The sequence below is a fragment of the Salvelinus namaycush genome, unplaced genomic scaffold (genome assembly GCF_016432855.1).
Source record: "Salvelinus namaycush isolate Seneca unplaced genomic scaffold, SaNama_1.0 Scaffold147, whole genome shotgun sequence".
Classification (NCBI taxonomy): domain Eukaryota; kingdom Metazoa; phylum Chordata; class Actinopteri; order Salmoniformes; family Salmonidae; genus Salvelinus; species Salvelinus namaycush.
The window spans coordinates 279,926-352,014 of record NW_024058197.1 but is presented as its reverse complement, the minus strand read 5'-3'; the positions used below and the strand labels follow the sequence as shown (position 1 = coordinate 352,014).

General features: G+C 43.4%; 1 protein-coding gene and 2 long non-coding RNA genes across 3 annotated transcripts; all 3 read left to right on the top strand.

The window, feature by feature from the left end:
- Positions 1 to 7,662: 7,662 nt before the first annotated feature.
- Positions 7,663 to 9,197, top strand: LOC120036756. The gene is made up of 3 exons (XR_005474625.1): positions 7,663 to 7,782; positions 8,447 to 8,568; positions 8,864 to 9,197. It is a non-coding gene; the product is annotated as an uncharacterized LOC120036756 (long non-coding RNA).
- A 30,963-nt stretch (positions 9,198 to 40,160) lies between these two features.
- LOC120036761 lies at positions 40,161 to 41,695 on the top strand. The gene is made up of 3 exons (XR_005474626.1): positions 40,161 to 40,280; positions 40,945 to 41,066; positions 41,362 to 41,695. It is a non-coding gene; the product is annotated as an uncharacterized LOC120036761 (long non-coding RNA).
- A 2,066-nt stretch (positions 41,696 to 43,761) lies between these two features.
- Positions 43,762 to 47,221, top strand: LOC120036760 (vicilin-like seed storage protein At2g18540). The gene is made up of 2 exons (XM_038983129.1): positions 43,762 to 44,560; positions 46,656 to 47,221. Exons 1-2 carry the CDS (start codon positions 43,771 to 43,773, stop codon positions 47,165 to 47,167), a joined length of 1,302 nt encoding a protein of 433 aa, XP_038839057.1. The 5' UTR covers positions 43,762 to 43,770; the 3' UTR covers positions 47,168 to 47,221.
- Positions 47,222 to 72,089: the final 24,868 nt, after the last annotated feature.

Genomic DNA, 72,089 nt, shown 5'->3' with positions numbered 1-72,089 from the left:
AATCACCCCCATGATGAGAGGAGGTTTACTGGACACACAGGGAGAAACTACAGTCTGAATCACCCCCATGATGAGAGGAGGTTTACTGGACACACAGGGAGAAACTACAGTCTGAATCACCCCCATGATGAGAGGAGGTTTACTGGACACACAGGGAGAAACTACAGTCTGAATCACACCCATGATGAGAGGAGGTTTACTGGACACACAGGGAGAAACTACAGTCTGAATCACACCCATGATGAAAGGAGGTTTACTGGACACACAGGGAGAAACTACAGTCTGAATCAGCCATGATGAGAGGAGGTTTACTGGACACACAGGGAGAAACTACAGTCTGAATCACACCCATGATGAGAGGAGGTTTACTGGACACACAGGGAGAAACTACAGTCTGAATCACACCCATGATGAGAGGAGGTATACTGGACACACAGGGAGAAACTACAGTCTGAATCAGCCATGATGAGAGGAGGTTTACTGGACACACAGGGAGAAACTACAGTCTGAATCACCCCCATGATGAGAGGAGGTTTACTGGACACACAGGGAGAAACTACAGTCTGAATCACACCCATGATGAGAGGAGGTTTACTGGACACACAGGGAGAAACTACAGTCTGAATCACCCCCATGATGAGAGGAGGTTTACTGGACACACAGGGAGAAACTACAGTCTGAATCACCCCCATGATGAGAGGAGGTATACTGGACACACAGGGAGAAACTACAGTCTGAATCACACCCATGATGAGAGGAGGTTTACTGGACACACAGGGAGACACTACAGTCTGAATCACACCCATGATGAGAGGAGGTTTACTGGACACACAGGGAGAAACTACAGTCTGAATCACCCCCATGATGAGAGGAGGTATACTGGACACACAGGGAGAAACTACAGTCTGAATCACACCCATGATGAGAGGAGGTTTACTGGACACACAGGGAGACACTACAGTCTGAATCACACCCATGATGAGAGGAGGTTTACTGGACACACAGGGAGACACTACAGTCTGAATCACACCCATGATGAGAGGAGGTTTACTGGACACACAGGGAGACACTACAGTCTGAATCACACCCATGATGAGAGGAGGTTTACTGGACACACAGGGAGACACTACAGTCTGAATCACACCCATGATGAGAGGAGGTTTACTGGACACACAGGGAGACACTACAGTCTGAATCACACCCATGATGAGAGGAGGTTTACTGGACACACAGGGAGAAACTACAGTCTGAATCAGCCATGATGAGAGGAGGTTTACTGGACACACAGGGAGAAACTACAGTCTGAATCACACCCATGATGAGAGGAGGTTTACTGGACACACAGGGAGAAACTACAGTCTGAATCACACCCATGATGAGAGGAGGTTTACTGGACACACAGGGAGAAACTACAGTCTGAATCACACCCATGATGAGAGGAGGTTTACTGGACACACAGGGAGAAACTACAGTCTGAATCACACCCATGATGAGAGGAGGTTTACTGGACACACAGGGAGAAACTACAGTCTGAATCACACCCATGATGAGAGGAGGTTTACTGGACACACAGGGAGACACTACAGTCTGAATCACACCCACGATGAGAGGAGGTTTACTGGACACACAGGGAGAAACTACAGTCTGAATCACACCCATGATGAGAGGAGGTTTACTGGACACACAGGGAGAAACTACAGTCTGAATCACACCCATGATGAGAGGAGGTTTACTGGACACACAGGGAGAAACTACAGTCTGAATCACACCCACGATGAGAGGAGGTTTACTGGACACACAGGGAGAAACTACAGTCTGAATCACACCCATGATGAGAGGAGGTTTACTGGACACACAGGGAGAAACTACAGTCTGAATCACACCCACGATGAGAGGAGGTTTACTGGACACACAGGGAGAAACTACAGTCTGAATCAGCCATGATGAGAGGAGGTTTACTGGACACACAGGGAGAAACTACAGTCTGAATCACACCCACGATGAGAGGAGGTTTACTGGACACACAGGGAGAAACTACAGTCTGAATCACACCCATGATGAGAGGAGGTTTACTGGACACACAGGGAGAAACTACAGTCTGAATCACCCCCATGATGAGAGGAGGTATACTGGACACACAGGGAGAAACTACAGTCTGAATCACACCCATGATGAGAGGAGGTTTACTGGACACACAGGGAGACACTACAGTCTGAATCACACCCATGATGAGAGGAGGTTTACTGGACACACAGGGAGAAACTACAGTCTGAATCACACCCATGATGAGAGGAGGTTTACTGGACACACAGGGAGACACTACAGTCTGAATCACACCCATGATGAGAGGAGGTTTACTGGACACACAGGGAGACACTACAGTCTGAATCACACCCATGATGAGAGGAGGTTTACTGGACACACAGGGAGACACTACAGTCTGAATCACACCCATGATGAGAGGAGGTTTACTGGACACACAGGGAGAAACTACAGTCTGAATCAGCCATGATGAGAGGAGGTTTACTGGACACACAGGGAGAAACTACAGTCTGAATCACACCCATGATGAGAGGAGGTTTACTGGACACACAGGGAGAAACTACAGTCTGAATCACACCCATGATGAGAGGAGGTTTACTGGACACACAGGGAGAAACTACAGTCTGAATCACACCCATGATGAGAGGAGGTTTACTGGACACACAGGGAGAAACTACAGTCTGAATCACACCCATGATGAGAGGAGGTTTACTGGACACACAGGGAGAAACTACAGTCTGAATCACACCCATGATGAGAGGAGGTTTACTGGACACACAGGGAGAAACTACAGTCTGAATCACACCCACGATGAGAGGAGGTTTACTGGACACACAGGGAGAAACTACAGTCTGAATCACACCCATGATGAGAGGAGGTTTACTGGACACACAGGGAGAAACTACAGTCTGAATCACACCCACGATGAGAGGAGGTTTACTGGACACACAGGGAGAAACTACAGTCTGAATCAGCCATGATGAGAGGAGGTTTACTGGACACACAGGGAGAAACTACAGTCTGAATCACACCCACGATGAGAGGAGGTTTACTGGACACACAGGGAGAAACTACAGTCTGAATCACACCCATGATGAGAGGAGGTTTACTGGACACACAGGGAGAAACTACAGTCTGAATCACACCCATGATGAGAGGAGGTATACTGGACACACAGGGAGAAACTACAGTCTGAATCACACCCATGATGAGAGGAGGTTTACTGGACACACAGGGAGAAACTACAGTCTGAATCACACCCATGATGAGAGGAGGTTTACTGGACACACAGGGAGAAACTACAGTCTGAATCACACCCATGACGAGAGGAGGTTTACTGGACACACAGGGAGAAACTACAGTCTGAATCACACCCACGATGAGAGGAGGTTTACTGGACACACAGGGAGAAACTACAGTCTGAATCACACCCACGATGAGAGGAGGTTTACTGGACACACAGGGAGAAACTACAGTCTGAATCACACCCATGATGAGAGGAGGTATACTGGACACACAGGGAGAAACTACAGTCTGAATCACACCCATGATGAGAGGAGGTTTACTGGACACACAGGGAGAAACTACAGTCTGAATCACACCCACGATGAGAGGAGGTTTACTGGACACACAGGGAGAAACTACAGTCTGAATCACACCCATGATGAGAGGAGGTTTACTGGACACACAGGGAGAAACTACAGTCTGAATCACCCCCATGATGAGAGGAGGTATACTGGACACACAGGGAGAAACTACAGTCTGAATCACACCCATGATGAGAGGAGGTTTACTGGACACACAGGGAGACACTACAGTCTGAATCACACCCATGATGAGAGGAGGTTTACTGGACACACAGGGAGAAACTACAGTCTGAATCACACCCATGATGAGAGGAGGTTTACTGGACACACAGGGAGACACTACAGTCTGAATCACACCCATGATGAGAGGAGGTTTACTGGACACACAGGGAGACACTACAGTCTGAATCACACCCATGATGAGAGGAGGTTTACTGGACACACAGGGAGACACTACAGTCTGAATCACACCCATGATGAGAGGAGGTTTACTGGACACACAGGGAGAAACTACAGTCTGAATCAGCCATGATGAGAGGAGGTTTACTGGACACACAGGGAGAAACTACAGTCTGAATCACACCCATGATGAGAGGAGGTTTACTGGACACACAGGGAGAAACTACAGTCTGAATCACACCCATGATGAGAGGAGGTTTACTGGACACACAGGGAGAAACTACAGTCTGAATCACACCCATGATGAGAGGAGGTTTACTGGACACACAGGGAGAAACTACAGTCTGAATCACACCCATGATGAGAGGAGGTTTACTGGACACACAGGGAGAAACTACAGTCTGAATCACACCCATGATGAGAGGAGGTTTACTGGACACACAGGGAGAAACTACAGTCTGAATCAGCCATGATGAGAGGAGGTTTACTGGACACACAGGGAGAAACTACAGTCTGAATCAGCCATGATGAGAGGAGGTTTACTGGACACACAGGGAGAAACTACAGTCTGAATCACACCCATGATGAGAGGAGGTATACTGGACACACAGGGAGAAACTACAGTCTGAATCACCCCCATGATGAGAGGAGGTTTACTGGACACACAGGGAGAAACTACAGTCTGAATCACACCCATGATGAGAGGAGGTTTACTGGACACACAGGGAGAAACTACAGTCTGAATCACACCCATGATGAGAGGAGGTATACTGGACACACAGGGAGAAACTACAGTCTGAATCACCCCCATGATGAGAGGAGGTTTACTGGACACACAGGGAGAAACTACAGTCTGAATCACACCCATGATGAGAGGAGGTTTACTGGACACACAGGGAGAAACTACAGTCTGAATCACACCCATGATGAGAGGAGGTTTACTGGACACACAGGGAGACACTACAGTCTGAATCACCCCCATGATGAGAGGAGGTTTACTGGACACACAGGGAGAAACTACAGTCTGAATCACACCCATGATGAGAGGAGGTTTACTGGACACACAGGGAGAAACTACAGTCTGAATCACACCCACGATGAGAGGAGGTTTACTGGACACACAGGGAGAAACTACAGTCTGAATCACACCCATGATGAGAGGAGGTTTACTGGACACACAGGGAGAAACTACAGTCTGAATCACACCCATGATGAGAGGAGGTTTACTGGACACACAGGGAGAAACTACAGTCTGAATCACACCCATGATGAGAGGAGGTTTACTGGACACACAGGGAGACACTACAGTCTGAATCACACCCACGATGAGAGGAGGTTTACTGGACACACAGGGAGAAACTACAGTCTGAATCACCCCCATGATGAGAGGAGGTTTACTGGACACACAGGGAGAAACTACAGTCTGAATCACACCCATGATGAGAGGAGGTTTACTGGACACACAGGGAGAAACTACAGTCTGAATCACCCCCATGATGAGAGGAGGTTTACTGGACACACAGGGAGACACTACAGTCTGAATCACACCCATGATGAGAGGAGGTTTACTGGACACACAGGGAGAAACTACAGTCTGAATCACACCCATGATGAGAGGAGGTTTACTGGACACACAGGGAGACACTACAGTCTGAATCACACCCACGATGAGAGGAGGTTTACTGGACACACAGGGAGAAACTACAGTCTGAATCACACCCATGATGAGAGGAGGTTTACTGGACACACAGGGAGAAACTACAGTCTGAATCACCCCCATGATGAGAGGAGGTTTACTGGACACACAGGGAGACACTACAGTCTGAATCACACCCATGATGAGAGGAGGTTTACTGGACACACAGGGAGAAACTACAGTCTGAATCACACCCATGATGAGACTACCTTTAAAGGTTTGGTATTTGTTAGTGTTTAGGTTAGAGTCAGTTTCAAGTTTTGGCCAGACGGGCTGTCAATGGGATGTTGGTCTGAAAAGTCCATTTAGTCTTTCCCTTCTCAAACCTGTCCTCCCCCTAACCAGTTCATATCATGTATTCCTCCACCAGCACACCTCATTCACTAATCAGAGGTTTGATAATTAGTTGACCAGTGGTACAAAGGGGACTGGATCTAGGTGAACTATGTGGAGTGTCTTCCAGGGACAGTACAGTACAGACTGACAAGATTACAACAGTGTAGTTTACTCAACTCATTCAAACTATCATGACTATTGTTTAGAGAGAAGATCTGCACAAGGGCATAAAGTGTAAGATATAGCAAGAGAGGACAATATGGTGCAAGGCAGCCAAAGTGGAATCAAAAGTCATAGGCCTAATCATCAATCAAATATGAACTATAAAACCAAAATATAATCTACATATAAAGACAACATGTCATCTACATGTGTTATAGAAAAGCTCCCTTCTCACATCCCAGGTCACATATAAAGACACCATGTCATCTACATGTGTTATAGAAAAGCTCCCTTCTCACATCCCAGGTCATGTTTGGACTAGAACGTGACAACTCAACGGGCTATGCGCATCTCCCCAATAGCCGACAGACAACTTTCCTGAGTGCAATGTCATTAATGTGACAGATATGTGTACAGTATAATAAGCATAGCGAAGAAGAAAAATATCCTACTTCTGACGCACAGCAGAGACATCGCTGCTGAGATTTCCCCTGGAGCAAGAGTCCCTCAAGAATTTACAAACACTCATTGCGTTTCAATGAATGTACTCCCCAAACGCTTGTTGCATCGTAAACTATCCTCGCAGTCCCTTGGGAGTTCAGCGGATGGATGATGCGCCGCTGCCATTTACTTGGATGAGAAGTTGGACGAACGCTCCTCCAGCTGACGGTACGCAATGGTGGAGAACTACAGCGTGGTGATGTGTCGTTCACGAACGAACGGATCTTTTTGAACGGATCTTTTTGTTGAACGTCTGGAGCCGCATTGCATCGGTGAAAGAGCCATTCATCTGTCTCTCTGATTTGCATACTGCTACTAGTGCTTGTTGAGCTCAGAACAACGTTTTTCTACAGATAAGTTACAACATCATTATCTAAAGGGGGTGAATCCTCACTGCAGAAACAATAAATAGTGTGGAGAGCGGGTCAATCTGGTCCACGAGGATTTATTTCATGCTTAAAAACGAATTCTTCATTTTTTACCCGCATTTCACGATCTGACTTAATGGTAGCCTACCTTTTGGCTTTTACATTGAATATTTGCAATTTTTTCATTGTTCTAGATTTATTTTAAGCATTTTAAAGGTAGATCCGTTTATGAGCCAAATGAACCCGCTCTTTTACTTGAACGGAGCCAAATGTGCCGGCTCACCGAATAGACTCAGAAAGCCCATCACTACTACAGCGGAGAGGTCAAATCCAAACAGAGCACCACAATCAACAGGCAGGCGGTTATTGGGATTTGACTGTCACAGGGACCAACTAATAAGAGGTTATAATTCATTGGAATTGTTGTGATTGTATGTTTGTCTGTACAGTTATGGCTGTCCTGTTATTATTTTGTGTCTTGATCAATAATGAGTAGCTAAACCATATCGACTTTTGGACACTGATGCGCAGGAGAACCCCTAGCTGTCAATCAAGCAGGCGCCGGTGAACGGATTATGACGCTCGAGCGTTCCAAATGACGCAACAATACAGTTCCAGAACAGAGAAAGTTAATGCCGAAGATGTTGTTCGGTTCCACACTAAAACTGCTGTTTGACAAGTGTGATTTGAGGTGAGTCAAATATTTACAAAAGTTTACAATACATTAACCATCCGCTAGCCTACTTAACCTATAATTCTGTCATGGTAAGATAACACATGTGAAAGTGAACGTAAATGTATTTGAAATATTTTTTATGCCATTATCTAGCTAGCCTTATAAAATACAATTATTAATTATGGAATTGTTTTTTTCTGTTGCTATCAATCAATCCATCTGTATTTACTCTTCTGTCTGTTTGTCTTGTTGACTTATCTGTCTGTCTGTCTGTGTACTGTCTAGCCAGCATATGCCAGAAAGGTTCTTTCACATAGGCTCATATTCACAAAGTCTCATAGAAGGAGTGCTGATCAATAATCCGTTTTGTCTTTTAAATCAAACTGAATACGTTTTGATGGACAGGAGGGGACCTGATCCGAGATCAGCACTCCTACCCTGAAACACTTTGTGAACACAATCCAGGTGTACTGTGATTATGAAGTTGTGATGAGGTATTATTATATTAGTCGGGCTGATGCATGATGGGTTGTAGGCTAGAGCTTGAGTACTGTAGTCTGAAGGCTGTTTCTGAATTCACTGACCTGGTGAGTAAATGTTGTGTACAATGGCGCCATCTAGTGACAGAAACATAGAAACACACATTGTTGCTGAACGAAGGCATCTCTTTATTTTCCAGAAATAAAACTTGTAGACCTTTCCTGCAGTCTCTGAGGAGATGGACACCTCTTCTTCTTCTGGACGATCTCCGTCTCCTACTGGGACTGTCTTCTTACCCCCTCCTATCATGTGGAACAGTCTGTAAGTCATTCATCACATAACCTAGCTCTGGTCCAGGGCATTATGTGCGGCTTGCTGAAGGAAGGCTCAGTGTCTGCAAGCTGTACTTAACGCCCTGGGCCAGAGCTACACATTACCCACCTCTGGCCATCATGGACAGTCAACTCATCACATTCACGTACTGTAAGTCACAGTTGAGTGAGTTGTGTGATTAAAGGCAGTTTAATTGAGCAGAAGTTTCATTATTATTGTAATATTGTAGTAAATTGTCTGAGTTCACTTCCTAAATAATGTGTTGACATTCCTTTGCACCCAGCTACAAGCAGGCAGAGATGGAGGTTCAGTTCCTGAGGGAAGAGAAGAAGACCTGTACAGAGAAGGAAGCCCACATGCTTGAGTTGAGGGGGAAGGATCGAACGATCTGAAATCAGAAGAAGGAGATGGACAGACTTCAAGTGTGCCTCTGGGAGGAGGAAAAGAAGAAGAGGAATGGTGGAACGGAGAAGGACGAGATGATTGAACAATTACAGTCTGAGACAGACCATCTCAGAGCCCTTTTGAAAGATGAAAGGAGGAGAAGAAGAGTAGAAAGGGGTATTATGAAAGAGTGGAAGGCTGAGATCCTGAGACTGAGGGAGGCAGAGAGCCACAGGGAGGCAGAGAGACAGAGAGAAGCAGAGAGAAGCAGAGAGAAGCAGCGAGACAGAGAGAAGCAGAGAGGCAGAGAGAGCCACAGAATGGGAGAACCAGAGAAAAATGCAGGAAGTCAACAGACTCAAACAACTGCTGGAGCTGCTGATGGTGGACCTACAACTGGCCCACGTAAGACATGTCATTGTTATTATTAAAAGGCAGTGTATATTCACCCGGCTGAAAATGAATGGCGGCAGTATGCTAACCCAATGTTAACTTTTATGCCTTTCCTAAACGTTAACCCTTACCTTAACCTCACTGAAACTATACCTAACCTTTACCATAACCCAACCCTAGGTCCTAAACCTAACCTTCATTTATCTCAACCCCTACGCCTTTCTTCTGCCGGTTGAATATCCACTTCCTTATTAACGTCATTACTGTTGTTGTTGTTGACAACTGTATCTGTGCAGGTTGTAAATAATTGCATTAGTGAAACATCATTTGTAGGAGTAATTTCTACAAGCAGAAACATCAGAGGCAACATTAAATTGCAACGGGAATTTCTCAAACCCCTAACTGAATGGGCAAGCTAGTTGTGTGTTTGTATTTGTACACATTTTGGACATAATTGATTCCATAAAATGTCTCATAATTTTTTCAAACCATGTCAATACATTAATTGACAATGAATTGTCCAGATGAATTGATCAAAATGACCCTGCTATTGATGTTGTTCAGTGTTTGATTCAATTACCTAGGTCTAAGTTGTATTTCTATGTATCATTCTCTGCAAATGCTTTGAAAGTATGTCTTGGTCATAGATTATCACTAATTTAACCTTTTAAATTTAAGCAAGAGATAGAGAGATTGAGGCTATGGCAGAAAGTCATGGAGGATCAGCGACCAAGACTGGCCTGGAACAACAAACCTATTGAGACAGAAAGAGAGAGGGAAAGAGAGAGGGAAAAAGAGAAAGAAAGGGAGATGGAAAGGGAGAGAAAAGCAGAATTGGAAAGACAAGAAATGAAGAAGAAAGTGAAACAGGCAGAAGAAACGATAAAAGTGTTAGAACGAGAGATTGAGAGATTGAAAGAGACTGAAAAGGAAATCATATTTGAAAGAGAAAGAGACATGCGTATTGCAGAGAATGAGAAAGTCAAACTGGTTAACGAACAGGTGAAAGAGTTAGAGAGAGAGGTTGAGAGACTGAAAAAAGATGACAACAAAAGAGATGCAATACAAAATCAAATTTGAAAGAGCGAAAGAAGCGTATAGAAGACAGAATGAGAGAGTGAAACAGGTTAACCAAAATGTACTAGTGTTAGACAGAGAGGTTGCGAGAATGAAAGAAGAGATTAGATTGAAAGACGAGACTGAACCAGAGAGAACATTTGATAGAGACAGAGAGAGAGAAAATGATTGGAGACGAAGTGAAGAGGAGATGAAAAATAGAGTGGAGAGAGAGATGGAGATGGAGACAGCCCTCATCAATGACAAAAAGACATCTGAATTGGAGGAAGTCTTCAAGAAAATCAAGGAACAGCTGATAGAATTAGAAAATATGGAAACAGACAAATATAAATGGAAACAGAACCAAATGGACATGAAGGAGAAGATGGAGGGTGAGAACAACAAACAGAAAGAGATAGAAAGAAAGAGAATGGAGAAAATACCAAAACAGAGACAACAAGAAGATGAGAAGAAGAAGGAGATGGAGAGAGAAGAAGAAGAGGAGAGACACAAACAGAAGCACATAGAGATGGAAGAGGAAGAAAGAGGGAGTGAAAAAGAGAAACAGAGAGAGATCAAAAGGAAGAGAATGGAGAAGAGACAGAAAAATATGGAAAGAGAAGAAGAGAGACAGAGAGAGATTGAAAGAGAGAATGAAGAAGAACGATGTAAACAGAAGCAAATTGACATGGAGAAGGAGGAAAGAGAGAGGGAGAACAATACACAGAGAGAGATAGAAGAGATACACAGAGGACAACAACAAGAGGAGAGACAAAAACAAACGGAGAAGGAGAAAGAAAGGGAGAAAGACAATGAGAATCAGAGAGAGATGGAATTAAAAGATCGGCAACAGAAAGAGATGGAGAAAGAAAAGATGATCATGAGAGAGAGGGAGGAAGCAGGAAGAAGAAAGGAGGGGCAGAAAAATATTTTGGGGGAAATTGAGGGACAGAATGAACTGGAGATAGAACAGGAGAGAGAGATGGAAGACAAGCATGAAGTGATTAAGGAAGCAGAGGAAGAGTACAGGGAAAGAGAAGAGAGAGCAAAGGAAGTAAGCATGAAGAAACATGTAGTAGTTAATGTTAAAGCAAAAGCACGGGAAGTCTTCAATAGACGTAAAGAGAGAAGGTTAGAAGTGTTGAAGGGGGAACGAGAACACATAGAAATAGGACAACAAATCAGGAGGGAGAAGGAGGAAAGACGGCTGGAGATGGAAAGAAAACAGGAGAGGGCAAGACAACAAGAGGAGCAGGATAAAAAACAAGAGATTGAAATTGCTAGACAGAAAGAAATGTTCAGACTAAGAGAGGAGGAGAGGCAGAGAGAGGAAGAGAGAGAGGAGGAGAGAAAGAGAGCCGTTAAAGGCCATTTAGCTTTAATCAGAGAGAGAGAGATAATAGAGGCAAACAGAAGAGAGGAGATGGTGGAAGAGGAAAGAAGGGAATTCCTTGAAAATTACAAGAGGGGTGACTTAGAGGAGGAGGAGGAAAAGGAAGAAGACAAGAAGGACATTCTCCCACCTGATAAAAGTATCCGAAGGAGAGCTGTGGGCTGGATAAATAAGAAGTGGGAGAAGAGGAACCTCAAGAAGATCGAGAGAACCTATCAGAGAGAAGCTGAGGAGGGCTATAAGATCGTCCACATAGGTAAGACCTGTTTTCCCTCTGCTTATGACATCATCCTCTTTAGTCTCCTCTACACACATCAGTTCCACACCAGTCATCATGTTGCATCATTGTTTCAATATAAAACTACTGTGTAAAGAATATGTTAGCCGACATGGCTAATTGAGTGACTGACTGGCATAACAAGAAACATACTGCTGATGGAACAACCACGTGTTTAAATGGTACATTGTGTCATCTACTAGTCTAACTCTCAAGACTAAGTAGAGACCCAGATAGAGTTGTGTCATCTACTAGTCTAACTCTCAAGACTAAGTAGAGACCCAGATAGAGTTGTGTCATCTACTAGTCTAACTCTCAAGACTAAGTAGAGACCCAGATAGAGTTGTGTCATCTACTAGTCTAACTCTCAAGACTAAGTAGAGACCCAGAAAGAGTTCCTAAAAAACACACACTAAAACGTGTTTTGGGGGGATCCGGGGGCTACTAGTGGCCATGCGCCCCTAAGCGGTCACATATGCCCTACTAGTGGCCATGCGGCCCTAAGCGATCACATATGCCCTACTAGTGGCCATGCGGCCCTAAGCGATCACATATGCCCTACTAGTGGCCATGCGGCCCTAAGCGATCACATATGCCCTAGTAGTGGCCATGCGGCCCTAAGCGATCACATATGCCCTACTAGTGGCCATGCGGCCCTAAGCGATCACATATGCCCTACTAGTGGCCATGCGGCCCTAAGCGATCACATATGCCCTACTAGTGGCCATGCGGCCCTAAGCGATCACATATGCCCTACTAGTGGCCATGCGGCCCTAAGCGATCACATATGCCCTACTAGTGGCCATGCGGCCCTAAGCGATCACATATGCCCTACTAGTGGCCATGCGGCCCTAAGCGATCACATATGCCCTACTAGTGGCCATGCGGCCCTAAGCGATCACATATGCCCTACTAGTGGCCATGCGGCCCTAAGCGATCACATATGCCCTACTAGTGGCCATGCGGCCCTAAGCGATCACATATGCCCTACTAGTGGCCATGCGGCCCTAAGCGATCACATATGCCCTACTAGTGGCCATGCGGCCCTAAGCGATCACATATGCCCTACTAGTGGCCATGAGGCCCTAAGCGATCACATATGCCCTATTAGTGGCCATGCGGCCCTAAGCGATCACATATGCCCTACTAGTGGCCATGCGGCCCTAAGCGATCACATATGCCCTACTAGTGGCCATGAGGCCCTAAGCGATCACATATACCCTGACCTGGTGGTTCTAATGACCTGGTGGTTCTAATGACCTGGTGGTTCTAATGACCTGGTGGTAATAATGACCTGGTGGTTATAATGACCTGGTGGTTATAATGACCTGGTGGTAATAATGACCTGGTGGTTATAATGACCTGGTGGTAATAATGACCTGGTGGTTGGCATAACACAAGCAGAACCCGAGAACAGGATGGCCTCCACCACACAGCCTGATGACACTGCACCAGCCTACCAGTCTGCTCCAGCCCAGGTCAGAATACCAGCCTCCCAGTGTGCTCCAGCCCAGGTCAGAATACCAGCCTCCCAGTCTGCTCCAGCACAGTGTGCTCCAGCCCAGGTCAGAATACCAGCCTCCCAGTCTGCTCCAGCCCAGGTCAGAATACCAGCCACCCAGTCTGCTCCAGCACAGGTCAGAATACCAGCCTCCCAGTCTGCTCCAGCCGAGGTCAGAATACCAGCCTCCCAGTCTGCTCCAGCACAGGTCAGAATACCAGCCTCCCAGTCTGCTCCAGCACAGGTCAGAATACCAGTCTCCCAGTCTGCTCCAGCACAGGTCAGAATACCAGCCTCCCAGTCTGCTCCAGCACAGGTCAGAATACCAGTCTCCCAGTCTGCTCCAGCCCAGGTCAGAATACCAGTCTCCCAGTCTGCTCCAGCCCAGGTCAGAATACCAGCCTCCCAGTCTGCTCCACCCAGATAGTCACCCACAACTGCAATCCTTATTGATTCAAATGGGAAGTTCTTAGAGAGGGAGAGGGAGTGAAAAGGTAGAGAGGCGGAGAGAGGGAGTGAAAAGGGAGAGAGGCGGAGAGAGGGAGTGAAAAGGGAGAGAGGCGGAGAGAGGGGAGTGAAAAGGGAGAGAGGCGGAGAGATGGGAGTGAAAAGGGAGAGAGGCGGAGTGAAAAGGGAGAGAGAGGGAGTGAAAAGGGAGAGAGAGGGAGTGAAAAGGGAGAGAGAGGGAGTGAAAAGGGAGAGAGGCGGAGTGAAAAGGGAGAGAGGCGGAGAGAGGGAGTGAAAAGGGAGAGAGGCGGAGAGAGGGAGTGAAAAGGGAGAGAGGCGGAGAGAGGGAGTGAAAAGGGAGAGAGGCGGAGAGAGGGAGTGAAAAGGGAGAGAGGCGGAGAGAGGGAGTGAAAAGGGAGAGAGGCGGAGAGAGGGAGTGAAAAGGGAGAGAGGGAGTGAAAAGGGAGAGAGGCGGAGTGAAAAGGGAGAGAGAGGGAGTGAAAAGGGGAGAGAGGCGGAGAGGGGGAGTGAAAAGGGAGAGAGTCGGAGAGAGGGAGTGAAAAGGGAGAGAGGCGGAGAGAGGGAGTGAAAAGGGAGAGAGGCGGAGAGAGGGAGTGAAAAGGGAGAGAGGCGGAGAGAGGGAGTGAAAAGGGAGAGAGGCGGAGAGAGGGAGTGAAAAGGGAGAGAGGCGGAGAGAGGGAGTGAAAAGGGAGAGAGGGAGTGAAAAGGGAGAGAGGCGGAGAGAGGGAGTGAAAAGGGAGAGAGGCGGAGAGAGGGAGTGAAAAGGGAGAGAGGCGGAGAGAGGGAGTGAAAAGGGAGAGAGGCGGAGAGAGGGAGTGAAAAGGGAGAGAGGCGGAGAGAGGGAGTGAAAAGGGAGAGAGGCGGAGAGAGGGAGTGAAAAGGGAGAGAGGCGGAGAGAGGGAGTGAAAAGGGAGAGAGGCGGAGAGAGGGAGTGAAAAGGGAGAGAGGCGGAGAGAGGGAGTGAAAAGGGAGAGAGGGAGTGAAAAGGGAGAGAGGCGGAGTGAAAAGGGAGAGAGAGGGAGTGAAAAGGGGAGAGAGGCGGAGAGGGGGAGTGAAAAGGGAGAGAGTCGGAGAGAGGGAGTGAAAAGGGAGAGAGGCGGAGAGAGGGAGTGAAAAGGGAGAGAGGCGGAGAGAGGGAGTGAAAAGGGAGAGAGGCGGAGAGAGGGAGTGAAAAGGGAGAGAGGCGGAGAGAGGGAGTGAAAAGGGAGAGAGGCAGAGAGATGGAGTGAAAAGGGAGAGAGGGAGTGAAAAGGGAGAGAGGCGGAGAGAGGGAGTGAAAAGGGAGAGAGGGAGTGAAAAGGGAGAGAGGCGGAGAGAGGGAGTGAAAAGGGAGAGAGGCGGAGAGAGGGAGTGAAAAGGGAGAGAGGCGGAGAGAGGGAGTGAAAAGGGAGAGAGGGAGTGAAAAGGGAGAGAGGCGGAGTGAAAAGGGAGAGAGAGGGAGTGAAAAGGGGAGAGAGGCGGAGAGGGGGAGTGAAAAGGGAGAGAGTCGGAGAGAGGGAGTGAAAAGGGAGAGAGGCGGAGAGAGGGAGTGAAAAGGGAGAGAGGCGGAGAGAGGGAGTGAAAAGGGAGAGAGGCGGAGAGAGGGAGTGAAAAGGGAGAGAGGCGGTGAGAGGGAGTGAAAAGGGAGAGAGGCGGTGAGAGGGAGTGAAAAGGGAGAGAGGCGGAGAGAGGGAGTGAAAAGGGAGAGAGGGAGTGAAAAGGGAGAGAGGCGGAGAGAGGGAGTGAAAAGGGAGAGAGGGAGTGAAAAGGGAGAGAGGCGGAGAGAGGGAGTGAAAAGGGAGAGAGGCGGAGAGAGGGAGTGAAAAGGGAGAGAGGCGGAGAGAGGGAGTGAAAAGGGAGAGAGGCGGAGAGAGGGAGTGAAAAGGGAGAGAGGCGGAGAGAGGGAGTGAAAAGGGAGAGAGGCGGAGAGAGGGAGTGAAAAGGGAGAGAGGCGGAGAGAGGGAGTGAAAAGGGAGAGAGGCGGAGAGAGGGAGTGAAAAGGGAGAGAGGGAGTGAAAAGGGAGAGAGGCGGAGAGAGGGAGTGAAAAGGGAGAGAGGGAGTGAAAAGGGAGAGAGGGGGAGAGAGGGGAGTGAAAAGGGAGAGAGGGGAGTGAAAAGGGAGAGAGGCGGAGAGAGGTTGACAGTTTATGACAAATAGTTAAACAATTTAGCATGTAATGGCTTATGCAAGGAACTAATGCCTAGATGTTTTGAGGGGTAAGACTATTCAACAGAGAACCATCTACTATATTTTGATCAACATGACGTGAGCAATTGATAATGTGGAAAAAAGCTGACACTTGTACATTATCAATTGCAATTTGTTCAAAGGAATAAGAAATTGCTTTAATGATGTGCACAAGTGACTAGATGATTTGGAATTTGTACAAGTAGTATCAAGAATTGCACTTTTGATCTAAGAAATGCACCAAAGTCACTGAGAAAACTGTAATCACTTTCCCAGTGGAATACAACCTAACAGACAAGAAGCCATTCTTTACAAAACAGTATGAATACAAACAATGGCAGGGCTGATTTGTGATGGGGAGGGTATGGGCCATTAACAAAGCCATCACCTACAGAGAGATGAACCTGGAGAAGAGTCCCCTAAGCAAGCTGGTCATTGTGCTCTGTTCACAAACATAAACACACCCCACAGAGCCCCTGGACAACAGCACAATTAGACCCAACCAAATCACGAGAAAACAAAAAGATCATTACTTGACACATTGGAAAGAATTAACAAAAAAACAGAGAAAACTAGAATGCTATTTGGCCCTAAACAGAGAGTACACAGTGGCAGAATACCTGAATACCTGAGGGAATGAAAAGAGAGAGGGGCGGAGAGAGGGAGTGAAAAGGGAGAGAGGCGGAGAGAGGGAGTGAAAAGGGAGAGAGGGGGAGAGAGGGAGTGAAAAGGGAGAGAGGCGGAGAGAGGGAGTGAAAAGGGAGAGAGGCGGAGAGAGGGGAGTGAAAAGGGAGAGAGAGGAGTGAAAAGGGAGAGAGGCGGAGAGAGGGGAGTGAAAAGGGAGAGAGGCGGAGAGAGGGAGTGAAAAGGGAGAGAGGCGGAGAGAGGGAGTGAAAAGGGAGAGAGGCGGAGAGAGGGAGTGAAAAGGGAGAGAGGCGGAGAGAGGGAGTGAAAAGGGAGAGAGGCGGAGAGAGGGAGTGAAAAGGGAGAGAGGCGGAGAGAGGGAGTGAAAAGGGAGAGAGGCGGAGAGAGGGGAGTGAAAAGGGAGAGAGGGGAGTGAAAAGGGAGAGAGGCGGAGAGAGGGGAGTGAAAAGGGAGAGAGGCGGAGAGAGGGGAGTGAAAGGGAGAGAGGCGGAGAGAGGGGAGTGAAAAGGGAGAGAGGGGAGTGAAAAGGGAGAGAGGCGGAGAGAGGGGAGTGAAAAGGGAGAGAGGCGGAGAGAGGGAGTGAAAAGAGAGAGAGGCGGAGAGAGGGAGTGAAAAGGGAGAGAGGCGGAGAGAGGGAGTGAAAAGGGAGAGAGGCGGAGAGAGGGAGTGAAAAGGGAGAGAGGGAGTGAAAAGGGAGAGAGGCGGAGAGAGGGAGTGAAAAGGGAGAGAGGCGGAGAGAGGGAGTGAAAAGGGAGAGAGGCGGAGAGAGGGAGTGAAAAGGGAGAGAGGCGGAGAGAGGGAGTGAAAAGGGAGAGAGGCGGAGAGAGGGAGTGAAAAGGGAGAGAGGCGGAGAGAGGGGAGTGAAAAGGGAGAGAGGGGAGTGAAAAGGGAGAGAGGCGGAGAGAGGGGAGTGAAAAGGGAGAGAGGCGGAGAGAGGGGAGTGAAAGGGAGAGAGGCGGAGAGAGGGGAGTGAAAAGGGAGAGAGGGGAGTGAAAAGGGAGAGAGGCGGAGAGAGGGGAGTGAAAAGGGAGAGAGGCGGAGAGAGGGAGTGAAAAGGGAGAGAGGCGGAGCGAGGGAGTGAAAAGGGAGAGAGGCGGAGCGAGGGAGTGAAAAGGGAGAGAGGCGGAAAGAGGGAGTGAAAAGGGAGAGAGGCGGAGAGAGGGGAGTGAAAAGGGAGAGAGGCGGAGAGAGGGAGTGAAAAGGGAGAGAGGCGGAGAGAGGGAGTGAAAAGGGAGAGAGGCGGAGAGAGGGGAGTGAAAAGGGAGAGAGGGGAGTGAAAAGGGAGAGAGGCGGAGAGAGGGGAGTGAAAAGGGAGAGAGGCGGAGAGAGGGGAGTGAAAGGGAGAGAGGCGGAGAGAGGGGAGTGAAAAGGGAGAGAGGGGAGTGAAAAGGGAGAGAGGCGGAAAGAGGGGAGTGAAAAGGGAGAGAGGCGGAGAGAGGGAGTGAAAAGAGAGAGAGGCGGAGAGAGGGAGTGAAAAGGGAGAGAGGCGGAGAGAGGGAGTGAAAAGGGAGAGAGGCGGAGAGAGGGAGTGAAAAGGGAGAGAGAGAGTGAAAAGGGAGAGAGAGGGAGTGAAAAGGGAGAGAGAGGGAGTGAAAAGAGAGAGAGGCGGAGAGGGAGGGAGTGAAAAGGGAGAGAGGCGGAGAGGGGGAGTGAAAAGGGAGAGAGGCGGAGAGAGGGAGTGAAAAGGGAGAGAGGCGGAGAGAGGGAGTGAAAAGGGAGAGAGGCGGAGAGAGGGAGTGAAAAGGGAGAGAGGCGGAGAGAGGGAGTGAAAAGGGAGAGAGGGGAGTGAAAAGGGAGAGAGGCGGAGAAAGGTCAGAATACCTGACCACTGTGACTGACCCAAACATAAGGAAAGCTTTGACTATGTACAGACTCAGTGAGCATAAATGTCAAATGTGTGATTTCATGAACTGGTACATACAAGAAAACCAGGTTTTAAAGTTCTGTTCAATAGCCATCCCATCATTACAAAACATTTGAAAGGCTAAGTCTATCATCTCCTGAGAAGTGGTAACTATTCACATGAACTTTTCAAAGAGGTTTGGTGCCCCCTGGTGGCTGAGCCCGAGATCAATGAGAGATCTTGTCAGAAACAATGACAGAGTCCCACTTCTCAGCTATCTTTATTTACATCAAACTAAACTAACTACTATCTTGAAATGTTGAAAACGTGTTTTTAAATAGCTCAGGCTGATACCCTACCTGAGCGAAAAACTGGCACTTTAAAGGAGTCTAATTTTGTCAAAAATGCAAAAATGATAAAAATTTCAACTCACAGGTACATTAATAGACCAAACACAAACATCTGTCATCTCGAAATGTCCTAAAAAGGTTCTAAACGGGCCCCCTGGGTCTACACCTGGAGAGCAGATGGGCACATCTGCACCAGAGCTGAAATTTCAACTGGAGAGCAGATACTTCAACTCGACAGAGGTCAGAGTGAGGCTCTTCTCCCTGACCTGGTGGTTCTAATGACCTGGTGGTTCTAATGACCTGGTGGTTATAATGACCTGGTGGTTCTAATGACCTGGTGGTTCTAATGACCTGGTGGTTCTAATGACCTGGTGGTTCTAATGACCTGGTGGTTCTAATGACCTGGTGGTTATAATGACCTGGTGGTAATAATGACCTGGTGGTTATAATGACCTGGTGGTAATAATGACCTGGTGGTTGGCATAACACAAGCAGAACCCGAGAACAGGATGGCCTCCACCACACAGCCTGATGACACTGCACCAGCCTACCAGTCTGCTCCAGCCCAGGTCAGAATACCAGCCTCTCAGTCTGCTCCGGCACAGGTCAGAATACCAGTCTCCCAGTCTGATCCAGCACAGTGTGCTCCAGCCCAGGTCAGAATACCAGCCTCCCAGTCTGCTCCAGCCCAGGTCAGAATACCAGTCTCCCAGTCTGCTCCAGCCAAGGTCAGAACACCAGTCTCCCAGTCTGCTCCAGCCAAGGTCAGAATACCAGCCTCCTAGTCTGCTCCAGCCCAGGTCAGAATACCAGCCTCCCAGTCTGCTCCAGCCCAGGTCAGAATACCAGCCTCCCAGTCTGCTCCACCCAGATAGTCACCCACAACTGCAATCCTTATTGATTCAAATGGGAAGTTCTTAGAGAGGGAGAGGGAGTGAAAAGGTAGAGAGGCGGAGAGAAGGAGTAAAAAGAAGGAGAGAGGCGGAGAGAGGGGAGTAAAAAGGGAGAGAGGCGGAGAGAGGGGAGTGAAAAGGGAGAGAGGCGGAGAGAGGGGAGTGAAAAGGGAGAGAGGCGGAGAGAGGGGAGTGAAAAGGGAAAGAGGCGGAGAGAGGGAGTGAAAAGGGAGAGAGGCGGAGAAAGGGGAGTGAAAAGGGAGAGAGGGGAGTGAAAAGGGAGAGAGGCGGAGAGAGGGGAGTGAAAAGGGAGAGAGGCGGAGAGAGGGAGTGAAAAGGGAGAGAGGCGGAGAGAGGAAGTGAAAAGGGAGAGAGGCGGAGAGAGGGAGTGAAAAGGGAGAGAGGCGGAAAGAGGGAGTGAAAAGGGAGAGAGGCGGAGAGAGGGGAGTGAAAAGGGAGAGAGGCGGAGAGAGGGGAGTGAAAAGGGAGAGAGGCGGAGAGAGGGAGTGAAAAGGGAGAGAGGCGGAGAGAGGGGAGTGAAAAGGGAGAGACGGGAGTGAAAAGGGAGAGAGGCGGAGAAAGGGGAGTGAAAATGGAGAGAGGCGGAGAGAGGGAGTGAAAAGGGAGAGAGGCGGAGAGAGGGAGCGAAAAGGGAGAAAGGCGGAGAGAGGGAGTGAAAAGGGAGAGAGGCGGAGAGAGGGAGTGAAAAGGGAGAGAGGCGGAGAGAGGGAGTGAAAAGGGAGAGAGGCGGAGAGAGGGGAGTGAAAAGGGAGAGAGGCGGAGAGAGGGGAGTGAAAAGGGAAAGAGGCGGAGAGAGGGAGTGAAAAGGGAGAGAGGCGGAGAAAGGGCAGAATACCTGACCACTGTGACTGACCCAAACTTAAGGAAAGCTTTGACTATGTACAGACTCAGTGAGCATAATTGTCAAATGTGTGATTTCCTGAACTGGCACATACAAGAAAACCAGGTTTTAAAGTTCTGTTCAATAGCCATCCCATCATTACAAAACATTTGAAAGGCTAAGTCTATCATCTCCTGAGAAGTGGTAACTATTCACATGAACTTTTCAAAGAGGTTTGGTGCCCCCTGGTGGCTGAACCCGAGATCAATGAGAGATCTTGTCAGAAACAATGACACAGTCCCACTTCTCAGCTATCTTTATTTACATCAAACTAAACTAACTGCTATCTTGAAATGTTGAAAAAGTGTTTTTAAATAGCTCAGGCTGGAGAGGGGAGGGGTGCATCTCTCTAGGCCAACCAGGAGGTTAGAATACAGGACAATACCATATTAGGAACTGTTTCAGTCTGTGGTCTGTGGTCAGTCTGGAGAGGGGAGGGGTGCATCTCTCTAGGCCAACCAGGAGGTTAGAATACAGGACAATACCATATTAGGAACTGTTTCAGTCTGTGGTCTGTGGTCAGTCTGGAGAGGGGAGGGGTGCATCTCTCTAGGCCAACCAGGAGGTTAGAATACAGGACAATACCATATTAGGAACTGTTTCAGTGTAGAATCGACAGACACAAGACGGATCTAATCTACCCAGCAACCAGATGTGGACAAAGGAAAGTGCCAAGGGCCGGCAAAGGCGGGGCAAAGTTTAAACCGCGCCCAGCCTCTACTGTGATAGGCCAACAGACTCGTTGGAACTACATCATCACGGTATAAGAACAGCTGTTTACGTACTTCCTGCCAGTTCCCTGTTAACCCTGCGTGGTGATACAGCGAACCCGTATATACGAAAATTGCATTTGCCATTCATTGTTTGCGGTAATTAAACAAAATTAAAGAAAGTTAGCAGACCTTGCTTTTTAATTATCCTGACACCGGATGTGTTACACGCAGCGTTCACAAGTTATTAGCTATATGCAGTTATCTTAGCCAGCCAGCTAACATTAGCTATATGCAGTTATCTTAGCCGGCCAGCTAACATTAGCTATATGCAGTTATCTTAGCCAGCCAGCTAACGTTAGCTATATGCAGTTATCTTAGCTGGCCAGCTAACATTAGCTAAATGCAGTTATCTTAGCCAGCTAGCTAACGTTAACTATATGCAGTTATCTTAGCCAGCCAACATTAGCTATATGCAGTTATCTTAGCCAGCCAGCTAACGTTAGCTATATGCTGTTATCTTAACCAGCCAGCTAACATGAGCTATATGCAGTTATCTTAGCCGGACAGCTAACATTAGCTATATGCAAGTATCTTAGCCGGCCAGCTAAAGTTAGCTATATGGAGTTATCTTAGCCAGCCAGCTAACATTAGCTATATGCAGTTATCTTAGCCGGCCAGCTAACATGAGCTATATGCAGTTATCTTAGCCAGCCAGCTAACGTTAGCTATATGCAGTTATCTTAGCCGGCCAGCTAACGTTAGCTATATGCAGTAATCTTAGCCGGCCAGCTAACGTTAGCTATTTAGCCAACTAGCTATTAGCCTAACCAGCGTAGCCAACCAGCTAACATTAGCTATTTAGCCAGCTAGCTATTAGCCTAACCAGCGTAGCCAACCAGCTAACGTTAGCTATTTAGCCAACTTTTTTTTTTTTTTTTTTTTTTTTTTTTTTTGGGGGGGGTGGACGTAAAGGTAATGGCGGACTGAACGAAGTTATGTAGAGCACCTCAAGATAAAACATAATATTCGAAATATCTGCTAAATTAGACTAAAATATTAGCACTAAATAATCTGGTGGGTGATAACCTTCAATCTGGATAATAACACAAAACAAATCCTAAGACTAGAGACATTTATCGACAAATATTACGAAAACAAGCAACACCCAAACATGACGGAGAATAAGACAGGGGAACCGAATCAAAAACGAAAACGTGACTCCTCAACCGACACGGATGATCTAATATTCTCAACACCAGCAATGGTAAAGGTCGAAACCGATCTGTTAAAATCAATAAATGACAAACTGGGTATACTTGAATTAGTTAGTAAAGATATAAAAGACTTGAAGGCAAGCCTAGAGATGAGTGATGAAAAAGCTGCGACATTGGAGAAGGAAACACACGCGCTAAAAGTGACGGTCAATAAGATTGAAACCGAAATGAATGAATTTAAAAAGGAGAACAACGTTCTGAAAGAATGCTTACTGGACATACAAACTAGATCCATGAGAGAGAATTTGGTACTTACAGGTATCCAAGAGAAAGAAGGAGAGGTTCCTGAATCTGTAGTTAGAGAGTTCCTTTTTGCAGCGCTTCAGATTCCACGCGAAGTTATCGATAAGATTCAACTTGAACGTGTACACCGCCTCGGACAGAGAGGGCAGAGGTACGAACGCCCAATCGTTGCCAAATTTGCTTCATTTAAAGATAAAATAATGGTTAAAAGCCTGGGTAAAAGACTTGCTGGGACCAAAATTGGCATGAATGATCAGTTTCCGAAAGAAATTGCAGAACGGCGCAAAGTTCTGTATCCAATTTTCAAAGAAAATAGATTAAAAGCGAAACGAGTAGCTCTTGTCGTGGATAAACTATATATTGATAACCAGTTGTTCAGAGACACAAAGATTACTCCATGGTTATTTTAAAAATTACAAAGTTCTCATAGATGAGGAAAATAAACACAATTCAAGCCCGGTTACTGATTGTAACAATACAATACAAAATATAGCTTTTCTATAAATCTTCACATATAACTAATTGAACACAAGCACTATTTCTACATAGTGAAGATAAAAACTAAGTAAACAGAAGGCACAGTATGTGTGGATGGTGTGGTGTGTGTTTATTTTTATTTGTTATGTTTGGAAAGTTGAGTGAGTGAGTAATGAAATAGTTGCATATCCCAGAGCCAGTGTATTGCTGTGGGCCGGGTATGAGAGGGCTTTCAATGTTGTTCAAATGATGGATATACTTTTATAATGAATTATACGTCTTATTTATTTATTGTCCTATCATGGGGAACTACATTTTTAAAATAAATTATATCTAATTATTTATTATCCTATTTTAATGGTACGGTCCATGGCCCTATACCCTAGACACCCACATGAGTGGCCCAGATACTAAGGAGAAGTCCCTAACTGTTTTATGTGCATGCTGTAAACGGTCTGTATGCAGCCAAAATGAGGACAGGGACCATGAGCAGCACTGCCCCCTCAAGATTCTGAGCCTGCTTGGCAGGGTTGGTCCTGCAAAGCCAAAGCCCCCTAAAGGGAGAGCATAATAAACAAGGAAATTCTCAAAGCTGCTAATGAGAACCTTGACGACCTTGTACCTAGCCGGTGGGGATTCCGGTGGGGTGCCCCCACCCAGGCAGTGGCAGTGCTGGCAACACTAGCTGCAGTAACCCATGGGGAGGGGGTCACACTCGGACATTCAGAGAGGGGGTATATTATTGTGGCCCTGGTGGCACGAAACCAATCGGACTGCATGGAGATGCTTGGGAACATGGTCAAAATGGATGACCGTATTGTGGGTGTTTCAGGAAGAAGGTGTACATTTGACCTCCATCATCTAGGATGTGACAATGGTAAATAAATCTCTACATTTATGCTCATTTTTTGCGCGGTCTTGCAGGCCTTCTCATGCAGCTGCAACTGCAAGTACATTTGTAAATCATGACCCATCTTGAGTTGGGCTCTGGGATGGTGCAATTGTTGAGAGGGTGAGCTTATGGTTGTGTGGGGGTAAGGGCTGAATGTGTGTGGGTGTATGTGTGTATCCCACAACTGTTGCGAAGGAAGAAGTAAAAGATGTTAGGGACTATAGAGGATGATTCACAGCAATATGTAATAAAAATCGAGGTGAGGGCGATGGAAATGCATTTGGCAATGGATCTGCTTCGGTTCGGTGGATGGTGCTGTGTGCACTTTTCGAAGGATGGATCCCAGTCGGTTCGGGGCTGTGCGATGCGGGGGGTCGGGGGTGGTCTGCCGGGCATTGGGATGACAACCCAACTCGAGATGGGGGCTTTTGGCGGGTGGAATAGTGGGGACCAATTGGAGGTTTGCTTAGTGGAGATGCAAATGTCATGGTACAACTATATAGACACGCAATCATTATGTTACTTTTTAATAGGACGTTTACAAACATATTTTGATAAAAATAATTGAAAGGTGTGTCTCATTATGGTAAGTGGTGAAATAAGTATAGCCAGTTACAATTGTAATGGCTTAGCAGATAATAAGAAAAGACGATCAGTATTTACCTGGCTAAAAGAGAAGGATTATAATATCTATTGTTTACAGGAAACCCATTCGACAGTTTTAGATGAAGTTTTGTGGAAAAAGAACTGGGGGGGCAAAATATATTTCTCCCATGGGCAAAGAAATTCAAAAGGGGTGATGGTTTTAATTAATAATAACTTTGATCCAAATGTGCAACTTGTCCAAACAGATCCTCAAGGTAGATGGATTATTTTAAATATGTTATTGGACAATAAACATATATGGCTTATTAACCTATACGGTCCGAATAATGATGATCCAAGCTTCTTTGACAATATATATAAGAATGTATCAACTCTACAAGCAACACTAGACTCTATTATTATAGTGGGAGATTTTAATACGGTCTTAAATACCTCTATGGACCGGAAAGGAAATCACACTACAAACTATCACCCTCAGGCACTTAAGGAAATCAGGAATGTCATGGATGTATTGGAATTAGTGGATATATGGAGACTTAAATACCCTGACCTAGTGAGATATACATGGCGGAGGCTTAATCAAGCTAGTCGCCTTGACTACTTTCTTATATCATTCTCTCTGGCACCAAAAGTTAAAAAGTGTTTGATAGGGGACAGAATGCGGTCGGACCATCACATAATTGGCATATATATTACTCTTACAGAATTTCCACGTGGGCGAGGATATTGGAAATTTAATCAAAGCCTACTAGATGATAAATTGTTTAGAACTAGGACAGAAGAATTTATAACTGACTTTTTTAGACATAACATAGGTACAGCAGATCCCCATATTGTATGGGACACTTTTAAGTGTGCCTTTAGAGGCCATGCAATTCAGTACTCATCTATAAAACAAAAGCAATTTCGATCAAAAGAGTCCATATTAACAAAGGAAATTGAAGGACTAACAGTACAGTTAGATAACAATAAAAACGGTACCATAGAGGCACAGAATAAGTTAGAGAAAAAACAAAAAGAAATGGAGGAACTTATTCAAGAAAGATTCAGTGTAATATATTACAAAAATAAAGCGAACTGGATGGAATATGGGGAAAAATGCACCAAATTCTTTTTCAATCGTCAATATAGAAATGCTACCAAAAAAAACGTATTAAAACTTGTTACAAATGATGGAGTCATGCATGATTCACCAAATTATATTTTGAAAGAGGAAGTAAAGTACTTTAAGAATATATTTTCGTTTCAGGCTCCTCCATCTCCACTAACTGAAACTAATTGTATGGATTTTTTCCCTAATAATAATGTAAAATTAACATCTGTACAGAAAGACTCATGTGAAGGCCTAATTACAGAGGAGGAACTACTTGATGCAATTGGGGCCTTTAAGGATGGGAAAACTCCAGGACTGGATGGCATACCAGTGGAAGTATACAAACATTTTTTTGATATACTCAAAGGACCATTATTAGCTTGTTTTAACCACTCCTATATAAATGATATATTATCAGACACGCAACAAGAAGGTGTGATATCATTATTACTGAAACAGGACCCAAGTGGTATATATAAAGATCCAGTCCATTTAAAAAATTGGAGACCTCTTACACTTCAGTGTTGTGATGCAAAAATCCTAGCAAAATGCTTGGCGCATAGAATAAAAAAAGTTTTGTCAGATATTATTCATCCTAATCAGACAGGTTTTTTACATGGACGATACATTGGAGATAATATAAGGCAAGTACTGGAAACAATGGAACACTATGAAATATCGGGGACACCAGGCCTGGTTTTCATAGCTGATTTTGAAAAGGCTTTTGATAAAGTACGACTGGAGTTTATATATAAATGCCTAGAATATTTCAATTTTGGGGAATCTCTTATAAAATGGGTAAAAATTATGTATAGTAACCCTAGGTGTAAAATAGTAAATAATGGCTACATCTCAGAAAGTTTTAAACTATCTAGAGGAGTAAAACAAGGTTGTCCACTATCGGCATATCTATTTATTATTGCCATCGAAATGTTAGCTGTTAAAATTAGATCAAACATTAATATTAAGGGATTAGAAATCCAGGGCCTAAAAACTAAGGTGTCATTGTACGCTGATGATTCATGTTTTCTTTTAAAACCACAACTAGAATCTCTCCACGGCCTCTTAGAGGATCTAGATACATTTGCTATCCTCTCTGGATTAAAACCAAATTATGATAAATGTACTATATTACGTATTGGATCACAAAAAAATACACATTTTACATTGCCATGTAGTTTACCAATTAAATGGTCTGACGGTGATGTGGACATACTCGGTATACAAATCCCAAAAGAAAGAAATGATCTCACTCCAATAAATTTTTATAGAAAGTTAGCAAAAATAGATAAGATCTTGCTACCATGGAAAGGAAAATACCTGTCTATTTGTGGGAAAATCACCCTGATTAACTCTTTAATCATATCACAGTTTACCTATTTGCTTATGGTTTTGCCTACACCTAGTGACCTGCTTTTTAAATTATATGAACAAAAAATATTCAATTTTATTTGGAACGGCAAGCCAGATAAAATTAAAAGGGCCTATTTATATAACGAATATGAATTCGGAGGGCAGAAATTATTAAATATTAAAGCATTAGACCTCTCACTAAAGGCATCAGTCATACAAAAGTTATACTTAAATCCAAACTGGTTCTCTAGTAGATTGGTACGAATGTCTCATCCTATGTTCAAGAAGGACCTTTTTCCCTTTATTCAGATTACACCTGCTCACTTTCGGTTGCTTGAAAAGGAAATAATTTCCAAAATATCTTTATTTTTTAAACAAGCCTTAGAAAGTTGGTTGCAATTTCAGCTTAATCCACCTGAAAGGACGGAACAAATAGTACAACAAATCTTGTGGTTAAATTCAAATATAGTAATTGATAAAAAAACTGTATTTATCGAAGAAATGTTTAAAAAAGGTATAATTTTTGTGAATGATATCATAAATAGGACTGGTGGAGTAATGTCACACATGCAGCTAACACAGACATATGGAAATGTCTGCTCTACCCAAAATTACAACCAATTAATTGCGGCATTACCACAAAAATGGAAGAGGCAGGTGGAAGGGGATAAAAGTAAGGAACTTGTATGTCGGCCTTATATTAAAGAACATAAATGGTTAAAGAAAAGTGTGATAAATAAAAACATATACCAATTTCATTTAAGGACCAAAAAACTTACAGCTGTGCCATATAAATTGCAAAATAGTTGGGAAGAGATTTTCGATGTACCCATTCCATGGCACATGGTTTATGAATTGATACGCAAAACAACGCCGGATTCAAAACTTCGAATTTTTCAATTTAAATTATTGTACAAAATTCTTGCAACTAATAGAATGTTATATATATGGGGGATACAATCTTCCCAGCTCTGTAGATTCTGCTGTGAGGAGGCAGAGTCATTAGACCATTTATTTTGGTATTGTCCGCATGTAGCTCGTTTTTGGTCACAGGTCCAGGAATGGTTGAAGAATTGCAACATTTGCGTAGAACTAACGCTACAGATAGCAATACTGGGGGATTTGAAAAGCCATAGTCAATCAATCAATAATATAATAATTATTTTAGCAAAAATGTTTATTTTTAATTTACAATCCGTGGAAGCTATGAGAATAGGACGATTCAAATCTTTTGTGAAGCATCACAGCACAGTTGAAAAATATATGGCAAATAAAAATCCGAAATGGATGATTTTGGAAGATAGATGGGAAAGGTTGAGTGGAGCTGAAGGGTGGGACTAATAACAAGATAAACAATGTAGGGCATACGGGATCTGTGTATAGGTGCGGAGCTATTGTGAAATAGCACAGTTACAAGTGGAAATCAAACTGGATGGACAACAGAAATAGAGGAAGGACTAAGAACAAACAAGAGAGAACTATTATAAAGTAGACTGTGTCTGTAAAATGTGTATAAGATGTATAAATTGAAGGTAAAAACAGAAATGTTTATCAGTTTACTCCAATTGGGGGATCGGTGGTAGGGTTTGCGGGGAATAATAATAAAGGTATACTCCTTAAAAAAAGTATGTATGTCTATGTAGGTATGTGTATGTATATATGTGTATATGTATGCATACGTGAATGGATATATATATTTACCCAAAAAAATATGGGGGATTGGAAATGATGCAGACAATTACATTGGAAGCAACATTCTTTCCGCAATATTAAGCTATTTAGCCAACTAGCTTTTAGCCTAACCAGCGTAGCCAACCAGCTAACATGAGCTATTTAGCCAACTAGCTATTAGCCTAACCAGCGTAGCCAACCAGCTAACGTTAGCTATTTAGCCAACTAGCTATTACATTTAACATTTAACATTAACATATATAGCCCATCTATAATTTTGTCCAAACAACTACCTCTTTCCCTACTGTATTTATTTATTTAGCTCCTTTGCACCCCATTATTTCTATCTCTACTTTGCACATTCTACCACTGCAAATCTACCATTCCAGTGTTTTACTTGCTATATTGTATTTACTTCGCCACCATGGCCTTTTTTTTGCCTTCACCTCCCTTATCTCACCTCACTTGCTCACATTGTATATAGACTTATTTTTCTACTGTATTATTGACTGTATGTTTGTTTTACTCCATGTGTAACTCTGTGTTGTTGTATGTGTCGAACTGCTTTGTTTTATCTTGGCCAGGTCGCAGTTGTAAATGAGAACTTGTTCTCAACTGGCCGACTTGGTTAAATAAAGGGGAAATAAATAACACATAATAATACAAAAATGTAGCAGCAGTATAGACCTAGTCTGTTCATTATATACATCTACATGATGTATTGTTACACCATGTAGGAGCAGTATAGACCTAGTCTGTTCATTATATACATCTACATGATGTAATGTTACACCATGTAGGAGCAGTATAGACCTAGTCTGTTCATTATATACATCTATATGATGTGTTGTTACACCACGTAGGAGCAGTATGGACCTAGTCTGTTCACTATATACATCTAGATGATGTATTGTTACACCATGTAGGAGCAGTATGGACCTAGTCTGTTCACTATATACATCTATATGATGTGTTGTTACACCATGTAGGAGCAGTATGGACCTAGTCTGTTCACTATATACATCTATATGATGTGTTGTTACACCATGTAGGAGCAGTATGGACCTAGTCTGTTCACTATATACATCTACATGATGTATTGTTACACCATGTAGGAGCAGTATAGACCTAGTCTGTTCATAATATACATCTACATGATGTATTGTTACACCATGTAGGAGCAGTATAGACCTAGTCTGTTCATTATATACATCTACATGATGTATTGTTACACCATGTAGGAGCAGTATAGACCTACAGTGGCTAGTAATGAAATTACGAGTTTTAATCACTTAATAATTCACAAACAAAATATATATCAGAAAAATCACAAGAACTAATTGTTAGCTCCAACATTACTTGTTACTTCTGTGAACTTTCATTATCCTCCCTCCTCACAAATCCAAATGTGAAAATATCTGAAAGTTATGTAGGTTTTTGGTAACGGAATTACAAGGCACAAGTCAATATTCCTTAAACGATTTCTCCAAACCAAAATGTAAGTGTTGATATTAGTAGTCAGGGGTCTTTACGTCAACATTATTATTTTTAATGTAATTCTGATATTTGACCTTTTATGACTTTTTCTGGTGATCTGGCCTTTCCAGCTTCAGTCTGAATCACACCCATGATGAGAGGAGGTTTACTGGACACACAGGGAGAAACTACAGTCTGAATCAGCCATGATGAGAGGAGGTTTACTGGACACACAGGGAGAAACTACAGTCTGAATCACCCCCATGATGAGAGGAGGTTTACTGGACACACAGGGAGAAACTACAGTCTGAATCACACCCATGATGAGAGGAGGTTTACTGGACACACAGGGAGAAACTACAGTCTGAATCACACCCATGATGAGAGGAGGTTTACTGGACACACAGGGAGAAACTACAGTCTGAATCACACCCACGATGAGAGGAGGTTTACTGGACACACAGGGAGAAACTACAGTCTGAATCACCCCCATGATGAGAGGAGGTTTACTGGACACACAGGGAGAAACTACAGTCTGAATCATACCCATGATGAGAGGAGGTTTACTGGACACACAGGGAGAAACTACAGTCTGAATCACACCCATGATGAGAGGAGGTTTACTGGACACACAGGGAGAAACTACAGTCTGAATCACACCCATGATGAGAGGAGGTTTACTGGACACACAGGGAGAAACTACAGTCTGAATCATACCCATGATGAGAGGAGGTTTACTGGACACACAGGGAGAAACTACAGTCTGAATCACCCCCATGATGAGAGGAGGTTTACTGGACACACAGGGAGAAACTACAGTCTGAATCACACTCATGATGAGAGGAGGTTTACTGGACACACAGGGAGAAACTACAGTCTGAATCACCCCCATGATGAGAGGAGGTTTACTGGACACACAGGGAGAAACTACAGTCTGAATCACACCCATGATGAGAGGAGGTTTACTGGACACACAGGGAGAAACTACAGTCTGAATCACACCCATGATGAGAGGAGGTTTACTGGACACACAGGGAGAAACTACAGTCTGAATCACACCCATGATGAGAGGAGGTTTACTGGACACACAGGGAGAAACTACAGTCTGAATCACACCCATGATGAGAGGAGGTTTACTGGACACACAGGGAGAAACTACAGTCTGAATCACACCCATGATGAGAGGAGGTTTACTGGACACACAGGGAGAAACTACAGTCTGAATCACATCCATAATGAGAGGAGGTTTACTGGACACACAGGGAGAAACTACAGTCTGAATCACACCCATGATGAGAGGAGGTTTACTGGACACACAGGGAGACACTACAGTCTGAATCACACCCATGATGAGAGGAGGTTTACTGGACACACAGGGAGACACTACAGTCTGAATCACACCCACGATGAGAGGAGGTTTACTGGACACACAGGGAGAAACTACAGTCTGAATCACACCCATGATGAGAGGAGGTTTACTGGACACACAGGGAGACACTACAGTCTGAATCACACCCACGATGAGAGGAGGTTTACTGGACACACAGGGAGAAACTACAGTCTGAATCACACCCATGATGAGAGGAGGTTTACTGGACACACAGGGAGAAACTACAGTCTGAATCACACCCATGATGAGAGGAGGTTTACTGGACACACAGGGAGAAACTACAGTCTGAATCACCCCCATGATGAGAGGAGGTTTACTGGACACACAGGGAGAAACTACAGTCTGAATCACCCCCATGATGAGAGGAGGTTTACTGGACACACAGGGAGAAACTACAGTCTGAATCACCCCCATGATGAGAGGAGGTTTACTGGACACACAGGGAGAAACTACAGTCTGAATCACCCCCATGATGAGAGGAGGTTTACTGGACACACAGGGAGAAACTACAGTCTGAATCACCCCCATGATGAGAGGAGGTTTACTGGACACACAGGGAGAAACTACAGTCTGAATCACCCCCATGATGAGAGGAGGTTTACTGGACACACAGGGAGAAACTACAGTCTGAATCACACCCATGATGAGAGGAGGTTTACTGGACACACAGGGAGAAACTACAGTCTGAATCACACCCATGATGAAAGGAGGTTTACTGGACACACAGGGAGAAACTACAGTCTGAATCAGCCATGATGAGAGGAGGTTTACTGGACACACAGGGAGAAACTACAGTCTGAATCACACCCATGATGAGAGGAGGTTTACTGGACACACAGGGAGAAACTACAGTCTGAATCACACCCATGATGAGAGGAGGTATACTGGACACACAGGGAGAAACTACAGTCTGAATCAGCCATGATGAGAGGAGGTTTACTGGACACACAGGGAGAAACTACAGTCTGAATCATACCCATGATGAGAGGAGGTTTACTGGACACACAGGGAGAAACTACAGTCTGAATCACCCCCATGATGAGAGGAGGTTTACTGGACACACAGGGAGAAACTACAGTCTGAATCACACTCATGATGAGAGGAGGTTTACTGGACACACAGGGAGAAACTACAGTCTGAATCACCCCCATGATGAGAGGAGGTTTACTGGACACACAGGGAGAAACTACAGTCTGAATCACACCCATGATGAGAGGAGGTTTACTGGACACACAGGGAGAAACTACAGTCTGAATCACACCCATGATGAGAGGAGGTTTACTGGACACACAGGGAGAAACTACAGTCTGAATCACACCCATGATGAGAGGAGGTTTACTGGACACACAGGGAGAAACTACAGTCTGAATCACACCCATGATGAGAGGAGGTTTACTGGACACACAGGGAGAAACTACAGTCTGAATCACACCCATGATGAGAGGAGGTTTACTGGACACACAGGGAGAAACTACAGTCTGAATCACATCCATAATGAGAGGAGGTTTACTGGACACACAGGGAGAAACTACAGTCTGAATCACACCCATGATGAGAGGAGGTTTACTGGACACACAGGGAGACACTACAGTCTGAATCACACCCATGATGAGAGGAGGTTTACTGGACACACAGGGAGACACTACAGTCTGAATCACACCCACGATGAGAGGAGGTTTACTGGACACACAGGGAGAAACTACAGTCTGAATCACACCCATGATGAGAGGAGGTTTACTGGACACACAGGGAGACACTACAGTCTGAATCACACCCACGATGAGAGGAGGTTTACTGGACACACAGGGAGAAACTACAGTCTGAATCACACCCATGATGAGAGGAGGTTTACTGGACACACAGGGAGAAACTACAGTCTGAATCACACCCATGATGAGAGGAGGTTTACTGGACACACAGGGAGAAACTACAGTCTGAATCACCCCCATGATGAGAGGAGGTTTACTGGACACACAGGGAGAAACTACAGTCTGAATCACCCCCATGATGAGAGGAGGTTTACTGGACACACAGGGAGAAACTACAGTCTGAATCACCCCCATGATGAGAGGAGGTTTACTGGACACACAGGGAGAAACTACAGTCTGAATCACCCCCATGATGAGAGGAGGTTTACTGGACACACAGGGAGAAACTACAGTCTGAATCACCCCCATGATGAGAGGAGGTTTACTGGACACACAGGGAGAAACTACAGTCTGAATCACCCCCATGATGAGAGGAGGTTTACTGGACACACAGGGAGAAACTACAGTCTGAATCACACCCATGATGAGAGGAGGTTTACTGGACACACAGGGAGAAACTACAGTCTGAATCACACCCATGATGAAAGGAGGTTTACTGGACACACAGGGAGAAACTACAGTCTGAATCAGCCATGATGAGAGGAGGTTTACTGGACACACAGGGAGAAACTACAGTCTGAATCACACCCATGATGAGAGGAGGTTTACTGGACACACAGGGAGAAACTACAGTCTGAATCACACCCATGATGAGAGGAGGTATACTGGACACACAGGGAGAAACTACAGTCTGAATCAGCCATGATGAGAGGAGGTTTACTGGACACACAGGGAGAAACTACAGTCTGAATCACCCCCATGATGAGAGGAGGTTTACTGGACACACAGGGAGAAACTACAGTCTGAATCACACCCATGATGAGAGGAGGTTTACTGGACACACAGGGAGAAACTACAGTCTGAATCACCCCCATGATGAGAGGAGGTTTACTGGACACACAGGGAGAAACTACAGTCTGAATCACCCCCATGATGAGAGGAGGTATACTGGACACACAGGGAGAAACTACAGTCTGAATCACACCCATGATGAGAGGAGGTTTACTGGACACACAGGGAGACACTACAGTCTGAATCACACCCATGATGAGAGGAGGTTTACTGGACACACAGGGAGAAACTACAGTCTGAATCACCCCCATGATGAGAGGAGGTATACTGGACACACAGGGAGAAACTACAGTCTGAATCACACCCATGATGAGAGGAGGTTTACTGGACACACAGGGAGACACTACAGTCTGAATCACACCCATGATGAGAGGAGGTTTACTGGACACACAGGGAGACACTACAGTCTGAATCACACCCATGATGAGAGGAGGTTTACTGGACACACAGGGAGACACTACAGTCTGAATCACACCCATGATGAGAGGAGGTTTACTGGACACACAGGGAGACACTACAGTCTGAATCACACCCATGATGAGAGGAGGTTTACTGGACACACAGGGAGACACTACAGTCTGAATCACACCCATGATGAGAGGAGGTTTACTGGACACACAGGGAGAAACTACAGTCTGAATCAGCCATGATGAGAGGAGGTTTACTGGACACACAGGGAGAAACTACAGTCTGAATCACACCCATGATGAGAGGAGGTTTACTGGACACACAGGGAGAAACTACAGTCTGAATCACACCCATGATGAGAGGAGGTTTACTGGACACACAGGGAGAAACTACAGTCTGAATCACACCCATGATGAGAGGAGGTTTACTGGACACACAGGGAGAAACTACAGTCTGAATCACACCCATGATGAGAGGAGGTTTACTGGACACACAGGGAGAAACTACAGTCTGAATCACACCCATGATGAGAGGAGGTTTACTGGACACACAGGGAGACACTACAGTCTGAATCACACCCACGATGAGAGGAGGTTTACTGGACACACAGGGAGAAACTACAGTCTGAATCACACCCATGATGAGAGGAGGTTTACTGGACACACAGGGAGAAACTACAGTCTGAATCACACCCATGATGAGAGGAGGTTTACTGGACACACAGGGAGAAACTACAGTCTGAATCACACCCACGATGAGAGGAGGTTTACTGGACACACAGGGAGAAACTACAGTCTGAATCACACCCATGATGAGAGGAGGTTTACTGGACACACAGGGAGAAACTACAGTCTGAATCACACCCACGATGAGAGGAGGTTTACTGGACACACAGGGAGAAACTACAGTCTGAATCAGCCATGATGAGAGGAGGTTTACTGGACACACAGGGAGAAACTACAGTCTGAATCACACCCACGATGAGAGGAGGTTTACTGGACACACAGGGAGAAACTACAGTCTGAATCACACCCATGATGAGAGGAGGTTTACTGGACACACAGGGAGAAACTACAGTCTGAATCACCCCCATGATGAGAGGAGGTATACTGGACACACAGGGAGAAACTACAGTCTGAATCACACCCATGATGAGAGGAGGTTTACTGGACACACAGGGAGACACTACAGTCTGAATCACACCCATGATGAGAGGAGGTTTACTGGACACACAGGGAGAAACTACAGTCTGAATCACACCCATGATGAGAGGAGGTTTACTGGACACACAGGGAGACACTACAGTCTGAATCACACCCATGATGAGAGGAGGTTTACTGGACACACAGGGAGACACTACAGTCTGAATCACACCCATGATGAGAGGAGGTTTACTGGACACACAGGGAGACACTACAGTCTGAATCACACCCATGATGAGAGGAGGTTTACTGGACACACAGGGAGAAACTACAGTCTGAATCAGCCATGATGAGAGGAGGTTTACTGGACACACAGGGAGAAACTACAGTCTGAATCACACCCATGATGAGAGGAGGTTTACTGGACACACAGGGAGAAACTACAGTCTGAATCACACCCATGATGAGAGGAGGTTTACTGGACACACAGGGAGAAACTACAGTCTGAATCACACCCATGATGAGAGGAGGTTTACTGGACACACAGGGAGAAACTACAGTCTGAATCACACCCATGATGAGAGGAGGTTTACTGGACACACAGGGAGAAACTACAGTCTGAATCACACCCATGATGAGAGGAGGTTTACTGGACACACAGGGAGAAACTACAGTCTGAATCAGCCATGATGAGAGGAGGTTTACTGGACACACAGGGAGAAACTACAGTCTGAATCAGCCATGATGAGAGGAGGTTTACTGGACACACAGGGAGAAACTACAGTCTGAATCACACCCATGATGAGAGGAGGTATACTGGACACACAGGGAGAAACTACAGTCTGAATCACCCCCATGATGAGAGGAGGTTTACTGGACACACAGGGAGAAACTACAGTCTGAATCACACCCATGATGAGAGGAGGTTTACTGGACACACAGGGAGAAACTACAGTCTGAATCACACCCATGATGAGAGGAGGTATACTGGACACACAGGGAGAAACTACAGTCTGAATCACCCCCATGATGAGAGGAGGTTTACTGGACACACAGGGAGAAACTACAGTCTGAATCACACCCATGATGAGAGGAGGTTTACTGGACACACAGGGAGAAACTACAGTCTGAATCACACCCATGATGAGAGGAGGTTTACTGGACACACAGGGAGACACTACAGTCTGAATCACCCCCATGATGAGAGGAGGTTTACTGGACACACAGGGAGAAACTACAGTCTGAATCACACCCATGATGAGAGGAGGTTTACTGGACACACAGGGAGAAACTACAGTCTGAATCACACCCACGATGAGAGGAGGTTTACTGGACACACAGGGAGAAACTACAGTCTGAATCACACCCATGATGAGAGGAGGTTTACTGGACACACAGGGAGAAACTACAGTCTGAATCACACCCATGATGAGAGGAGGTTTACTGGACACACAGGGAGAAACTACAGTCTGAATCACACCCATGATGAGAGGAGGTTTACTGGACACACAGGGAGACACTACAGTCTGAATCACACCCACGATGAGAGGAGGTTTACTGGACACACAGGGAGAAACTACAGTCTGAATCACCCCCATGATGAGAGGAGGTTTACTGGACACACAGGGAGAAACTACAGTCTGAATCACACCCATGATGAGAGGAGGTTTACTGGACACACAGGGAGAAACTACAGTCTGAATCACCCCCATGATGAGAGGAGGTTTACTGGACACACAGGGAGACACTACAGTCTGAATCACACCCATGATGAGAGGAGGTTTACTGGACACACAGGGAGAAACTACAGTCTGAATCACACCCATGATGAGAGGAGGTTTACTGGACACACAGGGAGACACTACAGTCTGAATCACACCCACGATGAGAGGAGGTTTACTGGACACACAGGGAGAAACTACAGTCTGAATCACACCCATGATGAGAGGAGGTTTACTGGACACACAGGGAGAAACTACAGTCTGAATCACCCCCATGATGAGAGGAGGTTTACTGGACACACAGGGAGACACTACAGTCTGAATCACACCCATGATGAGAGGAGGTTTACTGGACACACAGGGAGAAACTACAGTCTGAATCACACCCATGATGAGACTACCTTTAAAGGTTTGGTATTTGTTAGTGTTTAGGTTAGAGTCAGTTTCAAGTTTTGGCCAGACGGGCTGTCAATGGGATGTTGGTCTGAAAAGTCCATTTAGTCTTTCCCTTCTCAAACCTGTCCTCCCCCTAACCAGTTCATATCATGTATTCCTCCACCAGCACACCTCATTCACTAATCAGAGGTTTGATAATTAGTTGACCAGTGGTACAAAGGGGACTGGATCTAGGTGAACTATGTGGAGTGTCTTCCAGGGACAGTACAGTACAGACTGACAAGATTACAACAGTGTAGTTTACTCAACTCATTCAAACTATCATGACTATTGTTTAGAGAGAAGATCTGCACAAGGGCATAAAGTGTAAGATATAGCAAGAGAGGACAATATGGTGCAAGGCAGCCAAAGTGGAATCAAAAGTCATAGGCCTAATCATCAATCAAATATGAACTATAAAACCAAAATATAATCTACATATAAAGACAACATGTCATCTACATGTGTTATAGAAAAGCTCCCTTCTCACATCCCAGGTCACATATAAAGACACCATGTCATCTACATGTGTTATAGAAAAGCTCCCTTCTCACATCCCAGGTCATGTTTGGACTAGAACGTGACAACTCAACGGGCTATGCGCATCTCCCCAATAGCCGACAGACAACTTTCCTGAGTGCAATGTCATTAATGTGACAGATATGTGTACAGTATAATAAGCATAGCGAAGAAGAAAAATATCCTACTTCTGACGCACAGCAGAGACATCGCTGCTGAGATTTCCCCTGGAGCAAGAGTCCCTCAAGAATTTACAAACACTCATTGCGTTTCAATGAATGTACTCCCCAAACGCTTGTTGCATCGTAAACTATCCTCGCAGTCCCTTGGGAGTTCAGCGGATGGATGATGCGCCGCTGCCATTTACTTGGATGAGAAGTTGGACGAACGCTCCTCCAGCTGACGGTACGCAATGGTGGAGAACTACAGCGTGGTGATGTGTCGTTCACGAACGAACGGATCTTTTTGAACGGATCTTTTTGTTGAACGTCTGGAGCCGCATTGCATCGGTGAAAGAGCCATTCATCTGTCTCTCTGATTTGCATACTGCTACTAGTGCTTGTTGAGCTCAGAACAACGTTTTTCTACAGATAAGTTACAACATCATTATCTAAAGGGGGTGAATCCTCACTGCAGAAACAATAAATAGTGTGGAGAGCGGGTCAATCTGGTCCACGAGGATTTATTTCATGCTTAAAAACGAATTCTTCATTTTTTACCCGCATTTCACGATCTGACTTAATGGTAGCCTACCTTTTGGCTTTTACATTGAATATTTGCAATTTTTTCATTGTTCTAGATTTATTTTAAGCATTTTAAAGGTAGATCCGTTTATGAGCCAAATGAACCCGCTCTTTTACTTGAACGGAGCCAAATGTGCCGGCTCACCGAATAGACTCAGAAAGCCCATCACTACTACAGCGGAGAGGTCAAATCCAAACAGAGCACCACAATCAACAGGCAGGCGGTTATTGGGATTTGACTGTCACAGGGACCAACTAATAAGAGGTTATAATTCATTGGAATTGTTGTGATTGTATGTTTGTCTGTACAGTTATGGCTGTCCTGTTATTATTTTGTGTCTTGATCAATAATGAGTAGCTAAACCATATCGACTTTTGGACACTGATGCGCAGGAGAACCCCTAGCTGTCAATCAAGCAGGCGCCGGTGAACGGATTATGACGCTCGAGCGTTCCAAATGACGCAACAATACAGTTCCAGAACAGAGAAAGTTAATGCCGAAGATGTTGTTCGGTTCCACACTAAAACTGCTGTTTGACAAGTGTGATTTGAGGTGAGTCAAATATTTACAAAAGTTTACAATACATTAACCATCCGCTAGCCTACTTAACCTATAATTCTGTCATGGTAAGATAACACATGTGAAAGTGAACGTAAATGTATTTGAAATATTTTTTATGCCATTATCTAGCTAGCCTTATAAAATACAATTATTAATTATGGAATTGTTTTTTTCTGTTGCTATCAATCAATCCATCTGTATTTACTCTTCTGTCTGTTTGTCTTGTTGACTTATCTGTCTGTCTGTCTGTGTACTGTCTAGCCAGCATATGCCAGAAAGGTTCTTTCACATAGGCTCATATTCACAAAGTCTCATAGAAGGAGTGCTGATCAATAATCCGTTTTGTCTTTTAAATCAAACTGAATACGTTTTGATGGACAGGAGGGGACCTGATCCGAGATCAGCACTCCTACCCTGAAACACTTTGTGAACACAATCCAGGTGTACTGTGATTATGAAGTTGTGATGAGGTATTATTATATTAGTCGGGCTGATGCATGATGGGTTGTAGGCTAGAGCTTGAGTACTGTAGTCTGAAGGCTGTTTCTGAATTCACTGACCTGGTGAGTAAATGTTGTGTACAATGGCGCCATCTAGTGACAGAAACATAGAAACACACATTGTTGCTGAACGAAGGCATCTCTTTATTTTCCAGAAATAAAACTTGTAGACCTTTCCTGCAGTCTCTGAGGAGATGGACACCTCTTCTTCTTCTGGACGATCTCCGTCTCCTACTGGGACTGTCTTCTTACCCCCTCCTATCATGTGGAACAGTCTGTAAGTCATTCATCACATAACCTAGCTCTGGTCCAGGGCATTATGTGCGGCTTGCTGAAGGAAGGCTCAGTGTCTGCAAGCTGTACTTAACGCCCTGGGCCAGAGCTACACATTACCCACCTCTGGCCATCATGGACAGTCAACTCATCACATTCACGTACTGTAAGTCACAGTTGAGTGAGTTGTGTGATTAAAGGCAGTTTAATTGAGCAGAAGTTTCATTATTATTGTAATATTGTAGTAAATTGTCTGAGTTCACTTCCTAAATAATGTGTTGACATTCCTTTGCACCCAGCTACAAGCAGGCAGAGATGGAGGTTCAGTTCCTGAGGGAAGAGAAGAAGACCTGTACAGAGAAGGAAGCCCACATGCTTGAGTTGAGGGGGAAGGATCGAACGATCTGAAATCAGAAGAAGGAGATGGACAGACTTCAAGTGTGCCTCTGGGAGGAGGAAAAGAAGAAGAGGAATGGTGGAACGGAGAAGGACGAGATGATTGAACAATTACAGTCTGAGACAGACCATCTCAGAGCCCTTTTGAAAGATGAAAGGAGGAGAAGAAGAGTAGAAAGGGGTATTATGAAAGAGTGGAAGGCTGAGATCCTGAGACTGAGGGAGGCAGAGAGCCACAGGGAGGCAGAGAGACAGAGAGAAGCAGAGAGAAGCAGAGAGAAGCAGCGAGACAGAGAGAAGCAGAGAGGCAGAGAGAGCCACAGAATGGGAGAACCAGAGAAAAATGCAGGAAGTCAACAGACTCAAACAACTGCTGGAGCTGCTGATGGTGGACCTACAACTGGCCCACGTAAGACATGTCATTGTTATTATTAAAAGGCAGTGTATATTCACCCGGCTGAAAATGAATGGCGGCAGTATGCTAACCCAATGTTAACTTTTATGCCTTTCCTAAACGTTAACCCTTACCTTAACCTCACTGAAACTATACCTAACCTTTACCATAACCCAACCCTAGGTCCTAAACCTAACCTTCATTTATCTCAACCCCTACGCCTTTCTTCTGCCGGTTGAATATCCACTTCCTTATTAACGTCATTACTGTTGTTGTTGTTGACAACTGTATCTGTGCAGGTTGTAAATAATTGCATTAGTGAAACATCATTTGTAGGAGTAATTTCTACAAGCAGAAACATCAGAGGCAACATTAAATTGCAACGGGAATTTCTCAAACCCCTAACTGAATGGGCAAGCTAGTTGTGTGTTTGTATTTGTACACATTTTGGACATAATTGATTCCATAAAATGTCTCATAATTTTTTCAAACCATGTCAATACATTAATTGACAATGAATTGTCCAGATGAATTGATCAAAATGACCCTGCTATTGATGTTGTTCAGTGTTTGATTCAATTACCTAGGTCTAAGTTGTATTTCTATGTATCATTCTCTGCAAATGCTTTGAAAGTATGTCTTGGTCATAGATTATCACTAATTTAACCTTTTAAATTTAAGCAAGAGATAGAGAGATTGAGGCTATGGCAGAAAGTCATGGAGGATCAGCGACCAAGACTGGCCTGGAACAACAAACCTATTGAGACAGAAAGAGAGAGGGAAAGAGAGAGGGAAAAAGAGAAAGAAAGGGAGATGGAAAGGGAGAGAAAAGCAGAATTGGAAAGACAAGAAATGAAGAAGAAAGTGAAACAGGCAGAAGAAACGATAAAAGTGTTAGAACGAGAGATTGAGAGATTGAAAGAGACTGAAAAGGAAATCATATTTGAAAGAGAAAGAGACATGCGTATTGCAGAGAATGAGAAAGTCAAACTGGTTAACGAACAGGTGAAAGAGTTAGAGAGAGAGGTTGAGAGACTGAAAAAAGATGACAACAAAAGAGATGCAATACAAAATCAAATTTGAAAGAGCGAAAGAAGCGTATAGAAGACAGAATGAGAGAGTGAAACAGGTTAACCAAAATGTACTAGTGTTAGACAGAGAGGTTGCGAGAATGAAAGAAGAGATTAGATTGAAAGACGAGACTGAACCAGAGAGAACATTTGATAGAGACAGAGAGAGAGAAAATGATTGGAGACGAAGTGAAGAGGAGATGAAAAATAGAGTGGAGAGAGAGATGGAGATGGAGACAGCCCTCATCAATGACAAAAAGACATCTGAATTGGAGGAAGTCTTCAAGAAAATCAAGGAACAGCTGATAGAATTAGAAAATATGGAAACAGACAAATATAAATGGAAACAGAACCAAATGGACATGAAGGAGAAGATGGAGGGTGAGAACAACAAACAGAAAGAGATAGAAAGAAAGAGAATGGAGAAAATACCAAAACAGAGACAACAAGAAGATGAGAAGAAGAAGGAGATGGAGAGAGAAGAAGAAGAGGAGAGACACAAACAGAAGCACATAGAGATGGAAGAGGAAGAAAGAGGGAGTGAAAAAGAGAAACAGAGAGAGATCAAAAGGAAGAGAATGGAGAAGAGACAGAAAAATATGGAAAGAGAAGAAGAGAGACAGAGAGAGATTGAAAGAGAGAATGAAGAAGAACGATGTAAACAGAAGCAAATTGACATGGAGAAGGAGGAAAGAGAGAGGGAGAACAATACACAGAGAGAGATAGAAGAGATACACAGAGGACAACAACAAGAGGAGAGACAAAAACAAACGGAGAAGGAGAAAGAAAGGGAGAAAGACAATGAGAATCAGAGAGAGATGGAATTAAAAGATCGGCAACAGAAAGAGATGGAGAAAGAAAAGATGATCATGAGAGAGAGGGAGGAAGCAGGAAGAAGAAAGGAGGGGCAGAAAAATATTTTGGGGGAAATTGAGGGACAGAATGAACTGGAGATAGAACAGGAGAGAGAGATGGAAGACAAGCATGAAGTGATTAAGGAAGCAGAGGAAGAGTACAGGGAAAGAGAAGAGAGAGCAAAGGAAGTAAGCATGAAGAAACATGTAGTAGTTAATGTTAAAGCAAAAGCACGGGAAGTCTTCAATAGACGTAAAGAGAGAAGGTTAGAAGTGTTGAAGGGGGAACGAGAACACATAGAAATAGGACAACAAATCAGGAGGGAGAAGGAGGAAAGACGGCTGGAGATGGAAAGAAAACAGGAGAGGGCAAGACAACAAGAGGAGCAGGATAAAAAACAAGAGATTGAAATTGCTAGACAGAAAGAAATGTTCAGACTAAGAGAGGAGGAGAGGCAGAGAGAGGAAGAGAGAGAGGAGGAGAGAAAGAGAGCCGTTAAAGGCCATTTAGCTTTAATCAGAGAGAGAGAGATAATAGAGGCAAACAGAAGAGAGGAGATGGTGGAAGAGGAAAGAAGGGAATTCCTTGAAAATTACAAGAGGGGTGACTTAGAGGAGGAGGAGGAAAAGGAAGAAGACAAGAAGGACATTCTCCCACCTGATAAAAGTATCCGAAGGAGAGCTGTGGGCTGGATAAATAAGAAGTGGGAGAAGAGGAACCTCAAGAAGATCGAGAGAACCTATCAGAGAGAAGCTGAGGAGGGCTATAAGATCGTCCACATAGGTAAGACCTGTTTTCCCTCTGCTTATGACATCATCCTCTTTAGTCTCCTCTACACACATCAGTTCCACACCAGTCATCATGTTGCATCATTGTTTCAATATAAAACTACTGTGTAAAGAATATGTTAGCCGACATGGCTAATTGAGTGACTGACTGGCATAACAAGAAACATACTGCTGATGGAACAACCACGTGTTTAAATGGTACATTGTGTCATCTACTAGTCTAACTCTCAAGACTAAGTAGAGACCCAGATAGAGTTGTGTCATCTACTAGTCTAACTCTCAAGACTAAGTAGAGACCCAGATAGAGTTGTGTCATCTACTAGTCTAACTCTCAAGACTAAGTAGAGACCCAGATAGAGTTGTGTCATCTACTAGTCTAACTCTCAAGACTAAGTAGAGACCCAGAAAGAGTTCCTAAAAAACACACACTAAAACGTGTTTTGGGGGGATCCGGGGGCTACTAGTGGCCATGCGCCCCTAAGCGGTCACATATGCCCTACTAGTGGCCATGCGGCCCTAAGCGATCACATATGCCCTACTAGTGGCCATGCGGCCCTAAGCGATCACATATGCCCTACTAGTGGCCATGCGGCCCTAAGCGATCACATATGCCCTAGTAGTGGCCATGCGGCCCTAAGCGATCACATATGCCCTACTAGTGGCCATGCGGCCCTAAGCGATCACATATGCCCTACTAGTGGCCATGCGGCCCTAAGCGATCACATATGCCCTACTAGTGGCCATGCGGCCCTAAGCGATCACATATGCCCTACTAGTGGCCATGCGGCCCTAAGCGATCACATATGCCCTACTAGTGGCCATGCGGCCCTAAGCGATCACATATGCCCTACTAGTGGCCATGCGGCCCTAAGCGATCACATATGCCCTACTAGTGGCCATGCGGCCCTAAGCGATCACATATGCCCTACTAGTGGCCATGCGGCCCTAAGCGATCACATATGCCCTACTAGTGGCCATGCGGCCCTAAGCGATCACATATGCCCTACTAGTGGCCATGAGGCCCTAAGCGATCACATATGCCCTATTAGTGGCCATGCGGCCCTAAGCGATCACATATGCCCTACTAGTGGCCATGCGGCCCTAAGCGATCACATATGCCCTACTAGTGGCCATGAGGCCCTAAGCGATCACATATACCCTATTAGTGGCCATGCGGCCCTAAGCGATCACATATGCCCTATTAGTGGCCATGCGGCCCTAAGCGATCACATATGCCCTACTAGTGGCCATGAGGCCCTAAGCGATCACATATGCCCTACTAGTGGCCATGAGGCCCTAAGCGATCACATATGCCCTATTAGTGGCCATGCGGCCCTAAGCGATCACATATGCCCTACTAGTGGCCATCAGGCCCTAAGCGATCACATATGCCCTATTAGTGGCCATGCGGCCCTAAGCGATCACATATGCCCTACTAGTGGCCATGCGGCCCTAAGCGATCACATATGCCCTATTAGTGGCCATGAGGCCCTAAGCGATCACATATGCCCTACTAGTGGCCATGCGGCCCTAAGCGATCACATATGCCCTATTAGTGGCCATGAGGCCCTAAGCGATCACATATGCCCTACTAGTGGCCATGCGGCCCTAAGCGATCACATATGCCCTATTAGTGGCCATGCGGCCCTAAGCGATCACATATGCCCTACTAGTGGCCATGCGGCCCTAAGCGATCACATATGCCCTACTAGTGGCCATGCGGCCCTAAGCGATCACATATGCCCTATTAGTGGCCATGCGGCCCTAAGCGATCACATATGCCCTACTAGTGGCAATGCGGCCCTAAGCGATCACATATGCCCTACTAGTGGCCATGCGGCCCTAAGCGATCACATATGCCCTGGCACTATACAAAGAATAGGTGGCATTCGGGACTCATGTTCAACTTAGGGTCAATTCGGGAATTATTGCACTTTATTGACAAATTCCATGCCTTGCTCAACTGAAAAGAGTAAAGAATCATTGAGATTAAATTGTGTTTTCTATTCTTCATTCCCTGTGTCCATTACATTTAAGTTGATACCAGATCCCTAAGTTGAATGTGAACTCTACTTCTTCTCCCCTACCAGCCATCCCTGGACACACAAGGCTAACAGCCACCATGACACGGGCAGAGAGAGAGAGGGAGAAGAGGAAGGAGCTGCTGAAGGCTGAGAAGAGAAGGAAGAAGATGGAGGATTTTAATAAGCAGTGGAGAGAGCAGTCCCTGCTTAAAAAACAAACTCATCAGAAACTGAAGGAGGAGAGGGGGAAGATGAAGGGACATTACCTGGAGCAGATGAATCTGGAGGCTGATGCTCAAATCAACACCCGGTGTCTAACCACCCAACACAGCCACGATTATCTGGAGACAACACAGCCCACTGGATCTGGAGATGGCCACCAGGAAAGGCCAAGGAGGCAACAGGCATGGGCAGAGATCCAGGAGGGGAGTTCAGAGAACCAGCAGGAGTGGCCAGAGAACCAACAGGGGGGGCCAGACAGCCAGCAGCTAGAAGCTCCAGAAGAGGCTGAAACATCAGAGCCAACCTCCAAGAACAAGAAAAGGCCAGGCATCTGGAAGAGAATTAAGATGGGGTAAAGAATGTTTAAACATCTATTCATGTTTTACACTGTTAATATATATGTTGTCACTTTAAAAAGTGACATTATCCAAATGTGAGGGTTTAGTGTACATGCAACACACATGTAAATATATAGATACTTACCTGTCTCTGATGTCTAACAGCATTCCTGACCTGCTGTTTGCCTAGAGCTGGAACATGTAAATATATAGATACTTACCTGTCTCTGATGTCTAACAGCATTCCTGACGTGCTGTCTGCCTAGAGCTGGAACATGTAAATATATAGATACTTCCCTGTCTCTGATGTCTTACAGCATTCCTGACGTGCTGTCTGCCTAGAGCTGGAACATGTAAATATATAGATACTTACCTGTCTCTGATGTCTTACAGCATTCCTGACCTGCTGTCTGCCTAGAGCTGGAACATGTAAATATATAGATACTTACCTGTCTCTGATGTCTTACAGCATTCCTGACGTGCTGTCTGCCTAGAGCTGGAACATGTAAATATATAGATACTTACCTGTCTCTGATGTCTTACAGCATTCCTGACGTGCAGTCTGCCTAGAGCTGGAACATGTAAATATATAGATACTTACCTGTCTCTGATGTCTTACAGCATTCCTGACCTGTTGTCTGCCTAGAGCTGGAACTCGAAGAAGCCACAGTTCCACTGAGGTTACATTGGTCATTAAAAGTGTCGCCCAATAATTCCTCCTCCTCTTTAAGTCATCAAGCCACATTTCCTCCACAAAACATGATCGTCTCCTCAAGCCAGCAAGTATCCTCTTTATCAGGCAACAAACCATCGAAGGTCAGTGACTCTCCTCCCCAGAGCAGAGGTTCTCATCTTTATCCTAATTAAATTCATCTCTGCTCACCACCTCTACTGTCCTAGAAAATATCCCCAAATGGACATGGTTTAAACAGAAGTCCTCCCCTCAGACCAGTGGCTCCACAAACCAGAGTTTCTCATCTTTATTCAAGTTGAACGCAACTCTGATCATTTCCACCACCTCACCTGTTAAGGGGAGGTGCTGAAAAGGAGGTCTGGGAGGAGGTCTGCAGGTAGCCTGGACCGGACCGGTAGCAGCTAAGTTGCTGGCTCCATCCCCAGGCAGAGCTGCTCAAGTCAGGCCAGTGATGTTTGACGATGTCATTTTTGTTATTAAAGTTTTACGTTTTAATAAAAGCATTACATTTAAAAAGCAATATTGTTGTTACGGTGTGGATTGTTTTGTTATTTCATTAGAATTGAAACATCCAGTAGTCATGGTAGATGTTAGACTTTCAATGAGACACCTAACATTCCATCAGTTTGCTACAATGTGTGACATGTTATATTAGAGAGGAGTCCTCTATACACATCTATTTTAGACCATAGGAGAAATATCAGATTGAAATAGCTTCTCTAAGAATCTGAGGAGAGAGCAACAGTAGACGCATCGTTAGCTCCCCCACCTCCAGTTCAGTACTTGGGTCATTCCACCAGTTGAGTACCTTTTGGGGAGTGTAACTTTTATTTCACCTAATTCTAACATTCTGTCATAAAGAGCACATGTTCAACTTAATAAAACACATGTTTTCCCATCTCAAAAGTTTAAAAAATACATACTATAGCAAGTGTCTTAAGTGCCAAATAAAGTGACAGGGTTGACTGTAACAGAGTTGACTATTTCATTTAGAATCAACCATAGATGCCCATGTGACAGGGGGAATGGAATGCAAGCTTACCAAACAAATGTAAATTGTTTAAAGATTTCTAGACTGTCTATCTATAGGTAACAGGGTTGATGTGTTATAATTCACCCAGTGGTGATTGCAGCATGTACATCTTGGTGGGGAAAACTCCCCCAAAATGTTTTAGATGAATGCCAGCAAAGCCACTACACAACACAACACTAAACAATACATTAATTGCACTATAACTTTGACAAACGGTGCCCACAAACTGTTATGGTCGACATAAAGCTATCCCAACAGCAGAGCTTTCTTTTCAGCACCATGGAGTGAATCCTTTTTAAAAAACATAGCTGATATGGCTGACCTGCTTAAACAAATGTGGTTTCTACTGACAATTGAGATGTACAAACTATGGCATAAGGGGACAACAAGTGGACTACAGGCAATCCGTAATTTTGATGAAGACATTAATGAGAGAGCGGACGCAGTCAATATAACCGTTAGTTCAGCACTTTAGAAATGTTGATTATGGGCCGCTCTTACAGTATTCTCCTTGTACACCAAGTCATAACTCTATGTAAGCAGACTTTGAAAGCTCTTACAATATTTGATGATGACATTTCTCTAAAGGCTATAGTCTACATGTGCAGCACCAAGTCGGTGCAGTAGGCTAAGTTATGAGAGGGGAAAGGGACAAAATTATTCGGGTGAGGCACATGGGCTATTAACACCTTACTACACAACATACACTTAGTATTACTTTCTTAGCTACGGTATACACATCTCCCTGGCATAGTACATCATTTATAGAGCAGCATCCAATACATTTTTGGACTCACCTTGTTGTGATGTGCTCACTTGAACAGGAAGGTGTCCCGGCTCTACCAGGGGCTTGAGGTGGTCTCCCACAGCTCTGCTGGTGGAGTGGTAAACACCATCCCCGGCTCTACCAGGGGCTTGAGGTGGTCTCCCACAGCTCTGCTGGTGGAGTGGTAAACACCACCCCCGGCTCTACCAGGGGCTTGAGGTGGTCTCCCACAGCTCTGCTGGTGGAGTGGTAAACACCACCCCCGGCTCTACCAGGGGCTTGAGGTGGTCTCCCACAGCTCTGCTGGTGGAGTGGTAAACACCACCCCCGGCTCTACCAGGGGCTTGAGGTGGTCTCCCACAGCTCTGCTGGTGGAGTGGTAAACACCACCCCCGGCTCTACCGGGGGCTTGAGGTGGTCTCCCACAGCTCTGCTTATGTCATGTTCTGTGGCCTTGCTGTTCCATTTCTTCACTGCCCCTGCAACACAGAAATAAACACATTTAGTCATATTATATAAAACACTCAAAGTAATGGATGTGGAGCATCTATGGCCTCAGTTACACCTGGCACCTAAATGTGACTTCTGACATCTGATCACTCCAAGCTGCATTCGGTTCAGATCTACCAGGATGGGCCTTTGACATAGTCTGGATGCAGTCAAGCCACTGAATATAAATAAGCAATGTAAAGAGATGGGGTGAATGAGTTGGGAAAAGTACATTTGACACAAATTACCTTCATAATATCAAAGAACAAATGTGTGTGCCTGAGGGGAAATTAACTTTCATACAGCAAAAAGGGGTGAGAAATTACACCAATACAATTTGCACTAACGTAAATAAACATAGATGATGGAACATATTCCCTTTTGGTTACGTGATGAACCACTAAGGGGACATAAATATTTACCATCTAAACCATGTGTGATACATCTTTGGGACGTCCCTAGCCCGTTGAAGTTGACATTTAAAAGGGTTAAGTTAGGGGTTAAGGTTAGGGTTTAGGGTAGGGATGTCTCAAGAATCCCTAGAGATTACCCTAGAGTTAACTTGTTGTCTGAAAATAAAATCGACATTTTACTCAACTGCGTCCAGTCAGCAGATGGACTAGATGCCGCTTAGGCCGCCCGTTGTGACTCCGTCGAGAATTCAGCAGAGCAAGTTTGTATGCAGGTCTGGTTATTAAATGGCTACATAGTTCAATAGTAATATCCTCTAAAACGCTCTGGGGACAAACTTTGCTGCCCTGTTTCCAGTTGTCCACATGGCTGGGAGAACCTATTCAAGTAAGTAAATAGATTTTGGAAATGTAAAGAAACAACGATATATTATTAGCTAACTAGCTACAGTGCAGGCTAACTCAAATGAGCTGCTAAATGAGCTAGCTAGTTGGCTAGCAAATACTGTATAGATAGATAGCTAAGTGAATTAAATATCATCAGCTGTCTAACTTCATATTAGCTAGCTATCCTGATGTATTTATCACTGTAAAAAACAAACTCCAAATGCATTTGTAGGTAGCTAGCTAACAGCCATGGAGGGTGAATGGATAGCAGCCCCAACTGTCAGTGAGAGAGGAGGCTATTCTGGATAGGGCAGGTACTTTTGTGTAGTTCCTGTCCCTAGAAGTGAGGACGGAGATAATAGTAACATAATATTCAGTGTGGTGTAATTTGACTATAATGAAGTCTGTTTCTTGTGAGGTTTTCTGTCCTCAGATAAAGAGCGCTATGAAAGCCAGTCTACATATGAAGAGGTCCCCATGAAGAGCAGTGGTTCTCAGTCCTGGGGACTCAAAGAGGGGCATGTTTTTGCCTCAGCACTGCACAGCTGATTCAAATGATCAACTCATCATCAAGCTTCAAGTGGTATTTATGTATTAATTTGTGATGTCATCCTTGATATGATCCTGTTATTGTCACATGCTACACATGTACATATGTGTGCCCATGCATCTATCAATCCAATGTTATCATGATTTGTTATCAGGGATATTATACTTTAGTAATCCACAATGACCTGTTGATGTAACAGTCTAATAATTACATTGTCTTCCATATTCCTACAGATACCTTGTAACTGGAGATTCCTTCAAAACGATTGCCTACAGTTGCCGTGTAGGGCACTGCAAGGTTGGGTGACCAGGGTCATCTGGGACTGCCTCCTGGAGGAATTCAGATGTGTGAAGGCTACCTGTGTCCTGCGTAACTTCATGAGGATGGACACGAGGACCAGGAGGGGATCTGCAGCTTGCCGCCGTGTCCCAGAGGAGGAGTCTGCTGCTCTGCAGGATGTTTCAAGGATGGGGTCCAACAACGCAGCAAGAGAGGCAATCGGTGTGCAGGAGATCTTCACCTCCTACTTCTTCAAAGAGGGTGCTGTTCCCTGGCAACACCATAGACTACACTATGCACAACCAAAGGCTCCTTTAAGAGGGTACTGTTCCCTGGCAACACCATAGACTACACTATGCACAACCAAAGGCTCTTTTAAGAGGGTGCTGTTCCCTGGCAACACCACAGACTACACTATGCACAACCAAAGGCTCTTTTAAGAGCCATTCACATTGCAATAAGAGTATTCTTCCATTTAGTTAGCTATGTCAACTGCAGTTATTCAATTCTCAGTTTCTCTCCCTTTGATTTCTACTTCTCAGGTGAGGGTGCTGTTTAGGTAAGGGTGTGATGTCTGTGCAAAAACAAAACAGGCTATTTTAAATCACCCATATTGAAAAAATGTAGAACAATTAGACTCTCTATAACCCACACCTACACACTCATGTATCAATCTGATTGATGGATGGTGTTGTGCAGTAAGCAGGCTCAGGTGTATAACTGTGGCTCCTTCCACCTTCAAAGAATAGGCAAGAGGGCCAACCATGGAGAATAGTAAGACACTTCATTATTTCTATAACTACGCTATATTGTTTGTCCTTGTGGGTCCGTTCATGTTTTTCAGCATAAAGTACTCTGCAGCCACTTAGTGTGGTGTGGACACCAGGTGAGGCCACACACAGATTCCTGTTGAACACTGTGGCTTTAACTACCTTATTTTCTCAATAACAGTCTCTCTCCTTCACTTCATCCCTCTCTCCCCTTCTCCCTAAATCCTCTAGGTTATATCAGCTGTGTCGGTGAACCCCTCCTGCATCTGAACTGGCTACATAGAGGGCACAGCATGATCAGATGTGAGAGGTCACTTGGTCAGGTCAACAGGAAGTATTATTAAAGAGATGCTTTACATTGAAACACAGACAGAGATGCAGTAGTCCCAGAGTTAATGATCCCAGGTCAGTTTATATTATACAGGAAGTATTATTAAAGAGATGCTTTACATTGAAATACAGAGAGATGCAGTAGTCCCAGAGTTAATGATCCAAGGTCGGTTTTGCATTTCACCTCCTGATTGATGACTAACAATGTTAGAATAAAAAATAAAAACACAAGGCTTAAACATGCTCTCTCTCTCCATCTGTCTCTCGTCTGCAGATATGTTTTCATGTGAGAGGATGCCAACCCCCAGTCCCATCATCGCCACCTCACCTGCTTTTAAGATAACCTTTGTGCCGACTAGAGACACTGTTATGTAATTGTGATGAGCTGAGAGAATATTTATGTAGCACTGTGATTCATTAATCATGTGCTGCCTTCCCTGCTCCTATGTGCTTACCTCTTTCCCTTTCTGTCTTTTACACCTCTCTCTCCACCTCCTCTTTCTTCCTCTGTTTTTATAATGCACAACAGATGTGCATTGAAGTACAGATTGAACTTGTATTTATAACACTTGGATAATGAGCTTTTCAATAAAGCGTTTCACATTCTCTACCGGTTGAAATGAAGTGTAATGTGATGAAATACTCCACCTATCCTGTGTTTATCAGATCAATGCAGATGAAGGGCATTAGATATTGAGATGAACCGGTGTTGGAGTATTTACATGATGCATAGGAAGTGTAGTGTTCTGTTTTTAACATTATGTTTCTGTATATATGAATTGACTAGTTAAATCTTATTTATAGTCTATTAGTTACAATGTGTAACCATTGATGTCTCAGGACCAAGATTGGTAAACACTGTTGAAGTGTAGAATTGTAATATATACATGAAGACACAGCGTCATTCAAAGACTGGAATTTGATACTCCTGGTATTGGATATGACTGAAAAATAATCTCAAAGACAATCATACCTAAACTGCACCTTTATTTGCCAAGGTAGAGTACATGATCAGTGAATATATTGAATGTACAGGCTACAATGTGGGGATCTCATGCATGGTAATAACTACATGTATATACGACTTGCATCCTTGGTACAACATGCTATTATATTCTACTCAATCCATAGGCTTCATTAATGTCATTCAGGCTGTTTTGAAGTTGATACAACTGGCTATGATAGCTGAGGTTCATAGCTAGGTTCTGAACTAATATGTATACCAAACGTTTGGGTCCATACACAGATTGGCTAGATAGCTAGCTACACATCCATGGGCATAGAGGGATTTTAATCATCCACTGCACAATAAACAAGAACATAGCTAGCTACGTGATTTCATCTATCTGCATGGCAAATATCAGCAAGGAAAGCTTACAAAATTGTACATTCAATTTGCAGTAAATTCTTCAGCTAGCTAGATTCTATACATCCACTTTCCCAAAACGACAGCCTGGTTTGCTGGTTGTTTCATGAGTCCCTAAAACAACCAGAATTACAATTTCATACTCATGTCACAACACCCATAAAGCTGGGTCCTAAAGCCCATAATGTTAGCTAGTCATCGTTGAAATCTTGATTTTCGTAAATTAATTTTGTTTAAAAAATGCATAATCGTTTGTCTCTACATGAACTAACATTCCTGTCAACTGTACATGTTTTTTGCATGATTAGTTATGACGTTATAATCCCTTACATGTGCTTCCATCCTAGTATTTCAGTACAGTTCTGTGTAGGGGTACCCCTCTCTCCTAGTATTTCTGTCCGCCATCCTTGATTCAGTTCAGTTCTGTGTAGGGGTACCCCTCTCTCCTAGTATTTCTGTCCGCCATCCTTGATTCAGTTCAGTTCTGTGTAGGGATTCCCCTCTCTCCTAGTATTTCTGTCCGCCATCTTTGATTCAGTTCAGGTCTGTGTAGAGGTACTGTTAGGATTTATGTGTATGCACTATAGCCTGCTAGCATATTGTTTGAAGATTAATATTGTTTTGTTACACACACACACACACACACACACACACACACACACACACACACACACACACACACACAAACAATACAGATGTGTGTGTGTAGGTGTGTAAAGACTGACCAACATTGAGTGACAGGCCATAAAAGCTGTGGTAAATCTGGAGAGGGGAGGGGTGCATATCTCTAAGCCAACCAGGGAGGGTAGGGCACTGGACAATACCATATTAGGAACTGTTTCAGTGTAGAATCGACAGACACAAGACGGATCTAATCTTCCCAACAACCAGATGCGGACAGAGGAGAGCACTAAGGGACTTGGACAAGTCCGGGTGCCAGCATAGGCTGGGCAAAGTCTAAACCGCGCTCAGCCTCTACTGTGATAGGCCAACAGACGCATTGGAACTACGTCATCACGGTATAAGAACAGCTGTTTACGTACTTCCTGCCAGTTCTCTGTTCAACCCTGCCCGGTGATACAGCGAACCCATATATACGAAAATTGCATTTGCCATTCATTGCTTGCGGTAATTAAACATAATTAAAGAAAGTTAGCAGACCTTGCTTTTTATTTATCCTGATACCGGATTCGAATAACGCAACGCTCACAGTACCCCTCTCTTCTAGTATTTCTGTTCGCCATATTTTATCCAGTTTAGTTCTGTGTAGTGTTACCCCTCTCTCCTAGTATTTCTGTCCGCCATCTATGTTGAAGAAAGTCTAACAGTCACTAGTGCAGCAGCAGCCTCCCCCGGTCCTAGTGCCGGCCCGGTAAAGAGTTTAAGATGCAATGGAACGGTTGACAAAAAAATTTATCACAGAAAAAATATATTGACTGATATTGATTTATTTAGGGGGGGCTAATTAATATTTTAGTTCTAGTGACGTCCCTGATTCCTACCCTTTAACTTTTTGTCTGAAAATTAAATATACGTTTTACTCAACTGCGTTACCCACTCCAGTCAGCAGATTGCGGTCTGCAACTTTAAGGCAATGCTGCTACTGTGACGTATAATCTAGTGGACGGAACGCTTCTTTCAACAGCAGCAACAGTTAGTCAGCCACCTCGGTAGCTTGCTAGACAAAATAGACCAACCAACAAAGCTCTTTAGACGCTTTCGTTTTTTTATTAGCCACTGTGTTTTAAAACCACTTCTGTCATCTTGGTTAATTATCCAATTTAATTTCATATTTACGGTGTTGTTGTTATTATTCAGCTAGCGGGCTGGTTAAGTTAGCATTAGCCTAGCTAGCTAACATCTCCGACCATGAGTTCACTAAGCTACTCTTCTCCTGCTAAAGAAGATGAGAATATCACAGTAAAACAAGAAGTAGAGAGTGAGGCCGTTACTGTGAAAGAAGAGGAAGACGCGTTCAGAGTGAAAGAGGAGGAGGGAGAGATGACTGTTACATCGAAAAAAGAGGAGGAAACTGGATATCTGGGCCCGGTTTCCCAAACGCATCTTAAGGCATCCAATGGTTCTAACAAAGAATTTAGCCATAAGATGGTTTTGAGAAACCGTTCCCTGATTAACACTAGTAAGTACTGTCTTAAAAACAGAGGCACAAATTCTGCAGTTGAACTGATGTTTGGTGTTAGAGCCTCAACATGGTTAAAACTATAATGTTGATATCATGGATGGTCAGTCCTTGCATCCATAGGTCTGTCTGTCTGTAGTTACATTTCTCCAACCCCATAATCATCTTACCAAAACAGTGGAGGAATGACATATTTGTTATTGTTTGAACTGCAGATTGCTGGGTTGTGTGTTTTTTTTAAACAGCAACAAAATGGCTGCCCAGAGACTTGGTTTGGTAAACAGCTGAGGGATGGGGGAAGGAGAAGTGTAACCACTCAAAATCATAGGGAAAGCTATTGTAGAAACTGTAACCCAAAACCTAGCGACCTCGTCAAGAAGTTCAGACATCTTGGCGTAACAGTTATAAGGTGTTGGCTTGACAGTCGCTGGACCCAGGTTTGAGTTCAGCTCAGGGCTACCCCCTGAATTCACTACACTATGAATACAAGGACTGGCCATCCATGAGGTCATAATGATAGTTTAACCAGGTTTCTAGGATATATAGTATATTCTAGAATTCATCCATGATGTCATAATTAGAGGTCGACCGATTATGATTTTTCAACGCCAATACCGATTATTGGAGGACCAAAAAAGCCGATACCGAGTAATCGGCCGATTAAATTTTTATTTATTTGTAATAATGACAATTACAACAATACTGAATGAACACTTATTTTAACTTAATATAATACATCAATAAAATCAATTTAGCCTCAATTAAATAATGAAACATGTTCAATTTGTTTTAAATAATGCAAAAACAAAGTGCTGGAGAAGAAAGTAAAAGTGCAATATGTGCTATGTAAGAAAGCTAACGTTTAAGTTCCTTGCTCAGAACATGAGAACATATATATATATTTTTTTCACCTTTATTTAACCAGGTAGGCAAGTTGAGAACACGTTCTCATTTACAATTGCGACCTGGCCAAGATAAAGCAAAGCAGTTCGACACATACAACAACACAGAGTTACACATGGAGTAAAACAAACATACAGTCAATAATACAGTAGAAAAATAAGTCTATATAAAATGTGAGCAAGTGAGGTGAAATAAGGGAGGTGAAGGCAAACATATATAAATAAATAAAAATATAAAAAAGGCCATGGTGGCGAAGTAAATACAATATAGCAAGTAAAAACACTGGAATGGTTGGTTTGCAGTGGAAGAATGTGCAAAGTAGCGATAGAAATAATGGGGTGCAAAGGAGCAAAATACATAAATACAGTAGGTAAAGAGGTAGTTGTTTGGGCTAAATTATAGATGGGCTATGTACAGGTGCAGTAATCTATGAGCTGCTCTGACAGCTGGTGCTTAAAGCTAGTAAGGGAGATAAGTGTTTCTAGTTTCAGAGATTTTTTGTAGTTCGTTCCAGTCATTGGCAGCAGAGAACTGGAAGGAGAGGCGGCCAAAGGAAGAATTGGTTTTGGGGGTGATCAGAGAGTTATACCTGCTGGAGCGCGTGCTACAGGTGGGTGCTGCTATGGTGACCAGCGAGCTAAGGGGGGACTTTACCTAGCAGGCTCTTGTAGATGACCTGGAGCCAGTGGGTTTGGCGACGAGTATGAAGCGAGGGCCAGCCAACGAGAGTGTACAGGTCGCAGTGGTGGGTAGTATATGGGGCTTTGGTGACAAAACTGATGGCACTGTGATAGACTGCATCCAATTTATTGAGTAGGGTATTGGAGGCTATTTTATAAATGACATCACCGAAGTCGAGGATCGGTAGGATGGTCAGTTTTACAAGGGTATGTTTGGCAGCATGAGTGAAGGATGCTTTGTTGCGGAATAGGAAGCTAATTCTAGATTTAACTTTGGATTGGAGATGTTTGGTGTGAGTCTGGAAGGAGAGTTTACAGTCTATCCAGACACCTAGGTATTTGTAGTTGTCCACATATTCTAAGTCAGAACCGTCCAGAGTAGTGATGCTGGACAGGAAATCTACACTGGTAATTCTAGAATGTACTATATAGCCTAGAAACCTGGCTAAACTATCATTATGACATCATGGATGAATTCTGGAATATACTATTGTTACGCACGCCTCTGAGAAGAGGGAACGCAACACCCTGCTACAACTCAACTCCCCGTGAAGTGAAAGAGGTATGGACTGTAGGTGCGAGTAAGGATGACAAAAGTCAGAATTTACCGTTTACTAGGATTTATTTCCTTAAACGGTAATATGGGGAAAAGGGGCTGGACGGAACCAAAGGAAAGAAAGTAAATATCAAAGCTCCCCCTCTCCTATCTAACCTGCCTACCCACTTAACTTACCTAACTTAGCACCACCTGGTGCCCTAACCAAAATACAGGGGGTGGTCCGCCCAGGTCTTACCTAGTGTGCCTAGACATTGAATATACTACGGGTATATGTATGCCCGCGGGCCTCTTGCCTAAGCACTCCCAAAGTGCCTTCTCCTTCCCCCCTGGGAACAAATGAAACAGAACAACAAACAATTTCAATAATCAAAACAGTGCGTCCTATAACACATAACAGACATAACCAATCAGCTCCCTCAGCAACAACTTACATAGTACATACCAAATCTCTTTGAGAAACAACCAACACTTTATCACAATCAGATTCTCCAGAAAAAATCTCTAATCTCTCCAAAATATTCAATCTTCTCTAATCTCTTTCTCCAAAATATTCAATCTCCCTCTAATCTTTTCTCCTGAACAGAACACTGGCTTATATATCTTCAGGTGGCAATGGTGATTAGAGTCAGCTGCTTCTTGACGAGGGGGCGGAGTCAGCTCTCCAATCATCAATTAGCCTGGGGTCGACCAATCAGCTGCTTGGGGAGTTTTCAGGAATCTATCTCCTGAAACACACACACTCAAATACAACACAGAAACTGGGGAACGTAACAACTATATATCCTAGAAACCTGGTTAAACTATCATTATGACATCATGGATGAATTCTAGAATATACTATATATCCTAGAAACCTGGTTAAACTATCATTATGACATAATGGATGAATTCTAGAATATACTATATATCCTAGAAACCTGGTTAAACTATCATTATGACATCATGGATGAATTCTAGAATATACTATATATCCTAGAAACCTGGTTAAACTATCATTATGACATCATGGATGAATTCTAGAATATACTATATATCCTAGAAACCTGGTTAAACTATCATTATGACATCATGGATGAATTCTAGAATATACTATATAGCCTAGAAACCTGGTTCAACTATAATTATGACATCATGGATAAATTAATTAACGACTATCATCGTTAAACGGATCGGCGATGTAATTTACAAAATAGCCTCCAACACTATACTCAGCAAACTGGATGCAGTCACAGTGTCATCCGTTTTGTCACTAAAGCACCATATACCACCCACCACTGCGACCTGTATGCTCTTGTTGGCTGGCCCTCGCTAAATATTTGTCGCCAAAACAATTGGCTTCAGGTCATCTATAAGTCTTTGCTAGGTAAAGCTCCACCTTATCTCAGCTCACTGGTCACCATAGCAACACCCACACGTAGCAACCGTAGCACGCGCTCCAGCAGGTATATCTCACAGTTCATCCCCAAAGCCAACACCTCCTTTGGCCGCCTTTCCTTCCAGTTCTCTACTGCCAATGACTGGAACAAATTGCAAAAATCGCTGAAGTTGGAGACATATCTCCCTCACTAACTTTAAGCATCAGCTATCTGAGCAGCTTACCGATCGCTGCAGCTGTACACAGCCCATCTGTAAATAGCTCATCCAACTGCCTACCTCGTCCCCGTGTTTTTAATTTATTTTTTTGCTCTTTTGCTCACCAGTATTTCTACTTGCACATCATCATCTGCACATCTATCACTCGTGTTAATTTGCTAAATTGTAATTACTTTGCTACTATGGCCTATTCATTTCCTTACATCCGTAATCCATTTGCACACACTGTATATAGATTTTTCTATTGTGTTATTGACTGTACGTTTGTTTATCCCACGTGTAACTCTGTGTTGTTTTTTTGTCGCACTGCTTTGCTTTATCTTGGCCAGGTCGCAGTTGTAAATGAGAACTTGTTCTCAACTGGCTGACCTGGTTAAATAAAGGTTAAATAAATAAAAAATAATAATCGTAACTTTATTGACAACACCCAAATTGATACTGTCATTAACGCGGTTCTTCAATAATTACACATCATTCTTAATACTGAAGCTGTTTAGTTAGTCACATGTTCAACTATCATTGTTTACATGCTGTTAGAGGTGAAGAGAAATAGGGGCAGTTTGAGAGGCTCCACAACTCATTAGTGGTGCAGCGTTAAGACAATCAGAAATACTATCAGACATCCCCAAATGGGCACATTTATAGGCCTTCATTTGCGCGAAGGCCAGGTTGACTAGTCCTACTTCTATATGCGTAATCAGGTGTGCGTCCTTACTCAACATTGACAGGAGTGTTTCAAATGAAAGACAATGAATAAATTGACAAAACTGACGCATTTAATGCCTCCTTATGTTACGCTGGGAAAACAGTTTTCATGGACACAGAAATCCTAAATAATTTCAGAGTATGCTAAATCCAATGGTTTTAACCGAGAGTCACCTTAACCTTATTGACACCCAAATGGATACTGTCATTAACGCGGTTCTTCAATAATTACACATCATTCTTAATACTGTAGCTGTTTAGTTAGTCACATGTTCAACTATCATCAGCTGATCCAGGAAATCATTTTCTGAATGCCAGTCAAATGACAAACATCACGACATGCAACAACAACCAAAGTGCTTCTTCATTCATTACTCTGGTAAAGACAGTTATGCCGTGCTCCACGTTGGATCCAACATCCCTAACAAATTGGTGTTTATAATGTTATTGTCTGCTTGATTTACTGTAGGGTCTCGTTAGTCTGTTTACACACAGAGATACTTTGCTCATAATGTGTAGAGAACTGTTCCTTGATGAATAGGCTATTGTACAACACACAGAGCTATTTTCCTATATTTGTTTGGTGAAGTTATGGGTCCTACAGTAGGTCTATGTTGTTAGGTGAAGTTATGGGTCCTACAGTAGGTCTATGTTGTTGTTATGGGTCCTAGAGTACACTATGTATGTCATGCAACAACAACCAAAGTGCTTCTTCATTCATTACAGGTATATTTGTTGTTAGGTGAAGTTATGGGCCAATTTGGCAAACAGTGTACAAACCCTCATTGTCAGGTTGATGGAAAAGCTAGACAAAGAGCATTTTACTGGTTGAAGTGTTTTTTAAATACAAAGCGGTTGATTTACGATGATGACACAAACATTATATTAAGCAGGACATTCAAACGAGCCTTACAATTATAATCCAAAGTAGTGTGAAATGTACTCATAAGCAACCTGGAAATGGAGGTTACTCCCCCGAGTCTTCCCATATTCACATTCAGAATACATTGTGAAAAACTAAAATCTTTGCTCACCATTTTTGCTCCAGGCAGATGTACTACATCCATAACTAGTGGTTTCCTCATTACCAGATATACTACATCCATAACTAGTGGTTTCCTCATTACCAGATATACTACATCCATAACTAGTGGTTTCCTCATTACCAGATATACTACATCCATAACTAGTGGTTTCCTCGTTAGCAGATATACTACATCCATAACTAGTGGTTTCCTCATTACTAGATATACTACATCCATAACTAGTGGTTTCCTCATTAGCAGATATACTACATCCATAACTAGTGGTTTCCTCATTACTAGATATACTACATCCATAAATAGCGGTTTCCTCATTAGCATATATACTACATCCATAACTAGTGGTTTCCTCATTAGCATATATACTACATCCATAACTAGTGGTTTCCTCATTACCAGATATACTACATCCATAACTAGTGGTTTCCTAATTACCAGATATACTACACCCATAACTAGCGGTTTCCTCATTAGCAGGGAGGAGTTTCTACAACCAAATTGCATTTGCATCGCCCTCGTGCCACAATTGTATTAAACACAGAAAGGGGCTTATATTGGAGACCAAAAGTCGTCTGGCACACTGCTTAGAGTTTCAACAACATGAATAACTTATTTCAAGTCTCCAAGCTTAGATGTTACTACTAATGTGAAAACAATACAAAATATGACTGTTCTTGCTCATTTTAAGACAAATGTCAAATAATCATTACATTCATTACAGACGTCAATTGTTGTACAACTTCATGGTTACGCTGTTGGCATCACTTTTTACAGTGGATTTCCGCTGTTGTGGGCCTTTAACCATATGTCTGACTTTGTTGTTCACACAGGAGAGAGACGGGACTACCGTGGATCCTCTGGGGAGCCTCAACAACCTCATGATGCTGACAAGGCAGAGAAGAGTCTCTCCACATCAGAACACCTCAAGAAACACCCGCAGAGATCCACAGGGAAGAAGCCTCACTGCTGCTCTGACGGTGGGAAGAGATTCACCTCCTCAGCAGGCATTAAAATTCATCAGAGAATCCACATAGTGGAGAAACCTTATAGCTGTACTCAATGTGGGAAGAGTTTTACTCATTCAACCAGCCTGATATCACACCAGAGAACACACACAGGAGAGAAACGAGAGAAACCGTATAGCTGTGATGAATGTGGGAAGAGTTTTTATACATCTTGCCATCTTATTGTACACCAAAGAACACACACAGGAGAGAAACTGTATAGTTGTACTCAGTGTGGGAAGAGTTTTTTTACATCTAGCAATCTGAAGAGGCACCAGAGAACACACACAGGAGAGAAACCTTTTAGCTGTACTCAATGTGGGAAGAGTTTTACTCAGCTAAGCAACCTGATATCACACCAGAGAACACACACAAGAGATAAACCATATAGCTGTCATGAATGTGAGATGAGTTTTATTAGCCTAAGCAGCCTGATGTCACACCAGAGAACACACACAGGAGAGAAACTTTATAGCTGTACTCAATGTGGGAAGAGTTTTAATACATCCAGCATTCTGACTAGACACCAGAGAACACACACAGGAGAGAAACCGTATAGCTGTGATCAATGTGGGAAGAGTTTTGTTCAATCTGGCAATCTAAAAGTACACCAGAGAACACACACAGGAGAGAAATCGTATAGCTGTAATCAATGTGACAAGAGATACTCTAATAAAAGGTGTCTGATCAAACATCAGAAAATACATGAAGGAGTTGTTTCATGATATCAATGAAATAATGTCACAATGTAGAATGTTTTAACATTGTAGGAGTATTTTAATGATGTCACAATGTAGAATGTTGTAGTAGGAGTATTTAAATGATGTCACAATGTAGAACCCTAAATGTTTGTCCCCTGTTCTATTGATTTCAACATGATATGGATATTAGCCTCAGGGGGAAAATCCAGGCTCTGAATTGAAAGAGTACTATTTATGTGATTTAACAAGAAGTGACTAACACAAAAAGAGCTGTGTTACACTTACCACGTTGGTGACCCACTTGAATCAAAATGCAACACCTCAAAATGTAGCGATCTGTTTTCTACAAATTGTCCTCTAACAAGGGATGTTCACATTATTCCCAGATTCCGTGTTGTTTTTGAGCTGTTAGTTTTAACAGGACGTGCAACCTCATCTCCCTCCTCTCAGCACAATTGATTTCAACATGATATCGATGAGTGATGACAAATAAGTGTTGCGTTCCTTTCTTTAGCGACCCCTACATTTAAATGCATCACTCCAAAATGTAGCTGACTGTCTTCTGCAGGTTGTCCTCTAACCAGTGAGGTAAAAGATATCTCCCATTTCCATGTGTTTTTTTAGATGTTAGTTTCAACAGCAAGTACAACCTGATCTCCCCCCTAATCGATATCAGTGATTTATTGCTACTTGTCAAAACAACAGGGTTTTTGGTGCTTGTGTCCATGGTGAGGACAACTTGGTTTCTGATTGTCTCAAGGTTGGGCAGTCAAAAAGATTTGTGTTTTGTGTTTAGCCAGTGCGTTCCATGGATCACAAATTATTTTGAATTTCCGTATTAGAGATAAGTTATGTTTGGGCTCGTTCCAAGGGGACGAGAGTTCCTAGAAGCTAGTGAGTTTTAGGAAGAGAAAAATACACGTTATTTTTCATATTTTTATAGGTGAAGGTGAAGCATTGTAGTTGATTATAATGTGAAATGGAAGTTATTTTCAAGGGGACGTAGGATGTATCTGATGTATCTTTTACAGCAGACAGTATCTGCTGTAAAAACAGTACACTTTGTGTAGAGACCAGGGTCTGGCCCTGGGGTCATCTCTCCCTGGTACCATATAGAACAGAAACATTAACTCATGCTCTGGAATGCGGTCTCTTCAGGTTTTATCACCCAAAAGACATTGTAAATCTCTTGTCAGTGTTATCGTTCCAAGGGGAGGAGAGTCCTAGAAGCTAGTGGGGGAAAAATACACTTTTTCTTGTTTTTAATTGTTGATAGCCAGTAGACACCATGTTTATATTGGTGAAGAATTGTAGTTGATTATATTGTGAAATGGAAGTTGTTTTCTGTTGGTGGTGCACATTCTTTTAAGGTGTTAGTTAGTCTTTGGTTTTTCCATTTATGTTTTGAGGTTGGACTTTAGCACGTATAGCTCGTTAGCACGTAGGACGCACTGATTGGTGTCACCTCGTTAGTCAGTATGTGTTACACCTGTGCTGGCTTGTCCATCTCGTTAGTGGGAAGGTGTTTCACCTGAGCTGGTCCAGGTTCTATTTCAGAGTGTCTGGCCCAGTGCTCCAGTTGTCTTGATAGATGTGGAGAGTCAACACCTTTAGTTGCGCTACCTTTTTGGTTTGCTTCCTGTCTTAAAGTTTGTTGTGGGTTTTTCTTTTGTTTGCCTCTTCTTGGGCAGATTTAGTGGGTGTCATAGTGGGTGTCTTTTAGGTCCCAGTTGTTACCAGTCAATTTTCAATCGATGCCCCCGTAGTGTCTTTCAGAGCCCCTCCTAAAAAACAAGTTATGTTTTGGGTTGGATGTAGCATCATATTGTTAATATTTGAATCAATGGCATTTCCTCTGCTCATTAGTCTTTCGGTTGTTCTTTGTTTTTTTATCCTCAATATTTCTGTTTATTTTCATTGTTTTTTCCTGTGAAGCCATTGTGTTGCATCCATGTCTGAAATGTGCTGCATAAATAAAGCTTGATTTGACTTCAACAAATGAACCCAATGACTGACCAATCAACAGACTCTTGGTCCCTCTTAGTATTTGTTAATGAATAGAATACAGTATATACATATGAGATGAGTAATACATAGACTAAGATACAGTAGAATAGGATAGAATACAGTATATACATATGAGATGAGTAATGTCAGATTTGTAAACATGCAGGAGATCCACGAAGGAAAGATAGTGATGGTGCTCAGTGACGTTGTTGCAAATGGTGGGGAACAACCAATCACGATGAGGGATCGCCAGCTGTGAACGCTTTAGCATGCTGGAGACAACCATGGAGAATGTGAATCAAGTGTTCCAATTGTAAAATGTTTGATTTAATTACATCAAGTGTTCCAATGGTAAAACGTTTGATTTAATTACATCAAGCGTCCCAATGGTAAAACGTTTGATTTAATTACATCAAGCGTCCCAATGGTAAAACGTTTGATTTAATTACATCAAGCGTCCCAATGGTAAAATGTTTGAGTTCATTGTGACACGGTCACTTTGCCTAGTGTTTATTGCCACGTTGGGATGCAACCTTTTTTAACCAGTTCTGATGGTTGTTAAAAGTGGGATTTTGACATTATTATCGTTAAAATTAAACACACTGGACACTCCCAACACTCCCACCTATCAATCTCTTTGGCACCGTAGACATCAAGTCACTTGACAGTAATGTTCCATACAATGTTGCATTCCATTTTTGAAAGGTCATTTTCATTGAAGACAATGAAAGTTATTAATTTTATGGAAATAAAATTTTAAATCAAGGCTGAGGCTCAAATAGTCGCCTTCACTTTACTTAAAGTGTAGGAAGCAGTGGAGTAAAACAATTTTACTCACCAGTGTAACAACAGCATTGCCTTAAAGTCCCACGTGATGATGTGTTGTTACACCATGTAGGAGCAGTATAGACCTAGTCTGTTCATTATATACATCTACATGATGTATTGTTACACCATGTAGGAGCAGTATAGACCTAGTCTGTTCATTATATACATCTACATGATGTATTGTTACACCATGTAGGAGCAGTATAGACCTAGTCTGTTCATTATATACATCTACATGATGTATTGTTACACCATGTAGGAGCAGTATGGACCTAGTCTGTTCATTATATACATCTACATGATGTATTGTTACACCATGTAGGAGCAGTATAGACCTAGTCTGTTCATTATATACATCTACATGATGTATTGTTACACCATGTAGGAGCAGTAGAGACCTAGTCTGTTCATTATATACATCTACATGATATATTGTTACACCATGTAGGAGCAGTATAGACCTAGTCTGTTCATTATATACATCTACATGATGTATTGTTACACCACGTAGGAGCAGTATAGACCTAGTCTGTTCATTATATACATCTACATGATGTATTGTTACACCATGTAGGAGCAGTATAGACCTAGTCTGTTCATTATATACATCTACATGATGTATTGTTACACCATGTAGGAGCAGTATAGACCTAGTCTGTTCATTATATACATCTATATGATGTGTTGTTACACCGTGTAGGAGCAGTATAGACCAAGTCTGTTCATTATATACATGATGTATTGTTACACCATGTAGGAGCAGTATAGACCTAGTCTGTTCATTATATACATCTACATGATGTATTGTTACACCATGTAGGAGCAGTATGGACCTAGTCTGTTCATTATATACATCTACATGATGTATTGTTACACCATGTAGGAGCAGTATAGACCTAGTCTGTTCATTATATACATCTATATGATGTATTGTTACACCATGTAGGAGCAGTATGGACCTAGTCTGTTCATTATATACATCTACATGATGTATTGTTACACCATGTAGGAGCAGTATGGACCTAGTCTGTTCATTATATACATCTATATGATGTATTGTTACACCACGTAGGAGCAGTATAGACCTAGTCTGTTCATTATATACATCTACATGATGTATTGTTACACCATGTAGGAGCAGTATAGACCTAGTCTGTTCATTATATACATCTACATGATGTATCGTTATACCATGTAGGAGCAGTATAGACCTAGTCTGTTCATTATATACATCTATATGATGTATTGTTACACCATGTAGGAGCAGTATAGACCTACAGTAGCTAGCTGCTAATTTAGATGTAATATAACATAATGAAACTGCCTTAAATGTGCAGTAGTAAACATTTTTTATTCGCAGTAATCAATCAACACATTCCTGTCATTGTATGTCTCAATATAATGGTATTATTTAATTAAATCCATTTGAAAGAATCTTTGTCTGAAAATAAAATATTATCCTCAACTGCGTTTCCCCTCCAGTCAGCAGACGGCGATGTGCGTCTTTCAGGCGATGCTGTCAGCGTGACGTATAATCTAGTGGACGGTTCTTCATAAACAGCTCGTCAACCACCTCGGTAGCTTGCTAGCCAACACAGCCGAAAGATTCAAGCTATTTATACTCTTTCGATGTATATTAGCTGCTGTGTTTTAGACACACTTCTGTCGTATCTACTTGTTAACCTATTTAATTTAATATTACGTTATTTTGTATTAGTCAGCTGTAGTAGCTGGCTGGTTAAGTTAGCACTAGCCTAGTCGCTAATGATAGCTAGCTAGCTAACATCCCCCAACATGAGCTCCCTAAACTTCTCCCCTCTTGTTAAAGAAGAGGAGATCTGCTGGACGGAGAAAGAAGCTCTGGGGCTGAACATTGTCGTGAAAGAGGAGAAGGAAGAAGAGGATGTCACGGTTAAAAAGGAAGTAGAGGGTGAGGCTGTTACAGTGAAAGAAGAAGAGAAAGACGTTTCAGTGAAAGAAGAGGAAGACGCGTTCAGAGTGAAAGAGGAGGAAGATGTAGTTTTTGGTGTGAAAGAAGAGGAGGTTGGAGATCTGTTTAACACCAGTAAGTACCGTCTCTGCAGTCGTTGAACCAATATGCAGTAAAGGGGTTCTACACTTTAATGTTGTTCTGTAGGAATGGCTGAAGCTACACTGTAACGTGTAGAACATCAAGAGTGGACCATCAACAAAACGTTAACAATTGATCAAATGCATCTAATGACAATGCCTGAAATACTGTAGTCCTCAATATCTCCTATTAGATTAGCCCAATATGTAGTCTTAAAGGGGCAATCAGCAGTTGTTACATCCATTTTGGGACTTATACATTAATGATATGTACCCATTGTTTCTTTAAGAATTCACTTATAAATGCCTCATGAGCTTAGTTCAACTGTCGTACCCCATCAGAACCCAAAATGTAAGCTTTTTGTTTTACTGCAATGTTTGTCAGTAAATATAAACAAACACTGTATATCCTCAAAACATGGTTGAAACTATAATGTTGATATCATGGATGGTTGCATTTCTCCAGCCCCATCCCTCAGCTTTTTACCGAAACGGACAGGGAGTACGCTTTGTTATTGTTTCTACTGCTGATTGCTGCCCCCGTTACTCCTCAAGGTCCAAGGACTGTATGTTATTTTCAGAGGTAGACTGGCTCTGGCAGCTAAAATAGTCAAATATTCCATCTAAATGTGAATCCATTCTCAATTGCGATACGTTTCTAGAAACATAAATCGCTGTACTTTCATATCAATTCAGAATAATTTCACTCAATACTTAAATATTATATCAAAATAATTTCACATAATAGTTTCCGGACTAGTCTCCCAGTCCCTGCTGCTGAAAAACATCCCCACAGCATGATGCTGCCACCACCATGCATCACCGTAGGGATGGTGCCAGGTTTCCTCCAGACGTGCCTCTTGGCATTCAGGCTAAGGAGTTCAATCTTGGTTTCATCAAGCCAGAGAATCTTGTTTCTCATGGTCTTAGAGTTTTAAGGTGCCTTTTATCAAACTCCAAGCAGGCTGTCATATGCTTTACACTGAGGAGTGGCTTCTGTCTGGCCACTACCTTAAAAGTCTGATTGGTGGAGTGCTGCAGAGATGGTTGTCCTTCTGGAAGGTTCTCCCATCTCCACAGAGGAACTCTGGAGCTCTGTCAGAGTGGCCATCAGGTTTTTGGTCACCTCCCTGACCAAGGCCCTTCTCCCCCAATCGCTCAGTTTGGCCGGTTGACCAGCTCTAGGAAGAGTATTCCATTTATGAATGATGGAGGCCACTGTGTTCTTGGGGACCTTCAATGCTGCAGAATTATTTTTGGTACCCATCCCCAGATCTGTGCCTCAACACAATCCTGTCTCGGAGCTCTACGGACAATTCCTTCGACCTCATGGCTTGGTGTTTGCTCTGACATGCACTGTCAACTCTGGGACCTTATATAGACAGGTGTGTGCCTTCCAAATCATATCCAATCAATTGAATTTACCACAGGTGGACTCTGAACAAGTTGTAGATACATCTCAAGGTTGATTAATGGAAACAAGATGCACCTGAAAGCAATTTTGAGTCTCATAGCAAAGGGTCTGAATACTTATGTAAATAAGGTATTTCTGTTTTTTTTTAACCTGTTTTCACTTTGTCATTGTGGGCTATTGATGACACCCCTCTGAAACAAGATAACCATCAGAAAAAAACCTCTTCCTTAGCCTACTCCTCCCGCTGCTGCTTGCCCTCGTAAATTCTGATGTTATGCTCCTAAAGTTTCTGGTAATAGACTACACCAGCAGTCGTTATACTCCTATAGTTTCTGGTAATAGGCGACACCAGCAGTCGTTATGCTCCTATAGTTTCTGGTAATAGACTTCACCAGCAGTCGTTATGCTCCTATAGTTTCTGGTAATAGACTACACCAGCAGTCATTATGCTCCTATAGTTTCTGGTAATAGGCTACACCAGCAGTCGTTATGCTCCTATAGTTTCTGGTAATAGGCTACACCAGCAGTCATTATGCTCCTATAGTTTCTGGTAATAGGCTACACCAGCAGTCAGCAAATCTGACCATTTCTACTGATCTGGTGCCAGTTGGGATTTTAATATTCACATTTTATTGGAACAATTTAATTTATAATAGTAATAATAATTGTAATAGTCTTTGTATCTCAACATCATTCTCTGTGATTAATCTACATTTTATTTAAATTAATATTATAAGGAAACATTTTTATTGACATAGCTAAGTTTAAAAAAAATAACCTACATAAAGCCAACAAATAAAAACATTGCATTCTGCAGGTAGAAAATATCCTGATAAAAATAGATATCATAGAAATCACATTGGCTGCACATGACCTGTCTACAACGAACTTGAAACATTTGTATCAACTATCAACTGGGTTGGCTGAAACTTGTTATAGCAAGCTTGTAACATTGTATAAAATATTCTGGGCCCTCAGTTTCCCGCGCCAGTATGTTCGGGACAGCCACAGCTGTTGGCTATTTGTGCAAAGGATAAGAAGTAATCAGGTATTTCATAACATTTCCACTGGATCAGAGCATTACATTTTTCCCTTTTATGCTGAGTGGTTATCGAAAGGGCGAGAGCTGGAAATATTTTTCTAAAATACTTTGAGGAACTATTGTCATTCGCAATTGATTTTGATTAGACTTTGTTTACTTGCTGTTTGAGGTGAAGAAAAAATGTATTTGAGAAGCTCCACAACTCATTAGTGGTGGTGCGTTAAGACAATCAGAGATACTATCAGACATCCCAAATGTAACTTTGACTTACTCTTCCCTGAAAGAGGGAAACGATGTACAACACCTGTTTGGCCCCACCCCTTCCTGGGTTGGCGAAGAGCGGTATTAAATTTAAGGAATAAATCCGAGCCTCACGCTCATCACCTGTGGAAGGCGGGGCTTGGCGGTGGTTCCAGCAAGGTGCGGATTTAATAGTATGTTGTACCTAGTTTCCCTCCTTCATGGAACAGTAGTTATAGTCATAACATGTGGATTTAATAGTATGTTGTACCTAGTTTCCCTCCTTCAGGGAACAGTAGTTATAGTCATAACATGTGGATTTAATAGTATGTTGTACCTAGTTTCCCTCCTTCAGGGAACAGTAGTTATAGTCATAACGTTCCGCTGGGAAAACAGTTTTCATGGGAACACAAATCCTAAATCATTTCAGAGTTTGCTAAATCCAATGGTTCTAACCGAGAGTCACCTTAACTTTATTGACAACACCCAAATGGATACTGTCATTAACGTGGTTCTTCAATAATTACACATAATTCTTAATACTGTAGCTGTTTAGTTAGTCACATGTTCAACTATCATCAGCTGATCCAGGAAATCATTTTCTGAATGACAGTCAAATGACAAACATCACGACATGCAACAACAACCAAAGTGCTTCTTCATTCATTACTCTGGTAAAGACAGTTATGCCGTGCTCCACGTTGGATCCAACATCCCTAACAAATTGATGTTTATAATGTTATTGTCTGCTTGATTTACAGTAGGGTCTCGTTAGTCTGTTTGGACACGGAGATACTTAGCTCATAATGTGTAGAGAACTGTTCCTTGATGGATAGGCTATTGTACAACACACAGAGCTATTTTCCTTTATTCAGGACATTTAGAATGACAACACATTACAGAGTAGCCTAGTGGGATTATTGACTAAATTATCTGG

What these genes read in the sequence shown, in the direction of transcription:
- LOC120036760 (XM_038983129.1), top strand. Translation starts at nt 43,771, where the DNA reads ATGGAGAAAGAAAAGATGATCATGAGAGAGAGGGAGGAAGCAGGAAGA. An exon ending in CTATAAGATCGTCCACATAG is followed by an intron (nt 44,561 to 46,655) that starts GTAAGACCTGTT and finishes CTCCCCTACCAG; the next exon opens with CCATCCCTGGACACACAAGG.